General features: G+C 38.4%; 5 protein-coding genes across 7 annotated transcripts; 4 read left to right on the top strand and 1 right to left on the bottom strand.

Annotated features, from left to right (window-relative positions):
* Positions 1–4703: 4703 nt before the first annotated feature.
* LOC141708815 (dof zinc finger protein DOF5.1-like) lies at positions 4704–6525 on the top strand. Its single transcript, XM_074512623.1, has 2 exons — positions 4704–4897; positions 5210–6525. The coding sequence occupies exons 1-2, from the start codon at positions 4847–4849 to the stop codon at positions 6251–6253; spliced, it is 1095 nt and encodes a 364-aa protein (XP_074368724.1). The 5' UTR covers positions 4704–4846; the 3' UTR covers positions 6254–6525.
* A 17685-nt stretch (positions 6526–24210) lies between these two features.
* LOC141703921 (uncharacterized) lies at positions 24211–24642 on the top strand. The gene has a single exon (XM_074507303.1). The coding sequence runs from the start codon at positions 24211–24213 to the stop codon at positions 24640–24642; it is 432 nt and encodes a 143-aa protein (XP_074363404.1).
* Positions 24643–29977: 5335 nt separating this feature from the next.
* Positions 29978–32970, top strand: LOC141708813 (putative E3 ubiquitin-protein ligase XBAT31). Of its 3 annotated transcripts, none has more exons than XM_074512621.1 (8): positions 29978–30468; positions 30551–30610; positions 30740–30811; positions 31226–31347; positions 31430–31570; positions 31657–31764; positions 31942–32203; positions 32318–32970. In XM_074512621.1, the coding sequence occupies exons 1-8, from the start codon at positions 30283–30285 to the stop codon at positions 32714–32716; spliced, it is 1350 nt and encodes a 449-aa protein (XP_074368722.1). In that variant the 5' UTR covers positions 29978–30282; the 3' UTR covers positions 32717–32970. The 3 variants fall into 3 exon arrangements, with proteins under 3 accessions (XP_074368722.1, XP_074368721.1, XP_074368720.1); XM_074512620.1 differs by having other exon boundaries at positions 31651–31764; XM_074512619.1 differs by having other exon boundaries at positions 29979–30468; positions 31645–31764.
* Positions 32971–34156: 1186 nt separating this feature from the next.
* LOC141708814 (uncharacterized) lies at positions 34157–35979 on the bottom strand. The gene is made up of 2 exons (XM_074512622.1): positions 35065–35979; positions 34157–34423 (listed from the first exon to the last, which is right to left on the bottom strand). Exon 1 carries the CDS (start codon positions 35620–35622, stop codon positions 35122–35124), a length of 501 nt encoding a protein of 166 aa, XP_074368723.1. The 5' UTR covers positions 35623–35979; the 3' UTR covers positions 34157–34423; positions 35065–35121.
* A 15955-nt stretch (positions 35980–51934) lies between these two features.
* On the top strand, positions 51935–52324 carry LOC141703910 (uncharacterized). The gene has a single exon (XM_074507300.1). It carries the CDS (start codon positions 51935–51937, stop codon positions 52322–52324), a length of 390 nt encoding a protein of 129 aa, XP_074363401.1.
* Positions 52325–72089: the final 19765 nt, after the last annotated feature.

The following is a 72089-nucleotide window of genomic DNA, read 5'->3' as shown; positions in this document are numbered from 1 at the left end:
CAAGTAACAAATTTGAGTTGATTAACTACTTAAAGAGATTATACTAGCATACATTAACTAAGAGATTAAAAGTGAAATACTTATATGAGAATAAAACATGAGATTTCAACTTCATTAAATACTTTATTCAAAGTATATGTCTTTATCAATAATATGCGATGGTGATGATAACTAATCTGATAACATGAAATTAGTATACGCTATCTTTCAATATACGTATACCATACTACTAAGCATCCAAAATCAAGATAAAAGTTGAGTAGACACCAATTATGCTTAGACCCTATATGTCTATAAGATTTCAAAACGTAACGGTTTAAGAACAAGTTATCTATTATGATTATATAGGGTTTATAAGATGGTTAAAATTATTCCACGAATTATGCATGTCAATTCATACATAAATCTATGCTAGCATGGCAAGTTCTAAACCTCTATATTCACTGTCGCTTCAATATAGATTAACAAACAATCTTATATGTTAGCTACGCATCAAAGACATATAAGCACAACCAAACTAGGAAATCATAAACCACCACACACTAAAGATTTAAAACAATAAACTATTGAAATTTATAAATAAATCCGCTAGAACCCTATGACAACGATTAGTTCATGATCGAACACATCGTCACCATGGGTTCCCATGAAAATATGGTAATAAATAAGTTCAGAATACTACGATAGAATATAGAAGAACCAGGGTTTAGAACAAATCAAAACAAACATCCAAAAGTATCGCCTAAATTGAAGAATACAAAAGTATGAAACTCAATCTTCTTCTCCTTAGCCGTCTCGTGTACTCTAGGTCTTCTTTATATTCTCCCTGGCTTCCTTCTTATGCTTCTGAAGAACCAGCTGTCTATGCAACTGTCGACCCGTCAGACTCTTGCACCGAGCTTATGGCCTTATACTTCTGAAGCACTAGCCTTTCAATGGCTCGCCTGTCCAGGATATATCAAGCCAGGATTAAGGTGGTAAGTCAGGTGGAGACCAGGGCAACCAAAGCTAAGGAAAAGCTGGGCCGAATGCATAAGGCGTTGTAGGTGTTTGAAGAGAAGGCCTCTAACTTGGACAAGAGCAAAAAATAGTTGGATGAGGACTTATCTCGGCTTCAGAAGAAGCTAGACCGAAGAACAGCCCAAGTGAAAGCATCCCAGAAGCAGCTATACAGGGAGAAGAAAAAGTTCGAGCTTAGTGAAGAACGATGCTTCCGGATGAGATATGATGAGGTGGTCATTCGTGCCCATGGTCTCGGCCGGGATCACAAGCTTCTGCTGGATACCGGCATGAAAGATCCTATCGGCCGAGAGGATGCCGATGAACTTCTGGCAGTTTCTTCTGGTCGTGACGAAGACCTTTCAGATTAGTTTATTTATTAAATTTGTAAACTTTATTGCCTTCGGGCGTTGACTCTCATGCCTCCGGGCTTAACTTTCTGTTGCCTTCAGGCTTTTATTATTTTAATTTTTATGTCTTTATGCATCTTTGAGTTTAGTTTTCCTTAGCATAATTTTATATTTTCAGTCTTTTAAAGTCCTGAAAATATTCGCTTCTTCGGCCTCATTTAGGCCCTAATAAATGTTTTAAAAATATTTAGTTCTTCGGCCTCGTTTGGGCTTTTGTAGATTTGTTTGAAAATATTTACTTCTTCGGCCTCATTTGGGCCTTCATAAATTTTTTGAAAATATATATTTCTTCGGCTTCATTTGGGCCTTAGTAATTTTTTTAAATAACATTTAGTTTTTCGTCCTCATTTGGGCATTAGTAATGTTTTTTTGAAAATATTTACTTCTTCGGGCTCAATTGGGCCCTAATAAATTTTTGAAAATATTTACTTCTTAGGTCTCATTTGGACCTTAGTAAATATTTTGAAAATATTTACTTTTTCGGCCTCATTTGGGCCTTAGTAATTTTTTTGAAAATATTTGCTTTTCCGCCCTCATTTGGGCCTTAGTAAATGTTAAATATTTTTGCTTTTCTGTCCCCAAGACTAAAGGAGTGAATGAGGCATCTTCAAATATATAATGTGTATGCTAATTCGTTGCCCCTATCCGAATATCTGCAATCGTGCCTTTAAAACTTATCATTGAAGTTAAACTACTCAAGAGATGTTTGGAGATAAATTACTTTCTTGGTTACCACCAGACTTGAAATAATAAGGCATTTATCATGCAATGCTAATTGAAAATAAAAATGAGGAAACATATAAATTTTTTGATAATGAAAATTCATATGATGTCATACATGCTTCCCCCTTAGGTAATTCAACTTGCATTACAGAAGTAAGTGACTGAATTAAATAACCGGAAATAAATAACTAGAAAGGCTTTGGACAAGCTTACTAGAAAATTTTCCCGAGTCTGGTAGCATGCCAGGCGTTTTTGATGAGTTCACCTTCCAAATTTTTCAGCTTATATGTTCTCAGCCTGATTACTTCGGCTATGGAGTATGGACCTTCCCAATTTGGCTGAAGATTTCCCTACTTAGCGGGCATCGAAGTTGCTAATTCTATCAGCATCAGGTCATCGACAAAGAAGGTGCGTTTCTTAACGCCCCAATCATAATATTGGGAAGCCTGAAGCTGGTATCTGAGGTTCCTCTAGTGGACTGTTTCTCTTTCCTTTTCAAGGAAGTCTACGGTTGCTCTTAAGCTGAACTCGTTGCTTTCCACATTGAACACTTCAGTGCGGTAGGAGTCCATACCGACCTAAACAGGGATGAGTACATCAGTTCCATAATCCAATCTGAAAGGCTTTTCGCTTGTAGATGACCTTGATGTTGTCCGATAAGCCCGTAAGACCCATGGCTTTGAGTTTTAAAGCATCAGCTTCTCGTTTCTTGGCTTTTGCCTGTTCTGTCTCTTCGCCTTCTTTCGATTTCCCCTTCTCTTTGGAAATCTTCTCAGCCCGCAATTTCTTCAACATCGCATGTTCTTCAGGAGTAGGAACGATGTCAACTTCTTCATCAAAAACGGTTTTCAGGTTTTGAATGGTGACCAAAGGCTGCTTCTGGGGCTTAGTTTTCGGATTGGTGAACTCAGGAGGGCCCTGTTTGTCATTGCTAGTTGTCATCGTCTCAAATCTCAGAGCTTAATCTCGTATTTCCCACATACGATGTCAAATATTAGATACAGTTTCCAACACGTACAGTCTTCATTTAGTAGCTCTTGATTCAGCCTGCAAAGAGAACTTATGTATGAGAATAAGTTAACTGCTTTTTGGGTAAATAGAGAACACGAGATAGTCTGAGAACTTTTGAATGCGTGTGTGATGAATGAATTGAACCCCTATGTATATAAAATCTATAACCATATTAACGTTGTGCCTCCGGAGGGGAGGTGGACGTAATGGTCAGGAGACCACGTCTTCCCCTATCTTCGGCCAGTCCCATACTTCTGTAACTGGGCTGACCAATCTTCGGCCCATCAATCGTTTTTCTTCTATCGATCCATACTAATAAAATGGGCCTTAAAAGAATGGCCCTCCCACAAGTATATCTCTTTTGATTGTCAAGCAACCAAAACTCTCAATTGGTATGAGATGTTTCGGGAAGAATTCATGAATTTAAGCGGGTTTAAAATGGTCCAAAACGGACAATACATAATATAAATGTAGAACGTCTCCCAATTATGATGATCGGAATATTGGTGGATTTTTAGATTGAAACGAGATTTGAGAGGGTGTTTAATTCAAGTACTCGATATAGAATATTTATCTTGAATACAAATAGCAAACAACTAAATATATAGCAGTGTTACAGAAAATAATCACACATAATTAAATAATCACACATAATTAGTGGCTTTTGGATTGAAAGAAGATTATAAAGGGTGTTTAGTTTAAATTCCACATCAAGAGAAAAATTAAGTATTCTAAGTATAAGTAGCAAATTGCCCCAATAAAAAGAATTCAAAAATAATATTTGTGACGATTAAACGGTCACTTTAAAATATAAGAAGTTTCTATATACAACTATTATAATTTTAAAATGAACTTATATAAAAGTGTGAACTACTAATTACAATATTCAAACAGTATAAGATCCTTTGAGTCTTTTTTTATCCTAAATTTTTTTAGAATTTTAACATGTTATTAGAGTTCGATTTAAGTTGATACTTCGAGTCCTTCCCGCCCTGGTTACCTATCACGAAAAACCAGCCTTTCAACCCTTTGAGAAGACCGGAGATGAGGAAATAAGATTCACTCGGTCGGGAAGCTAATTGAGACTGAACTAAAGCACCAAGACTTGCCTTTTTCTTTTACGTTCTTGATTTTACATAAATTTCTTTGTATATTAACTATAAAGTGAAGTTCCATATATATTTTAAACATTTCAATGTTTGCTTAGTTAGTTAAATAATGCAATTTGCTGTGAGCACTAGCTAGGTCACAATCTCTCAAACTTTTCTTCATGCAAAAGGAGATCCAGCCATTAATAATAAACTAATGTTATTTAATTTTTAATTACCTAAAAGTAATAAAAATAAAATATACTATTAAAATATACTATGAAATAGATAGCTAGCGTGAATTAGAAGCTTAAGCGCTAAGAAATATGAATCTCTCTCTCGAAACCCTAAAAAGCAATATAACAACAAAACCAGGACAGAGAGAAAACAAAACAAACAAGAAAAAAAACTGAAATAGTAGTAGGCTAGCATATACTATATATATGACATAAAGACTCTTCTTTTATTTTAGCTCTTTATTCTCATTCTCCTTAGCTTTATCTTTCCCTTCTTTCTCTTTGTGTGTGTGCTTTCTTTAATTTGGCACCCCTTGTTGATGTGATTCTCCACTAAACCATCCTCACCCCCCCCTTTACAAAAGATCAACTTAGAGCCATGGTTTTTTCATCCATTCCAGCTTATCTTGATCCAGCCAACTGGCAACAGGTAAGGGTTTAGCTTCTTCTTCAATTTTATTATGGTTCAATATTCATTAATTCCTTATGCTCTCTTCTTTTTTGCTTAAAAAGTACAACCCGAAAAGATCGTAAGTGTATATAAAGATAAATATTCTTAGCTTCTTCCCCCCTTAATCAGTTCTGATGTGTAAAATAACTGCAAGCGCACACTGGTTAATTGATTATTTCTGATGTGTAAAATATTGACCCCAAGCGCACAAGAGTTAATTGCTTATAGACCTATCAGTTTCTATTAAACGTGTTTGAGACTAATTTTTCAAGTGTTTGATTTTGCTTGCAGAATCAAAATTTCCAAAGTGGAAATAGTGAGTTGCTTCAACTACAGCAGCAGCAAGTAGTACAGGTACCACAACCGGCTCCGTCGTTACAGCCTCATGGTGTTGGTGGTGCAGGCTCAATTAGGCCCGGTTCCATGGCGGACCGAGCACGGATGGCCAACATACCTATGCCAGAAACAGCCCTGAAATGCCCTAGATGTGATTCAACTCACACAAAGTTTTGCTACTTCAACAACTACAGCCTCTCGCAGCCACGCCACTTCTGCAAAGCTTGTAGAAGGTATTGGACTAGAGGAGGTGCTTTACGAAGTGTTCCTGTCGGTGGTGGCTGCAGAAGGAACAAACGAAGCAGCAAAGGAAGTAGTAGCAGCTCTAAATCGGAACCAGCAATTAGCGAAACCGCAAACTCGGGTTCCGCAAACTCTACACTACTACTTCCTTCAAACACTGCAACACCAAGTCTTAATATATTAGGAGGCCTCACATCACAAATTTCGCAAATAGGAAATTTTATGCCTACTTTAACTCACCTCAATCGAGGGCATGAATTAGGCTTGAATTACAGTGGAATTTCGGATCCAAATGTCGCTGTCACTAGTGAAATGACGAATTTTCAAACAGGAAGCAATTTATTCAGTGGCAGTGGGGATGTTGGTGTTTCTTCACTTTTGTCGAGTAGTGGAGGAAACTTGGAGCTGTGGCGTATGCATCATACACCACAGTTTCCTAATTTCTTGGGTGGATTTGATCCAACAGTATCGCAAGGAGGCGTGTTTTATCAAAATAATTATCAAGATCAAGCTTCGGGATCTGGCTATGTTGGTGCAAAATTAACAAGCTCATCATCCATGATGTCTCAGCTGGCTTCCATAAAAATGGAAGCTAGTCACAACTACATTAACACCGCGAATAACCAAGACCGTGAGCAGTCGAGGCAGTTCACGGGGTCAGTACAAGGAAATGAACATCAGTGGAGTAGTGCAGGTGCTACTGCATGGACAGATCTTTCGGGGTTCACCTCTTCTTCTACCAGCAATCCCTTGTAAGAATTAAGCACGAGTACTTAAGCTTGTTGACAGGCGGTGTTGAAGCTAATTAAGCTAAAAGAAGTCAAGTTGTACAAGCTTATTAGTCATGGTCTGATGATGAGCTTCAAGTGAAACCCTAGCTAAAAATGGTAGGTTATATCTGATATATATAATTAAGATCTTCATTTTTTTTTAAATTGTCGTTGTGATTTTGGTTTTGATTTGTAATGTACCTGAATGAAGTGTATGTGGATCTTGAATCGCATATATAATTAAGTCCTATTTTAGTAGCCTTGTTCTATAGCAACTTTCGTAAGGACACTCCATTAGACATGAATCAGTTGCCTTAAACAAATATTAGTACTGTAACTGGAATGAGAAAGAAGCTAGAATTGATCAACGGAACCAGCTGCTAGCTAGTGAATTATTATTTTTACTCTTAATAAAGATCTTTGGCGAATTTTGTACAGATTATATAAAATTTTAACACTTCCAAAATTATTAGTTTAATTTAGTTGAGAGTATCTCCAAACTATCATATTTGAAATACCAATATTTGATGATTAGTAAGATGCATTACTATTTAGTGTTTATTTCTTTTGACATGCATATATATGAGTTGTACATGTTTGTTTTAACTTCAGGATTAGTAGAGATCTATTTACAATATTTTCTATGCACATGATTTCATGAAGCAACTGATTACGAATTTATTTTATGAATATTGATAGTAATAAACATATATTGTATTAAATTTTTTTTACTAAAAATTAGTTATAAAATGATAAAGTATATATATAGGTTAGAGAAAAACGCTTATCATTATTAAAATCTGATAAAAAAAAACAATTCATTACAACAGAAATTACTTCATGAACAGAACCATCAACCATGCATATATATCTATACTACGTATATTATTAATCAGAAATTATACAACTTCCCAAGCTGAGTTTAAGACCATTTACTGTGATTAAGAGCTTGCATATATAGTTGCATCAACTGAAAAATTATATAACATTTAAAAATAAATATTGCAATTTCTATTGCAACAAATGCATGAATATAACATTATTGTTTAGGTGTGCTGTATTATTTTGTTTAATTTTGCCGATATTTCTCTAAATGATATCTGTTTTTTTTGCCAAGCAAAAATATATGTTCCTTCAACAATATAAAGTCTGTGCTTATATGTAGTCTCTCTTTATCTTATACTATATACTTAGCCTTGCAAGTAATAAAATAAATTAGGGTTTGAGATTAATTCAAACTTGATCAGGATAAGCAACCGGCAAATGATCGACCAGATTGCACAAATCGGGTATGCTGAACGTGTAGTAATAGATCATATCTGAATCAACTTTCCCATTAGCATTAAATTAAATCCACATGCAATTAATATACTATAAGATTAGGTTTTTGATCACCATTAAAGAATCAGTTGTGAAGATAGATAACTAGCTAGGGTTTCTTTATCTTCGTGCTGTGTTTATCACCTAATAGTTATCTCGTTTAGTTGGATGCAGACCCTAGTTTTTAGTACTCCCTTGTTTCTATTTTATATGTCTCTGTTAAAAAAAAAATAGGATATTAAGAAAAGAGTTAGTTCGATAAGATTTTTCACCAAATACACTTATTTAATGCATTAAAAAATTAGAGCCAAGTTAAATTTTAAAAAGTCAAATATTGAGAAAATAAATATAGGAACAATAAATATAGGAATAATTTTGAAATAACTCTTGAATTTGTATTAAAATAATAGCTGACAAGTAATTTGAGATAATTTTTTTTCTTCAAAAAAAACATGTATATTAGGACGGAGAGAGTAAGAAGGTTGTGATTTTAACTACTCCCCTTTTTTATTTGTAGATTTTTACATGTGTTTTCACCGATTAATTAGAATTATCATTTGTAAAATTTTCTTTACCTGCAACAGTGACGAAAAATAAATAAATTAATAGAGGGGGTATATTTTTGAATAAAATTGCAAGTGATCTCGAGATCTCTGCTTCATGTGTGCTTTCAAGTTGAAGAATTTGGTAACGAGTGTAATAAACACAGGATGGTCAAAAGATGGTAACTAATTAGTACAAGATCTCATTCATTCTGATCATCTTTTTGTGCCTGAAAATATGTGCTTCTCATAACCGGTACCTGTACAGTTAAATATATGCAAAATTTTCTTAATAAGAAAAAACTGCATCATAGATTTCTGTACCCCCAACTAGTATGAATGCGACACGCACAGATATATTTCTGGGGTTCCTGGTGTTTATGAGTAGTCATTTGGTAGTTTCTCCTCTTGAAGTAAACAAAAGTGATTGCATGCATCTAGAGGAGTGCATTTATAATATACTATATGATCTTTCTGTCACTAATTAACTTTTGACCCGAAGTTAATCTTGTACTACTGTGTTCTTTCCACTTTTCGCTTCGAGCTAGTCCCTTATAGTTACCTGTATATTTATGCACATTCCTCCGTCAAAATTGAATATATGTTTCTGCCGGCTAGTGCATGCCATATGGTTCAACTTTGATTTTTGGTCCTTCATGTTGTGTTATAGACTATTTTGGAGTTCCTCAATTAAATTAGGGACGTTACAGAAGCGAAAAAACACAGGTGTAAAATATTTGCATAACAAATTTATTATATTTTCAAAATGAATCAGAAAAACAACTACAAACACAAGCTAAACTTTGACAAATCATATAAAAATGACTTGAAGATATGACATAGCAAAATAACTTGTAATATATATATTTGATAATTTTGGCCGCATTTACAAATGAAAAATGATAGGTTTTTCAAAAAAAAAATCAAAAAAATTTCCCAAATGATAAATTAATCATAATAGATAGTAATCTTTGTAAATATATTATGAAACACCGCGTGCATAAATATGTGTCTACAAATTAAAACCCGCAACATGTTAGCTAGATCATTTGATAAAATATTTAAAAAACATTTTTTGGGAATCTACAACTACTCTTTTCAAATTTGTGTCCTAACTTGAAATACAGTATAATTAAACTTCCTACACATAGATTTGAACTTTTCATTTGATTTGTAGTATCTTAATCATACATGCAACATTAAAAGTGTTCATCAAACCGCATAAAATCGCCCGCTCCGCACCGTACCGCTCCGCGTGATTTAAAATTTTCGTGTTGCGGTTGTGGTTTGCATTTTTGTCAAACTGCGCGGTGCGGTGCGGTTTGGGACTTTACTCTCGTGGTTCAAACCGCACCGCATATTATTATAAAATAAATAAATATACATATATATTACTTTTGCTTTATAATATTATAATATGGGTAAGTTTTGGGTCAGCCAAAATTGTTTGGCAATTCGTGATCAAGCATTTATGCATCAATGTTGCAGCATACAGTGAATGGTTGAATGCTACCGTTTATTGTTTGTTTGTTGATGACTAAAATAATTTAAAAATATATCTGATGTATGACAAAAAAAATTGCACTTCATGGCTCAGACTTACTAAAATTGTATTTGGACTAATAATATCATTTTGAAACTTGATTGTTAATTTATTTATTGATGTATTGAAATTTATAAATCGCTCGTATTAAAATTTATTATTTTCTTAAATAGTTTAAACCGTTCAAACCGCACCGCACCGCATTTTTATGATACGGTTTGCGCGGTTTAAGATTTACGCAGTGCGGTTGTGGTTTGAGAATTTAGACAAACCGCACCCTCGATTTGATTTGCAGTTTTAGTCTAAACCGCACCACACCGCACCGCGAACAACCGTATGCAACACTATAGGTGGAATACAGTATAATAAAACTTCCTACACATAGATGTTTTTTTAACCTTTCATTTTATTTCGAGTATCTTAATCATACATGCAACACTATACGCGACACTTTGACATAAATATTTGAATATTTATTTTAAATTAAAATCATCTATCGTTTTCAAACTATTGATGAATACAACACATATACATATTTTCATTTTCAAAATATTTGTAGTTGAGTACATTCAACCGCTAATAATTATATCAATCACTTGTCCGGGATAAAGAATTTCGTTTCTCGATAATGTACCTAATTATCTACTAAACCTCTAACCACAGCAGAATTAGCAATGTGGGTGGACCGGAAAGGGAGAGAGGGTGGTACTACTGTACGTGGGAGCAACATGGAATAAAAGTGGGGGCGTCATGTCTAAATGTAGGTACATAAATCTAGGCTACTAGTTTGAATGTCAGAAGGGAATATTTCGACCAATAGGAGAAGAGTCAGTTATGAAGAAAAGAATCTTAATAATATAAGGAGGGGTGGCCAGGCCAGGCCTCCTATCTTATTACTTTATCAACCACCAAGACTGCTGCTCCTGCTGCAACGAATAAAGCGAGTTCTTGCTATGATCAATCTCTGTGCAATTTCAATTTCCCCCTCTCTGTTTATATTATTATTAGTTTAAAGTAAAGTTTTATGGAGATTATGATAGTTGGTCGGTAGATCTTATGCCATTCAGTGATTGATGATCACTAGTTCAGTACTGTTTCTACGTAATTAGTGGGGGGAGTGTTTGTTTTTTTTAATTAATCCCGTTTTTCTACTGTTTTTTTCTTATCTACTTATTAAGTTTCGTTACGTAGGATTCCAATACCAACACTCAAATCTATTTGATTAAGCAACTGAGAGTTGAACATGATTCTAATTTATACCCACACCACACGTGTGTGCATGTTTACCTATAATATTATTAAGGAACCGGTATTCTGAAATTAGGCGAAGAAATGTCATTTTTAAAAACTTATATAATTTTTCTAACATTTTTTCTCAATCAAAAACTCATTTATGAGTCGAAAAAGATATTAGTGACTTTCATCTTTAAAATGATGTAATGGTACAATGATGTGATGGTAGAATCAGATCATTTTGGGCTGTACAGTTAAACTAATGTTCGTAAAACGATCTACAAACAAAATAGTTCACAACTCAGCGATATTTGTTGAGTAGTTAATCGTAAATGCAGGGCGAGAGATATTCACACAAATTTCTATTCAATTTTATGTAAGAACTTAATTAAGTAATAAAAAAAATTGTCACAGAATGACATGACATGAGTGATGTGACACAATGAAAAAATTCAATTGGTCCTATTAATGTAACTGCAGGAGGGCCCATTTATATTTAGTCAACAAACATATGACATGTGGTATTTATAACTATTTTAGTAACTCATTTTATACCTCTAGCATTTTCCATAAAATATTTACTTTCTTGGCAGAAAAAACAAAATGGATAAAATTCAACTTTGACTTCATAACTGAATCCTTATCAACTATATATTCAATTTATTCTTAAATTATAGATGCAATATTGTGTGTTTAGACTTTAGAGTTCACGAGGAACCGAATAAGGTGTCGAAGATTATTCTTGAATGAAGTAAAGTTGGTGATGTTGGAAAATTGTTTATTTCAATTGACAATCTCATAAAACATTATATTTAAAAGACCGGAAAAAATGTAATGGGGAGGGGGACTCATGGTTTCCGGTGTTGAATATATTCAGTTAATTTTAAACACATTCTCTGGTGAGCATATCCATATAATTTGCTACATAGAAACAGGTGTTCGAAAATGAACCTTTATTAATAATGTTTTAATTAGTAACTAGGGTACTTCACAAGTTTATAGAGGATTTTAGATTATGACAAATGATTTTTACAATTATTTGTTTAATACCGTGTTGTAAAAATCGAGAATCGAAGAAAATCGGTCGAGCTACTGATTTAGAATTAATTGAAAATAGGGATTAATCGGAAGGATTAATCGGAGTAAAAATCTGATGTATTATAATATTAAATTATATTTAATATATTATTATGATTATATTAGTTATTTATTAACAAAATCTATATTTATTATATCATAACTTCTATAATTATTCATATTTAAATTAATATAGTATTTTATTTTAATAAATAAATATATATACTCCACTAGAGAAAAATTTGTCAGGATTAATTGTATTTCAAAAATTGAATCGGCCGGACACTTTGTAGGGGATTAATCGGTTGAATCGGAGATTTATCGAGGATTTTTAAAACACTGATTTAATATAATTTTTATAAATAAATTGAACACTAAAAATTTTATGAAATTCAGTGATCAAAATCATTTATTCGCGCCTAATTCAATTATTTATAGCGAACAAATAACTAGCAGCAATTTAGTTATCAATTTTCTTTAAGAGAAATCACTGCAGGTTAATATATGGACCCTGAAATAATCTGTTAGGACCAGCCTAGGGGTCGCGAAGATTCGAAATTGGGTCACTCATGGCACACAAATGACAATAAATATACTTGTTCACGTTCTCCCACATGTGCTCAATCAATCATATAATTTATAAAACGTCTGAATTATATTCATAAGAATCAGATTCCATGCAATCAGTCACTATATATCAGTACAGCACACCCTTTTCATTTCGCTTACTCCAACCAAATCATTTTGCCAGGTTCCCCACCGGTACTCTAGCTATCTCATTTACAAAAATATGTATCAACCATATGTGTTAATGCTAGATTGCTCATTTTATCATCTCTAGTAGACTAGCCTCACTTAGATCCGCACCATATTCATCACAATTCATATTTCATACCTAAGTATATGAAAACTTCAATATATCTCGCTCTCGAACCTGTCAATGTGAGACCCCGTTTAAATCGAGCTTCCATACTATGTTTAGTATCCATCAATTTAAAATTTTAAGGTGTCAGAGAAAGGTTCAAACAATAACTTATTTTATTCAGTGCAGCTCTACTGAATAGCGGACATTTCAATAGAACTTTAATAACTTGTCGGTCGGAAATGACTTGATCTGTAATGAATTTGGTTGGAAATGATGTTGACTCGGACGTGACCCCTTTTTGTGTATGACATGTGTGTAAGACCGGGGCCTAATAGGTCATAAATGACCGAAAATGGTCGGTTATAAATGTATTTGTGACCGAAATTCTCGGTCGATCGGTTATAATCAACCATTTCCGACTATTCTTTTGTGGTCATAAATGTGTATTTTTCTTGTGTTAGGGACACAGTTTTACCTTCGCAGTAAAAGAGTAGAAAACAAAATTCGTTAAACTGCTGCATGCCATGCCTACTCTGTTTGAAAAAGGAAAAGTAGGCAAATTTGGTTTAAATCTCTATAATATCCCGGGGAGTGTGGTCCGCGCAAGCTTTTAATTTGAAGAAACTCTGGAAAATGACTGCTACTGTGCTACGTATAAAGACCTTCAAATATTAGAACAGAAAGAAGACAAATTGATTCTCAGTGGCGTTCTATCTGCATCTAGCTACAGCTGCATCACTGTAATATTGACCTTTGCCTACTACACATAGTTCCAAGTGATTTTGCAGCATAATAAATATTGAAATATTCAAATTATATTGTAGTAATGAAGGCGTCTGAAACTTCAGAAAAGTTTACGGCACCTGTTATTCTTTCATACGCCCTAAGGTTTTACATAAACTTTTTATTTAACATGCTATCAAATATTTGGTCAGTCGGGTCTGAAGTTCGACTACCTATCAGGCTTTCGAGTGAAAAATAGTGTTAAACACTCCAAATATATATGAGCGTTCATGATTAACTATTCAACCCGAAAATTTGAATTTGAAGTGAGAGGAATGTTTAAATATAATAAAAATATCGAGTTTGGTCTTACTCTAGCACAGAAACACCGATGAGATTCTTATCATTAATGAGAGTTTGAGATCGATGTCTGCTTGAGATATCATCATTCATCAACAGGATATAGTGATTGATTTGAGGGGGACATGCAGCATTAGAATGAAGGCTATCTACGTGCATGGATGAAGTTCTTTCATGCGGACGCGAGGATCCACTTCAAATTTTCTATTTTGTTGTTTTCTTCCTGTGACCTCCTTTTGCGCCCCTCATTATACACCTCATCTTTTTTAATTGTGATATCAACACATCAATTATTGATGTCTGTAGATGATCAGATTTGTGTGCACATCGTTGCATGGATCAATGCTGTTGTGTCCTAACAATAATTTTATTTCTAGCAGTAATCATATATTATTTGTACATCAGTGCTCGATGTGCGAGTTTTTTTTTCTAAGCATTGACGTGCAAGTTAAATCCTTTGATTTATATATTCCAAAAAATCGGACCAACAGCTCTGCTACAACGTGGTCGAGGACTCTCCTATAACATCCCTTTACAATAAATATACACATTGATATCATTGATTTCGCTCACAAAAACTTCGTCATCTTTATTAATATCTTTATAAATTTATTGCCATTTTATATATATTTAGGTCATTTGTTTATATGTGTATCTTAATTTTTTGCATTTCTTAATAAGTTTTGGAAGTTTTTTTAATTTGGGAAAGTTATTTCAAGTTGAGTAAAATATGAAAGTGGTCATTCAACTGATGTCATATATCAGTTTAATCATTAAAGGTATTATTTGAATCATTAAAGTCATAATAAATATTAAACAGATACCTTAAAACATGTGTTCGGGAATTAAAAATTATTTTCTGAATTTCTATATATTTTTCTTAAATCCTATTACAACTGAATGAAAATATATGAATTCTTGTATTTTATATAATATAGTAAGATTTTTAAAAAATTATCTAATATTTATTTTTAATTCTTGTATTTTAACTCAATTGGCAGTTTGTAAATTAGTTTAGTAACCAAAACACCACCTTAGCCGCGTGTACATGCTATACTGGATTTATTCAAGACAACTCACCAAACTTACTCAAAATTTTCGTCCAATTTTTAACAGAATATAACGGCTAGTAATACGAATAAAATTTTTTAAAAGTACAATTATGTGACTGAAATTTTTTTGAATTGAATAATTTTAAAACAAATTTCTAATCACTCAAGTTTTTTGAGTTGAATTACTTAGATACAAATTTTCAATCAGATCAAAACACAATTTAACCGGAGTGAAATGTATGGATTTATCTTTCAATAGTATCCAGTTCGCAGTCGCAGGTATAACGCTGGTTCGAGTTGATTTAGTTGCTCGAGCCCACATTTGCATTATCTATATCTCCCTTAGATAGGGTGGGCTGTCAATTTTCGCACAACCGATCTTAACAGAGCCCAGTGACAAACCATATGCAATATAGTACTTTGTTTCGTTTACATGAACTTTAGGGCAAAGCCTGATTCTTGCAAGATAGAAGCCCATCACAAGGACGTTAATTTTATTGACCAATAAAAGGATAATACAGCCCAGTTCAGAGGATATATATACTTAAACATAAAATCAATTCTTGCATGATGCAAGTCTTCTTGCTTGTTTGTTTTACTCAAATGTTTTAAAATAATAAATTCAGTTAAAATTTAAAACAAAGAGGCATGGGCTGTGTACGCCAAATACGAACATACATTAGGCGACTATACATAAAAGATGAAAGGAAGGTTGCATTGCATCTATTGCACCACAAATGCTTTTTCACAATTTCATTCGGAAAAAAGCACTTGTTTAGGTGCTGACCAAAAAGTATTTGTTTACGTGCAAATTGCAAATTTGTTTATATAATATAATATTTGACATTATCTCACTTGATATTACAAAAACGTGGTAGTAGGGTATTTCATATTTTGCACTCCTTACATTTCATTTTAAGTAATCTTGACGTATATTAAGCTCTTAAAAAGATCTTTAAAAATATATTTATAAAAATTATTATTTTGAATACAGGTTTCAAATAAAATCGTAGAATGTAATCTTAATTTTACATCAAAATTAATATTTATATCATTTATAACTTGTCATTTTAAAATACGTGTCAAAATATTAAACATGAGTTAAAATGAGACAAGGGATTCTGAAATATGTTAATCACTCCTTCCCAAAATAATAATCGAAATAGTTTTTTTCACATGTATGATATGTCAATTTTTGTTTTCAATGCCAATATGTTGACATTATTTCAAAATATCATTCTTAAAAGTTATATAATATTAATGATATTGAATTAGAGTCTGCATTCATGTATTTATAAGAGATATAAGGGGAAAGATTTCGGGACCAGATTATACAGAAATTCAAATTTATTCGCCCCGAATTGGGTCGGTTCAAACCCGCATAAGTCGTTGAAATGAACAAACCGAATACAAATATATAAATCAGGAACTCGAATAGGGCCCGGCCCGGCCCGCACTAACCCGGACGACCAACGAACCGTACGAGCCGCACATGCACAACCCGCGGTTACTTATCGGAACTTTACTATCTCTTGGTGTTTTACATTGATATATTCAAATTGCGTTAACATTCATTTGATTGCTTAGACTAATTGCTCCCAGTAAATATTAGTAATACTAAAAAAATTTAAACTTCCTTAACTTATGATGTGTAAAAATAACTAACAAGATGATTACATTATTCACACATTACATCATTTTTGCCATTTTTTTAATTAAAAAAATTATACAAGGTATCGTCCTCTTTTAAATTAAAAAATTAAAATAAGAGAATTAATCAAATATTCATTTGAGTAATTAAGTTAATCAAATATTAGAAATTAATCAAATATTTAATTTGAGAATTAATCGAATATGCAGTGCTAGGAATTGCTAGGAATTCAGATACGTAAGCTGCTAGTATTGGATTATTCAATCACATTCTGCAAGACTGCTATTGTCTATACTATTTAAATAATCAAATTCTGCTTCTCGTACTATTCAAAGCATATTCAGCCCGCGTGAATCGTCAAATTCGGCCCGCATGACTCGCACAAGCACGCGAGCTCGCAAATCTCAGTGCCGATTACGAGTCTTATTTTTTTTATTCGAGACCGGCCCGACCCGGTTCAGTGTTCATGCTATACGAGCTCGACCCGCGTTCAACCCGGCCCGGCCCGTACGGACCGCCCAAATGGCCCGCTCTTCCAGGGATCACAATTTGTATCGAATTGATGAATACTCGATTCGTACCGATCCGTCTGATTTTACCGACCCGAATATTTCCGATTTATATTCGGGTTCAGGTTCGATTTTTAAACTCGAATCATTTTTGAGTCGGGTTTGAATTTAAAGAATATCGATTCGAACCCGAACCGAATACTCGAAACCCATTCCGTTTCGATCCGAAACCCATATTAATATATAAATAATATTTTATATTTTAAAAGTAGAAATATGATATATAATATATTACTATTATTAATACTAAAAAATTATACTTTATACAAAATGTTGAATTAAAGTATAATAATATTGGTCTATTATCGTTAAATATGTTTTCAGCAACATGTTCGATACAAGTATAGTAAATGTTAAGATTGTTGTATTATTTCACCAACAATTTTATTTATAGAAATATGATCCATTGTCTTTTCTGAACCCTCTTATTCATCCCTAAAAATTTCAATATCGTCAGCTTTATGAGCACTTGACTCAAATAAGATCCTAATAATCTTTCACTAAAATTTGTGCAAATTAAGGTACAATTTGGTAGAGATCTAAAAATCCGAACCCGAATCGAACCCGATGGGTACGGGTTCAGATTTAGTGATTCGGGTTTTTTCGGGTTCGGATTTGGGTTTGAAATCGGGTTCGGGTTTGGTTTTTGCTAAACCCGTTTCGACTGCCCTGATTCTCATCCCTAATGTCTTATTCCGTAATAATTTATTGACGAGTATTTCTTGATCAAATTTATAAGTTGAAATTGTGACTTATAAGCTGATAAGTTAAATGTTAGTAACGACATACTTTTTTCACTTATTTTGATTTTTTTTACTTTTTTATTAAACTTTAAATTTAAAAATATATGTTTCTAAATATTTTTCTAATTTAAAGTTTACGAATTATGAAAATTGTATTTAAAATTTACCTATTTTAGTTCATTAAAGTAAAATAAATTTTGATTTATAAATAAAATTATTCAAATACTTATAAATTTTATAAGTATCATTCACTTATAATTTATAAGCCACTCATTTTTGCAGTTTATAAATTATTTTGTTAAAAAAATTTCCAAACAAACACCTGATAGTCTACAATAATACAGGCCCAATAATAGGGGCCCAGGGCCCAATAGCAAGAGCCCAGGAAGTACTCAGCTTTAACCTGGAAGGGCTCAGGACATGTGGCAACATCACCACCGTCCAGGTACCCCGGATCCAGAACATTCCTACGGTCCGGATCTGGTAGTACTCTGACGCATCCCAGGCGTCCAGATGCCCTACAGTCCAAAAGGCAAGCCTACGGTCCAGATTAAAAGGTACAAAACCCCTAAACCCTAGTAGGAGGCCTATAAAAGGTAGAACAGAAGGAAGGTTACAGGTTACAACCTCACATACTCTCTCTCTCTCTCTCTCACCTATACTTACATACACACACGTATACATCATAAATATATTCACATAATTCCCGTTTCGCCCCTCCTCTCCTTAAAACCCTTTCTCATTCTCACGCCGGAGGTGCCGCGGGGACGCCACCCCCCTCCGGTTCTGTTTTGTAGGTTCCCACCCTACAGCTACACCGCACGCCGCTGCCGTTTCCGTCCAAAAGGAGTTTGAGTCCGGGCCCGGCAAGGAGAAGGATCCGGGGTGATCTGGGATTATCATTGGCGCTAGAAGGAGGGCTCGAACCTCCGTCCAGCGGTGTTCATATCCGCAACTTCCGCCCTACCCAGCAGCTTGGAATACCATCCCCCATTAAGAACGCCACTCCCAATCTCTTAGATCTATTTTTTACAAATTATATTACTATGAGTTCGTGGTACTGTTGAATAACCATGACTACAAGAAAGAGCAAAACGGCTGTTTCGACTTCTTTCCTTCCACCTCCCCCCCAGCCTAGGGATGGAGATATGGAATATCTGGACGAAGGGCCCCCCATAACCCAGACTCCATCTCAAAATCTCCAACCAGGAGACCAGAGAATAGTTATCGAAAAAGCTGCCTATAAGCACACTGGGACCGCCGCCAACCCATGGGGAAGCATGACCCCGGAATAGATACAGGTGGCGATGGACCTGTGGAAGGAAATACATGATGCCGAACCTGAGACCCGCCCAGGGGATCAGCGAGAAAGGTCCGGTGAACTTTCCGGAGAATCCCGGGGATCCGTCTTTGACCAGATTGCAAAGAATTTAAAGAAACTACCAGAGGATGACAGAGATGAAATAAAGAGGGCTGCCCTCCGTGAGAGAATCCGGAAAGAAGAGGAGGCCAAAGCCCAAGAAGCAATTGAAAAGAGAGTCCGGGAAGAAGAAGCAAAGCTAAAAAGAAAGGCACACCGGATTCATATTTCTTCAGACTCGGAACCAGAAAAGGAATCCAAGCAAGAACAAATGGTCCGGGTCCTCAGGGACCTTAAAAGAAAAGTGGAAGGCGATTGGAAGTAGGAGCGGAGGCCACCCCGTTCACCAAAAAGTTGGAATCTACCCCCAGGGAATCAGGGCTGAAGTACTTCAATTTTGACTCTTTTGATGGATTAGCTGATCCCGAGGATCATCTGAACTATTTCGAGCAAATATCTAATATTTACGATTACAGTGACCTAACTAGATGCCGATTCTTCGCATCAATGTTGAAGGGGGGGGGTGCTCAGAAATGGTTCAGCCGCATTCCATCCCGGAGTGTGGACTCCTGGAAAGACTTCCGCGAGATATTTTTGAAAAGATTCAGGGCCAACCGGATGAACGAGCTGCAAATGTGTCATCTAGAAACAATCCAGCAAAGAAGCAAGGAGTCCCTCCCGGAATTCATCTAAAGATTCCAGGAAGCAGTTAACCAACTCTCCAACTTAGAAGAAAAGGAGGCAGTGAACATTTTTCGAAGAAACTTGCACCCGATATCCTGTGAAGGCTATGTTAAAGACTTGATTCATAGAGAGCCCCAGAGCCTAGCATCAGCATACGCATTGGCATCAAAGTTCATAAAGGAAAATGATTTCCTCAAGTCAATGAAGATGAATAGAAGAATACATGATGATGATGAATCTCCGGAGCGACGCTCGTCGTCTCGGAGAGACAAAAGATACAAGCTTGACAGGAAAGCCAACTACATTCAGCAGTCCCGGGGAACCCCACCCCGGGATACATACCCCGAATCAAGAAAGAATGAAAGGAAACCCAAGACCAAGAAAGAACTTAAGCCGGAACCGGAGTGGACACCCCTCAACAGGCCCCGAGCCGATATTTTGCGTGAAGTCAAGGGCAAGCCGTTTTATTATCCGCCAAAACCCTTGCTGGCGCCTCCTGAAAACAGGGCCCGGGACAAGCATTGTGGCTATCACGAGGATCATGGCCATACCACTGAAAACTGTTTCTCCCTCAAGATGTTCATAGAAGACCAGATCAAGAGAGGAAATATGAACCAGTATCTTCAAAGGGGGTCAAATGACAAAGACAGAGCCTCGAAAAGAGGAAAAAATGTGGCGAATGTTGTTTTCGGAGGCACATCCTCTCCACCTCGGAGCCCGGACCAGGAGAATGATGTGATGATGATCCAGACTCGGGATGACGAGCCGATCTGCTTCTCTTATTCTGATTATGAGGGGCTCGATCCGGATCACAACTTGGCATTGGTGGTGACCCTTGATGTCGCAAACAACGAGGTAAAAAGAATTCTAGTTGACAATGGTTCCTCTGCTAATATTGTATTCGAGCACACACTTAACAGGATGGAGCTTGGCCACCTCCGAATGGACGCCTGTCTTGAAGATCCCTTGTACGGATTTGGGAACACGATGATTCCAATCTGGGGCATCATTTATCTCCCCATCATCTTTGGAACCGCACCCCGGCAGGTCTCTCATATGATGAAATTCTATGTGATAAGCGCAACCTCCTCATACAACATGATCCTTGGAAGGCCCACTATCACCAAGCTCAGGGCAATCCCCTCAACTATTCACTTAAAACTCAAATTCCCCACCCCAGGAGGCGTTGGAGAATTGAAAGGAGACAGGGAAATGGCAGGGAGATGCTATGGTCAAGCACTTGCCATGGCAGAAACGGAACCGGAAAACCGGAAGAAGATAATGTCCCTACCCAAGGGAAAAAGCAGAAAGAAGCATCGAGAACACCTTAGTAAAAGGGCCCGCTTGGATGTGAATATGATTGAAGACTCCGGATACAGCGTAACCAATGTTGATGCCCGAATTCAAAAATTTGTAGAGAGCAAGGAGAAGACGAAGGTAGAACCTGCCCAACAGACAATCGAGGTAGATTTGGAACCCGGGAACCCCACCCGGAAAATCAAAATTGGCAAAGGCCTGGAAACCACATTCCAGAAGGAGCTCATCGATCTACTAAAGGAATACGTTGACGTGTTCGCTTGGTCCCCGGAAGATCCTCGACCAAGAAGTTGAAAAATAAAAACCAATCAAGCAAATATGAAGGAACTTTGCCCCTGAGAGACAGCAGGCAATCGACCAAGAAGTTGAAAAGTTGTTAAAGGCAGACATAATCTGTGAAATTAAGTATCCGGATTGGCTAGCAAACGTTGTGCTGGTCAAGAAACCCAATGGAAAATGGCGAATGTGCGTGGATTATACAAGCCTCAATTCGGCGTGTCCTAAAGACTCCTACCCCCTGCCCAACATTGACCAGCTGATAGACGCAACCTCGGGCCATGTAATGCTAAGCTTCATGGATGCTTTCTCGGGATACAACCAGGTCAAGATGAATCCGGCAGACATTGCGAAGACGGCATTCATTACACACCGGGCTGTCTACGCTTTTGTTATGATGCCGTTTGGGTTAATCAACGCCGGGGCAACATACCAAAAAATGATGAATACCATCTTCCAAAATCAGCTGGGCAGGAACATGGAATCTTATGTTGACGACATGATCTCCTAGTCGGTCACAATCCCAGAGCACGTCCAGGACCTCAGGGAGTGTTTCGATAATTTGAGGAAGTATAACATGAAGCTGAACCCGGAGAAATGCGCGTTCGGGGTCCCCTCCGGGAAATTTCTTGGTTTTCTGGTCAGTGAACGAGGAATAGAAGCCAACCCAGAGAAGATCAAAGCTGTAATGGAAATGACAGTCCCCTGGACTCAAAAGGACATTCAAAATCTTGCAGGATGCCTAGCAACCCTTCGAAGATTTATCCCAAAATTGGCAGAGAAATGCCTGCCTTTCTTCGAGCTGTTAAAAGGAGCCCAGAACAAAAAACTGATCGACTGGACCCCGGATTGCCAAACAGCGTTTGAGGAAGTCAAGCGACATCTGATGAACCCGCCTATTCTGTCAAAAGCAAAGCCCGGAGAGCCTCTTTATCTCTACATTGCAGCCGGGGAAAGAGCGATGTCTTCTGCACTCATCCGGGAGGAAAATGGTTCACAGAGCCGGTATACTACGTAAGTCAAGTCCTGAAAGACGCTGAAACCCGGTACCCAAACTTGGAAAAATTCGCACCGGCTCTTGTGCACTCGAGCAGGAAGCTAAGGCAATACTTCCAAGGCCGGGAAATCAGGGTAATCACTAATCAACCGCTTCGCAAAATCATCCACAAGCCAGATGCCTCTGGGAGACTAGGCAATTGGGCAATTGAATTGAGCCAATTCAATATCAAATTTATTCCGAGGACAACTATAAAGGCCCAGGCGCTGGCCGAATTCATCATGGAATGCACCTTTCCGGAAGTCCCGGAGCAACCTAAACCTCAATCCGGAAAAGAAGAAGAGGCCAGCAACCGGGATTCTTGGACATTACATGTCGATGGTTCGGCTACAGCCGAAAGGTCCGGAGTCGGCCTGATCCTTTCCAGCCCGGGCGGATTTACAATCCAGCAGACCATAACCTTCGCCTTCAAAGCAACAAACAACCAGGCTGAATATGAAGCTCTGCTCTCCAGACTCAGGTTAGCCAAATCCCTTGGAGTAAGGAGTTTAACCATTTATAGTGATTCTCAGATTGTGGTAAGGCAAACCAATGGTGAATATGTCGCAAAAGATCCCAAATTGGCCCGGTATCAGGAGATGGTTAGGGCAATCCTGGAAACCATCCCGGACTCAACCATCTTGCAGATAAAAAGAGAGGAAAATGCGAAGGCGGACGAACTGTCCAAGCTCGTCCAGAATACTTCAGATTTAAGCAGCTCGATTTACTTCGAGGAGCTCGGAGCCCCCAGCACCGATCGGCCCGAGGTATTATGTATTAGTAGCCCGGATAACTGGATGACTCCTTACATAGCCTATCTTAAGGACGACACCCTTCCGGAAGACCAGAACAAAGCACGGTACCTCAAGTATAAAGCTGCCCGCTTCTTTTTGGAAGATAATCAGCTATACCGACGAACTTTCTCTGCCCCGACTTTAAAGTGCGTTGATCCGGATGAGGCAGATTATTGTCTCTGGGAGGTGCACGAGGGAATCTGCGGGGATCATTTAGCCGCTAAAGCTCTAGCCTACAAAGTCATCAGACAATTCTACTATTGGCCCACAATCCACGCTGATTCAGTTGCCTATGTGAAGAAATGCAGCAAGTGCCAAAAGTTCAGCAATGTGCCGAAACAAGGTTCAAGCCTCCCCGGGTCCGTTCTCTCCCCGATCCCATTCGCTGTCTGGGGAATTGACATCATGGGCCCTTTCCCTCGAGCAAAAGGGGATCTTCGTTATGTTCTCGTAGCAATCGATTATATGACCAAGTGGGCAGAAGCCAAGGCTATGAGAACCATCAATCAGCAAGACTGCATCAAATTTGTGGATACGATTGTGATGAGGTTCGGGATCCCAATGGTTTTAATCTCGGATAATGGGCCGCAATTCGTGGGTTCGGATTTTGAAGCCTATCTCAAAGAGCTCGGGATAAGGCACAGAAAAGCATTTGTGGCCCATCCACAAGGAAATGGACAGGTTGAGGTCACAAACAGAACCATACTCCGAGGTCTGGAAAAGAGACTGGAAGACTCTAAAAAGAACTGACCGGATGAACTCCCGAAGGTTTTATGGTCATACAGAACTACCTCCCGGATGGGAACTGGTGAGACTCCATTCAAGCTTGCCTATGGTACCGAGGCCCGGTTACTGGTAGAAACCGGATCCCCCTCTCATAGAGTGGCCAACTTTGACGAGGTCTCCAACATAGAAGGCCTCAGAACCAACCTCGAACTCCTGGATGAAGTAAGAGATCGGGCCGTAGAAAAAATGGAAGGCTACAAGGAAAAAACAAGGCTTTACTTTGCGAAGAAGGCCAGGATAAGAGAATATGTGGTGGGAGATCTAGTGCTCCGGGACACCGAAGCTTCAGACCCAACTAATCAGGGGAAACTGCAGCCGAACTGGGAAGGCCCCTATATAGTCAAGGAAGTGATCCGTCCGGAAACTTACAAGCTGAACTACCTCAGCGGGACCGAGGTCCCCAACACCTGGCACGGAACCCGACTAAGGAAATTCTACCAGTAAGAAAAAGGTGCACACTCTGGGAACACCTCTACATTTATACTATGATATTTTGATGTAAGCGCTATTCCCATTCACCCCAGAATGTAATTTTTGCTTTCGATATTAATGAAAAACTCTACTTTAAGCGTTCCATAGTTTGAATCGATTTCATTATGTTGCTTATTTATTTACCATCAGATTTAAAAACGCAGCCCATGTGCACTTTGAAAATTTCTATCAAATGGAAATTTACCCCTGCCCGGGGTCCTATAAAAACTCAAACCATGAGTACTTATAAAATTTCTACAAGATAAATAGTTCTACCCCACCCCGGGGTCGGCAATAACACAGGCCATGTGTACTTAGAAAATTTCCATTCTACCCTACCCCGGGGTCCGCAAAAATACAACCCATGTGTACTTTGAAAATTTCTATCAAATGGAAATTTACCCCTACCCGGGGTCCTATAAAAACTCAACCCATGAGTACTTATAAAATTTCTTCAAGTTAAATATTTTTACCCCAACCCGGGGTCCGCAAAAACACAGCCCATGTGTACTCCAAAAATTTCCTAACATATACAAGTCAATAAGAAAGAAAAGAAAGAAAAGCACAATCATATTAAACTACCCCGGGGAAACACACCCCGGGGGGCAAATCGAAATCATTCAGATTACAGACAAGTTAAAAAAGCCAAAAGGCTCAGTTCGAAATTGCCTAAACTAAAAACAAGGAAATGGAAATTACATGCCAAAAAATGGCAAAGTTTTCAAACTTCTGCTGCAGGCTCGGCGGGGGGAGAAGGAGGCTGCTCCGGGTCACCTTCTGGTACGGGAGGCTGCTCAGCAAGTGACGATCCGGGAAAAGGAGGAACATTGCTAGAGGTTCCGGCACCAGACTCCCTTGCATGGATGGCTTCTTTCTCCTGCTCTAGCAAATCGAAATCATTCAGATTACAGACAAGTTAAAAAAGCCAAAAGGCTCAGTTCGAAATTGCCTAAACTAAAAACAAGGAAATGGAAATTACATGCCAAAAAATGGCAAAGTTTTCAAACTTCTGCTGCAGGCTCGGCGGGGGGAGAAGGAGGCTGCTCCGGGGCACCTTTTGGTACGGGAGGCTGCTCGGCAAGTGGCGATCCGGGAAAAGGAGGAACATTGCTAGAGGTTCCGGCACCAGACTCCCTTACATGGATGGCTTCTTTCTCCTGCTCTAGCCGCGTCTCCTCCTCAATGTACTTCTCCAAGAAGACATCGATTGTACCCTGAGGCTCTTTGACGAGATACTTGGAAGCGACATTCCAGCAGATCTGGATCTTCTCCAGGGCTTTGTCATTCAGCTCTTCGAAATACGCGGGAGTGCCCCGAAACCCTGCCAGAACCTTCTCGGGAGTGGGCCGGGCGGCAAGATCATCCTTCAGCTTCTTGTTTTCAGCCCTCATCTCCCGGATAGAAGCCTCGACCCAATCCTGCCTCTCCCGAATCTCGTCCAAAAGCTTCTTATGAGCAGCAGCCTCCCTTGCACTTGCCTCCTTCAACTCCTGTATCTCCCGGGACAGCCTCTCAGATTCAGTCTTGTAGACCTCGGCAGCATCATCCTTCGCCTTTAGGCTCCGGGTTATGCAAACCAGTCCAGCAACCCGGGAGTTAGCCTGAAAACATTATAAATCGAGATTAGATGACACGAATACAAGAAAATAAAAACAGGGCAAATAAGAAAAAGGCTTACAGCAGTAATATCCTCCTGAAGCCCGACCAGGAAGTCGTCGAGAGGCTCCTTCCTGTACTTCTTCCTCTCCGCCGTGCTAGCATAGTTCTCAAATAACTCCCTCCGGCGAGTCTCCGGGGTGAAGCTAGCAAGCAGGGCCTTCAAAGTTTCCGGAGTATCCGAGGCCAGGTCAACGGCAGCCTTCTTCGAAACAGGGCCCTCGGATACATCCCCACCCTTCTCCCCGGAACCCGAGGGAGCACTCTTCCTCTTCTGGGGAGCTGGGACCCTCGTCACATCCCCTTGCTGCACATCCTCGACCCAGGGCTCGTTGATCACGATCGTTGTCCTCCCCGGATGAGACGGCGCCACCTTCCGGGCGGCATCATCACCCTCGCCAACCTTCTTCTTCCCGGAGTCTAAGCTCGTCATCCCTCCAATCCTTCACAGCTTGGCCGACAGATCCTTAAGTTGGGCAGACATATTCGGGGGGTAGGGAATTAACTTCGGAATACCTGAAAAGGAGACAATAAAATATCAGTCCCGGATACAAACAATCAATAGAAGCTAAAGCAACAAAATAACACTAAGGCAAAAGACTTACATCCGGCAGCATGCATATTTTCATTGCTAGTAAAATAGTCCCGGGTCCATTGCGTCCCAGTGCCCCACAGAAAGCATAAACCATCGCGAGAGCTGCTTGCCCGAGCCGCTGGACCGGAAACCTATCTGTTTTAATTTCAAGCTTATGGAGCGGCATGAACTCCAGATCCCCACCCCGGACAAAAATGAACTCCCGGTGCCATCCCTTAAGTGACGTCAACATGCTGACCGGGAGAACCATCTTTCCGAAAGAATACCACAGTCCTCGATCCTAAACATGAACTCATAAATCGGCCGAGCGGTGGATCTCTTAATTTTAAAAATATGATTGAAAAGTTTGAAGGTGGGGAGGTAACTTTTGGCATGACAGCAAGCTAAAAACTAACTTATCCATTTCACCGAATTCGGGGCTAGCTGGGTGAAAGGAATCCCGTAAACATCCCGACATAGGGATTTGGTGAACTGATGTAATCCGAGGCGCATGCCCCGGAGGTGCTCTAAGGGAATCCCGACCCATCCCCCATCCGGCCTGTGATACACCCTCTCATGCTCCTCGGGCCATCTCCATTGGAAGGTATCATCAAGGTTAAAGGCGAGTCTAAGGGCGCCATCTACCTCAGCGTCCGTATATTTCTCCTGAACCTCTTTATGAACCGCCCCCCACTCATACCTGGTCCCCAGGGCGTTAAAAAACTTCCTATTCATATCATCTTCATCGTAAGGCTCCCTACCTCCCAACCCATCCGGGCCCCCGTACGCCTCGGATAAATCTCTGTAATAAAACCCCAAGGGCTTAGGATTCACTCGGCACTGAACAAAGTATTTGTCCACATCTTCCCAAGACCCATCCGGATTAGAAAGGGTACCCCCGGGACCTAAGACTAATGTCTGGGCCAAAACTTGTTGGGGTTGGTCAACCCGGGGAGGCATCTCTACGGAGCTACTACTGGAAGAAGAAGATGAAGGGTAAAATGCGTTTAGTTCGCCTAAACCTCTAGGCCGCTCGGGATACCGACTTCTAAGGGTAGCAGTACGTTTAAAATGGGTACCTGGCATAAACTATGTGTATCTATACAAACGCACCCCGGACTCAATGCCAAACCCGAACCCAACAACAACAAAAACAGAACAAAAAACAGAAGAGTTTAGAAACAAATCGTGCATGTATCTTAGCCCAGAAACAAGATCTACAGCATATACATATACATTCAACCAAAAACATATATCAAGAACACACCCCGGGCCCTCCAACTTTTTACACTACTAAAAACCCACTTATTCGCATACAAAGCTACCAAAATTCACGATATTTACACATATCAAACACAAAACCATTGAAGAAGACATGCAAAATCTACACAACTACGCAGATTTAAGGTCAAAACAAAAACACAGTGGTGAAAATCGAACACGGAATGCAAAGTGGCGAAGCAAAAACTCGTACAAAATGGCTACATGCATTGCAAGAACGAAAGAAAAAAATGAAGAAAGAAAGCGAAAGGTCAAGATACTTACAAATTGGTAGGAGAAAGAAATGCGGCTTCAAAATCTCTAAAAAATCTCTCTTGGCTCTCTCTGTGGAAGTGCTCGCGTAAAATAAAAATGGGACAGAAAAAACCAGTATTTATAGAGGGTAGAAAGAATATGTGAGCGGTTTTTTAGTTAAGGGAACCGTCGGGTCCACGTGGCACCCCCTAATTGGCGTCAATTTAATAACTGCAGCAGTTATTACCACTACCGCAATCATGTCACGGCGCGTCTTTTTAGGCGAAAAAGGGGGAAAGTAAATAACCGGCACACTCAAAAGATACTGATAAAACGTATGTATCTTTGACCCCGGCTGGAATCCCAACAGTCGTCTGCCACCTCGGATTTGCAGCGTCAACTTTTTAGAGTCCGGTCAAATCAAATGTCAGGAGTGTACTTGTCCACCAAACCGTGCCCAAAATTCAAATTCAAAATCGACTAACCAAGTCAACCCCGGAGTCTCATTACCATTTGACCCCGGGGTTAGGGGGCAACAAATCAAAAAACTCCCGAAATTTTTCTAAGTACTTCAAGGAATCCCACCTTGAGGTAAAATCAAATGACTAACCAAGTCAACCCCGGAGTCTCATCCCCATTTGACCCCGGGGTTAGGGGGCAACAAATCAAAAAACCCCCAAAATTTTTCTAAGTACTTCAAGGAATCCCACCTTGAGCTAAAATCAAATGACTAACCAAGTCAACCCCGGGGTCTCATTACCATTTGACCCCGGGGTTAGGGGGCAACAAATCAAAAAACCCCCAAAATTTCTCCTAAGGCGCTGCCACACAACAATAACTACTATACTCCCCCATCCGGGTGAACCCGCATAAGGGAGTAGGGGCAAATGATAGCCTATAATAATACAGGCCCAATAATACGGCCCAGGTCCCAATAGCAAGAGTCCAGGAAGTACTCAGCTTTAACCTGGAAGGGCCCAGGACACGTGGCAACATCACCACCGTCCCCGGATCCAGAACGTTACTACGGTCCAGATCTGGTAGTACTCTAACGCATCCCAGACGTCTAGATGCCCTACAGTCCAAAAGGCAAACCTACGGTTCAGATTAAAAGGTACAAAACCCCTAAACCATAGTAGGAGACCTATAAAAGGTAAAACAGAAGGAAGGTTACAGGTTACAACCTCACATACTCTCTCTCTCACCTATACTTACATACACACACGTATACACCATAAATATATTCGCATAATTCCCGTTTCACCCCTCCTCTCCTTAAAACCTTTCTCATTCTCACGCCGGAGGTGCCGCGGGGACGCCACCCCCCTCCGGTTCTGTTTTGTAGATTTCCACCCTACAGTTATACCGCACGCCGCCGCCGTTTCCGTCCAAAAGGAATTTGAGTCCGTGCCCGGCAAGGAGAAGGATCCGGGGTGATCTGAGATTATCAACACCTAACTAAAATTATTTTAACTTTTGCGAAATTTTTTCGAATGAATCCAATCGTGTACCTAATATATATTTTACGAAAAAGTTAATGCTAACTAATACTAGTGGGTTACGTAGCACTAGAAGGAATGGCGGCATTTTAGCAAAATCATAGGCGGACTCGTGTGCGGAAGTGTCAAATTAATGCTAATTTTCAACTCAGTCTCAGAAGGTCAGCTGCCCTTAATCCTGGTTCGGGCAGGGTCCAAACTCCGATGCAAATCCCATTTGCACCGTACAAACAGACACAAGTACTTTACTACAATAACCACTACTTTAACAAGACTCCACTACGTTATTCCTTTGTCATCAAACCCCACTCCTCCCCACCAATCACCGCCGTGAAAGGTGGCGCGTGAGAACATTAAGTGGGGCCAAGAATGGGACAAGGAATCAGCTGTGTAAGAGATGGAGCGCGCGAGCATGCTTTGTTTAGAAGTGTTCAAAATGGAGAGCTTGAAATAGTCAAGGCCATGGTTGACTATGATCCATCTGTTTTGCGTAAGACTACTGTTCATGGCAAGCTCTTTGCACTTCATGTTGCTGCTGTTCATGATCAGATCCTGGTGGGCTTTTTTTATCCACTTTATGTTGATTTTTTTGGGCCTTGTTTGGGCTTTTTAATGATTTTTGTTTTGTTGTTTTTAGGTTCTTTCTATGTTGTTGGATCGATCTGTTAATCCTGACATCTTGAATCGACATAGGCAGGTATGCTTATATGTTAGTTTGGAAGTTGCATTTAACTTTTGGTCATATTGAAGGTAGTTTATGATGTATTTGTGTATTGATCATATATTTTAAAGTTGGATTATTTGTTTTGATCATTTTTCGGTTTAGACTCCGTTGATGTTGGCTGCGATGTCTGGGAATATTTCCTGCATTGAAAGGCTTATCGAAGCAGGTGCAAATGTATGTGTAGATTGCATTGTTCTGTTTCATTTTAAAGTTTCGATTTTATGAACATTGATCGTTATTAGTTGATTTTAGAGATTTACATTATGTCACATTCGGTATATTTGAGAACATTGATCTTGTCGTGATCCATACCATATAACCAAACTTGCATAAAATATATTCGGCTCGTGAGAGTGAGATGTACACAAATTTTACCATTTTTCCTAGAAGTAGTGAAGATGTTTTCGTAAAGACCTCATGCTCTTAAGAATTTTTATTTGAAAAACTTATTAGAAAAATCGAAAATCTTATCTTGGAGTTAGCATAGCATGGGAGATTAGTGTCCCCATCCCCTACTTTCACCTTGGATTTTACTTGTTAGTCATTCTGAACAAACTAATAGATGTGGTCTCTACTGGATTTTTGTAGGTTTTGATGTTTGATTCACTTCATGTAAGAACCTGTTTACACTATGCTGCTTACCATGGCCATCTGGATTGCTTGCAAGCTATAATTTCTGCTGCCCATTCCTCCCAGATTGCATATTCTTGGTGTCTCCTCGGTCCACCTACTGTATAGAATATGTTAGCTATAATAAATGTTTCTTACTAATAATTTGTTGGGAAATTCCAGGGGGTTTTTGAGATTTGTCAACATAAGGGATGGAAGTGGTGCTACTCCACTTCACTTGGCAGCACGTCAAGGGTCGGCTGATTGTGTTCATATTCTTCTTGCCAGTGGGGCTCTTGTTTCTGCCTCTACTTGTGGTTATGGGTAGGTAATTTATACTTACATTATTTTCCAAAACAGTTATTGTAATTCATAATGTAGACTTGCTTGAAAAACAGCTCCAGTTGCAGCTACCCAGGGAGCACACCATTGCATTTGGCAGCTCGTGGAGGTTCTTTGGATTGTGTCAGGGAATTGCTTGCTTGGGGTGGAGATAGACTTCAGACAGATTCATCCGGGTGAGTGTATTTTAAAGATTTCAGTACTGATATCCTTCATTAGAGATGATGGATCTTGAGAGATCTCAGATGAATTTTGGTTTCTAGAACTTAAGATTTTATTTACTAAACTTTAATTAATCCCATATTAGAAACATTGGGTACAAGATTGTATTGAATTAAATGAGATAATTACAGGAAGATCCCTTACACAGTTGCTTTAAAGCACAAGCATGCAGCATGTGCAGCCTTGTTTAACCCTTCATCTCCAGAACCTTTACTGTGGCCAGCTCGTCTAAATTTCATTAGTGACCTTAATCTAGAAGCAAGAACTCTGTTAGAGAAAGCCCTGATTACGGCAAATAAGGAACGGGAAAAGGAAATCTTGAAGGACACAATGAACTCATTTCCATCATCCCCTGTACATTCTGATTCTGGGGCTGCAAACGACTTTTCTGAGGTAACATGTTTGCTTGCAGGATTTTGTATCTTCTCAATTGTCAATCAATATATTCTTGAAAAGTACCTGTTACAATTCTGTTTAAAATTTAGACCGCAATTTGTCTTTAAACAGGAAAGTGATATTGATTTATGCTCTATTTGCTTTGAGAAGATCTGCACGATTGTGGTTAAGGATTGTGGCCACCAAATGTGCGCACAATGCATGCTAATCTTATGTTGCCACAACAAGCCAAACGCTGCAAGTAATTGTTCAAAATCCCCACTTTGCCCGTTTTGCAGAAGCAACATCAGCCAACTAGTTGTTGCTAATGTCATTACGAATGATGGTGTGGATGAGGAGCAGGAGCTTAGCCCTTCAAAGCCTAGAAGATCATCAAGAAGGTCTTTCAATAGTGAAGGCGGCAGCAGTAGCTTTAAGAGTTTGTCAGCCCTGAGCTCATTTGGAAGGGCAGTGGGTCGAAGTTCGGGAAGAGTAGCCGCAGATTGCATTGAAGATCTGGACAAGTTTTGAAGAAAAATGAAGTCGAAACGTAGAGAAGTAACAACAGTTTTAATCCGAGCTCAAGTAGTTGAGGACACAGTTTAGTAGGATTATGCAATAATCCGCCTTCACCTTTCAATAGCTTGAAGTAGCAATTAAGGTTAGCGGAACATCCATAGTTCAGCTGTAACAAAAGAACAGATGCTATTGAATTGGCCAAGAAAAAGAAAAGAGAAATAAGAAACAGGATCAAAATCTTTACTCGGCATTTTTGCAAGTACAAAGCTTTTGAGGAAAAGCTATTCTTCGTTTCGCTTAATGAAATTAATCCACCATAAGTGCTAATCTTAGTTTCGACCAAAGATTTGTTTGAAGTGAAACAGAGCAAGGCCTCTTCCCAGTCTTTTCTTATCATATACAAACATTATTCTTGTCTTGAGAGAGATGCATTACCTAATGCTTAGCCTTAAATGAGTATCTGTTCTCATATTCTCGGGCTGAGTGAGGATCGAACCGAGTACTTGGGACGACAAAAGATAAACTCTTAATCACTTGAGCTATCCAACCGTAGTCATTTACAACATTCTGTCTCTGTATTCTTTTTCAATATTAATCTGGATTCGACAGGTTAGTATGTATTGTGCCTAGTTATAAATCAAACACAGCCTGCTACCTAAAGCAAAAACCATATTAAGAAAATTTAATTAAGAAACCAATTAACACTTGTAATTAATAAACAAACTTTTCCCTAGTAAATCATTCCTCCTGAGCTGTAACGCTTGATTCATAATGTAAGTAGGAGTTACGCTCCCGAACTTAGGATTGTTATATAACATAGCGTATTTTTGTAATCACATGAATGACATTGCCGCGATCCGGTATGCTACAACAATCGTCTTAAATTTGAATTTCTTGTCATTTAAATTATATGGTTTTATATCAAATTGCCCACCGAACTCGTTAAAATGTATCAAGTAGCTACTCCATCTCCACGACGACTCATTTAGACCACTAAAATACTAGTATATATCACTCCGTTAGTTTTTTTAAAAAAATTTAACGGAAAATGTTAACTTTAAAAGTTTGTAGTCGTATATTTTTGTTAAATTGCCAGACACATACAATTGAGATAAATAACGAGAGTCTTAATTGAAAGGACATATTCTTTTCATCTCTCTGTTGAATTTTACTCAAATTAATACTGCAATTGCAGATCACCCGGCTTTTATTTTACTCGTGAAGATAACGATTATTTTAGAACCAATTAAACATATATACAAATTAGAGAGAGTCACTCAAGTTTTCTAATAAACGATAATAATCAAAGAAATACACGGAAAACACAACACTTCTGTAAAAAAAATTTAAAAAATTTAACAAAATGATATATACTAGTATTTTAGTGGTTTAAATGAGTCGCCGTGAAGATTGAGTAGATACTTGATACATTTTAACGAGTTCGGTGGTCAATTTGATATAAAACTCTTAAATTATATCATGATTTTGAATGTCAAACAAGTTTGTTTTCTTAAACAGAAAGACTAATTCCATTTTCTAACAGGTGACCTAAACCATCGACAAAGTAAAACAGAAGAAAAACAGTGTGGGTTTCAGATCTTGGGACCACGAATTCTGGCAAGAAAAACATTCATCCATTCCAAAAATATCCCTGTCCTTCTCATCCCCCTCGTTTGTACCATGGTATATCGGTTTCTCTCTTTGCACGGAAATTCAATCCTCAACATCAAACAAAATCAAACATATTTGTTATATCTCATGTAAAACGCAAGATGTGACCAAATCAAATATATCCGTCATATCTCATATAGACATATGTAATGTAAGATATGAAATTTGAAGAGGATAAGATGTACACTCAGTTTTAAACTCGTATAAGCACATATAACAAATTTTTTATATTATATGTTGCAGATATACGTGTGTTTTATGAATATCACGTCAAGGAGTACAAGTGTAATTCCCTGAAAACCAATCTTTACTCAATAACATCAGTGTTACAGATTTCGGAAATCGAAACTATTCGGTTGAAATACCGATTTACGATTTATCGGACGATTTTTAAAAAATCGGATGATTAATCGGCGATTTATCGAAAATCGGTCAAATCAGACAAATATTTTTGACCGATTTTTGAGCGATTTATCGGCGATTTTTGAAAAATCGACCGATTTCTATAAGAGAGAATAACATGTATAAAACCTTGATTCCAAAAGAATCTAAAAGATCAACAATTTAGGCAGGGTAGAAGTATAGCGAAACTGAATTTTATATAAAAAATTAATCCCAATCATGCAGAAGACAAAATAAATAATTAAGCTATAGTACGTATGATCATGAACAGAAGAGTGGTTCTGTACCATTAATTTTCCGAACCACGTGAGAAAAAATGCAGCTAGGCAGGTACAACATCGAGATCATGACAGACCATCATCGTCCCGGCGAGTCTTCTTGAAAACCAAGAACTGATCATGAATTACTTTCGTCGCAGACCTTATGATTTCGACAATCGATGATCCCTCGAATTTTCTCTTGCAACTCTTTTTCGGTGCTGGCGGACATTGTGTAGGCACTGGAATTCTATGCTCTATCGAAGTCGGAGTTCGAAAGCCATCGTTCTCATCATCCAAAAGTCCTTCTCCTAATTGTTCCTGCTTCTTCTCCACAAATTCATCATCACATGTAACAATAACATCGACAAGCTCTTCGTCTTTTTTATCGACGTCGTCCTTATGTAATTCAAGAAAATTATCATCACCTGTAATTGTAACATCGACAAGTTCTTCGTCTTTATTATTATCCCCTTCATCAACAAATTCTTCATCGTCTTTGCATAATTTGCTCAATTCTAATTCTTCTTCATCTTCATTATCATGATCTTCTTTAACTTGCTCACGAAAAATCGAGTTTGATGACATGGCGTTGCCTAGACTAGAGTGTAACTTGTAAAACTATAAATTTTGCCAAGTGATTTTTACGATAATATATATTTATAAGAAAATCTTTCTTAGATTTCTATTAGGGAACGAAGAGAATGGTATTTTCTATTCAAACAATATAATATACATGTAAATTTCCTTTGAAAGAGAAAAGGTATATAGAAAAAAGGATGAGTTGTAGAAGGTGAAGAATTTAAAGAAAATAAGTCGCGCAAAGGATCCAATGAACACTTAAATTCGATTCATAATAAATCACTGATATAATACAGCATATATAGTATGTATGTGTATAATGTATTACAGAATTGGTATTACGATCGGTTTCCTTTGGTTGTAAGCTAGCTGGACTCTTAACATTATAGTAACAGTTACTTTTCTCTAACCATTAATATTCATTCATGGTGAGATTAATAATTTTTATTTGGGGAGAGTAATTAATCAATGTCGAAAGTTTTTACTAGGCTTGAAAAATCAAAATGTGATGTTAAGATTTGTAAAACGATCTGCGAATAACGTAGCTCACTATCTAGCGAGTTATAGTTCTTCTTTAGCTGATCGTAGGTGGAGGAAGGAAAATATCCATCCGGAGTTTTTTTCTATTTTATGTAATGATTTGATTCAATAAAATCATTTTCTTTCGTGGCAAAAAAAATAAAAAATAATTTTTATTAATGCTGTGTCCCAGTCCTGTAAATAAATACAAGCTCAAGCTACCAACGTGCGATACAAAATTTTGAATAGTTTTCTCTTTCAATATTCACTACCCTACTTATTTTAAATAATTATTATTTTACTTTTTTTTTTAATTTTAAATGATATAAATATTGTAGGCATGGAATAAAACTCATTTATTATATTTACCAAATTCAAATAATTATATTTAGTTTATTTTTTAATTTTTAGTCTGGTTGAATATTGTTTTTTTATTTTACAAATGAATAGTATACATTATTTTCTTTTTGTCCTATGTCATTATATTGACTAATGAATTATTGATCTTTCAAATATAATTTTGTTTTAAACCGGTTCAATAGTATAAATTTTTAACTGCGTCGGTAATTTTTATTATTTTATTTTAACCCGATACAACAAATTCAACTAACTATATTTAATTTTCATTGTAGCCCGTATTAATAATATAATTTTGAATGAATAGTGTATAATATTATTTTTATTCCAGGACCATTTTACTTACCAACAGTTGTCTTTTGATTTTAAATTTATTTTAGATCAGTTCAATAGTAGATTTTTTTTTTGCCAGGGTGAATAGTATATATTATTTTGGTTTGGTTCAAGACTATTATACAGATTTAATTTCATTTGTAATATATAATTATATTATGGATATTAATCTATTAATGGGATAATGAAAGTGTTCATGTTTAGAGTATGTCCAACATATAAATTACCATACGACTATTAACAAAACTTTCAATATTTCATATTTAATATTTTTTTAAATAATATATATATCTATATATTATAAATATTCAGGAGATATTCTCCTGAATATTACTTTAAATAGTATAGATAAATAACGCATAAAGAGCCGCGGTGATATTTTTGCAAATATTATGCATTGTATTAATGCAGTTTAGGTTAGATAGAAGGATGCTACTGCGGTGTTTTATGATAAGAGTGTACCTTTGAAGTTGAAGGGTAAATTTTATAGATTGTTAGTTAGACCGAAATTTCTGTATGGTTCCGAGTGTTGGCCATTGAGGAAAGCCGAAGAACGTAGGTTGGAGACGACATAAATGCATATGTTACGATTGATTAGTGTTTGCACAGTGGCGGCTTATATATCAAATAATACTTTTAGAAGAGTTTTAGGTATTAGAATCTATTTTCAAGAAAATAAGGGATTGATGTTTACGTTGGTATGGGCATGTCAGGTGTAGATGTACTTCAGCCTCAGTTAGATATGTTGAAAAAATTTTGATTGGGGGAAACAGACATGATCACTTGAGTTCAGATATATCGGCTTTCCATCTCACAGGTGATATGACATTAGTTAGGGCTGATTGGAGACGGCAGTTGAGGCCGAGTCTTGTGGCTTACACCGGGTTTAGTTGTACAGTTTTATGTACACCTATGTTGGTACATGATTTTCTTCCTATGCGTTATATGTAAGCAAGAAGTGTAGAAGTTCGAATTTCGACACATACCAATGGGGATTGTTCACATGTAAGTCTCATGCGAAGAATGTCATGGGCTCAATTATCACACATATACACATTTATCTTGTATTTCACTAGCCGGGGGTCTTCACAAAAATAGGCTCCCTAGTTTTAGGAATAGGGGCAGGTTCTGCGTACAATTTACCCTCCTTGTACCCCGCTCCAAACTGGTTATACATAGTATGTTTACTTTGTTTATAGATATTATAGACATTGAAGAAAACCCGTACTTATATAAACCCGTTATATCAACCAAATCCAAGTAATTGTATTTGGTTTATTTTTAGTTTTATTTAACGTGATTTTAATATTATTTTTTTAGTCCGAATGAGAAGTATATACAATTTTGTTTTTCCTGATGTCTTTATCTCGACCACCCAATTAACTTTTAATTCTAATTTTTTTAGTCTGGTTCATAAATATTTTAAAAGTGTCAGATGTAGAAGGATTTCAATGTTAAATGAAGGTGTGAAGAATACGAGAAGAATAAATGTTTGATCACGCTGAGAACTGCATGGTCACGTTATTGAGTATATATGATGGCATGCTCATGCCGCTGGATCGCATGAACATGCAAAAATTGAAATATACAACAATGGCTTTTAGGTTCAAGAAGGTAGATATCGCATGCTCATGTTTCAGGCTGCATGATGACACTGCTTTTAATTATTACTTGTTTTAAATTAGAAGTTATTTTGAATTTTATTTTAGGGTTGTGTATCTCTATATAAAAAATATCACGATGTAATGAATGAATAATCTTTTACTAAAATTAAAACTTTAAGAGTTTCTCTTTTACCTTTCTTGTGGATACACAAGAAACTCCCGTGAATTCAAGGTTTCCCTTGTGGATTGAAGGTATTAAAGAATTTCTCGTTGGTTGTTTTGTCCTTGACGATCAAATTACATTGGTTTTTTAAGGCAAATTATGTGTAGGTATAATATTCACATAATTTTATTTATATATAATAATTAATAATATGAAAGGGAGACTTTTGCATACTTAAATTCAAATATTCAACTAACATTAAAGATGTTATTAACATTAATGAAACGTACGTATATGGTATCTCAATTATCACTTCAGTTAATCTTTTGACTGGTCGATGCATCGATCATATGGTTAAATTCGATTTTTAATTTTTATATCCATATAGACTGACAATTGTTGTAGCGACTGGGAATTTCACGATGTAATTAAATGAATAAAGTATAGTTTTGTGCTATAATTATGGTTTATATGGATTTATGTGAATAAATAAAAGGTTAAAAGATTATGTAGTTTAATTGTCATTGTTGTATAATAGTAACTGGGAATGTAAAGTAACTCGTTCCAGTTTGATGATTTATTTGGGTGATTTGATATTTTAAAATGATTTTATGATGGGTATTTTCATTATTTGGGATTTGATTGTAAAATCCATAACAAATAATCAGTTCGCTTAAAAATTTATTTCAAAATATGGGAGAAGAGCTAATTCCATGCTCTTTATTTTAAAATTTGAATTTGTGATATGTTGTAATCTTATAAAGATGATTTATCCCTTTCAGAATGATTTTTGTGTTAAACAAAAGAAAAAAAAACAGAAATTTAGAAATAGATTGTATTTTTACCAAAATACCCCTGCCATTTTGGCTACATATACACCCCATCCTCCCTTTCTTTTCTTTACTTGACCCCGGTCTCATCTCTCTTTTCTCTCTTCTCTCTCTCGGCTTTGTCCCTCTCTCTCTCTCTCTCTTCTTTCAAATCCTCCATTAAAACTCAATCTTCACCCAAGATTTGAGTTCCTTGTGCTCTAATTATGCATATAGATGCTTGCATGTGTGTGTTGTTTGGTGTGTTGTTCGGTTTCCATCAAGAACCATTCGGTTCTTAACCTTGAGTTCGTTTTTGGAGTTCGATTCTTTGCAAGAAAATGATGATTGTGATGTGCATGCTAGTTATCTTGTGTAATTGATGAGAATCAGTGGTTTTTGGTTGGACACCTTCGAATGAGGGCACCACCGAGAAGCCACCGCCACCGACGATGAACTCCGGTGAGTCGGTGGTGAGCTATGATGTTGATTGAGCTCTAACACATTGAAATTGATTAGTTCGATAGTTGCATGTGGTGATTTTGAAAGAAACCGAATGTTAATTTGGTTTAAAAGAATTGGGTTGATAATTATTTGCTTAATTAGTTGATCATTTATAATTAAATTATAAGCATGGATTTGAGTTGATTATGTAATTGATTTGGATGAATTTTTGGTTATATGTCACATGCATGTTAAAATTTGTGGATGCATGTAATTAAAATAAGCTTAAAAGAGTAAACAAGGTTGGTTATGATCTAGAGTAATGATTTAGTATATTTAAGATGGGATTTGATTTTGATTTGAGTTTTTCAAAGGATTTTGGTTCAAAAATTTGGATTGTGAGGTTCAGTTTTTACGAAAAATGGTTCGAATGGGTGGTTTTTGGCTAGAACTAAAGTTTATGCTTGATTCTTGAACTTGCATGTTGATTGTTTCTAATTGAGATATGATTCTTGAACTTGCATGTTGGTTTTGTTACTTGCATGTCGATTATCTGAAAGGAACTTACTTGGTGTGCTTTGTTTTGGTTCGAATTTTGATAAGCAAAAAGGAGAAAAAGTGTTTTCGTGTCGTAATGTTCGAATCGATGACTAATTGCTAAATGTTAAGTATAGTTACGATACTAAGGGTATAGGAGTAAATCATGTTATGTGTTATGTGATTATACTCGAGTACATAAGTTAAGTGATATCGCAATTTGGGTAATCGTTGGACGTTCTGAGAAACGTCGAGTGTTGATTAAGTTACTAATTAGAGATTCTGTTTTGGATTATAGATTCGGTTAGCGGAGGCATTCAGGCTAGTAAAGGGAAGGATATCTTAGGTGACAGTATCTCAGGCTCTGTTAAGCAGGAAAGCTATTTGAGGCAAGTAACTCTGCCTTCTCCTATGATTCGAATATAGAGAGGAAATTATCGATGCCATGATAAAGTAGTGAATCTTTATAGCGATTGTGATAAACCTGTTATTGATTACGAGAAACCCTGATATTATTCCTTGTGATAACTTGATATCAATCCCTGTTCGAGCCTTTTATAGTAACCTTATCGATTCATACCCTGATTACCTTACTTATTTCCTTTGTTATATTATGATCTCGTAAACCTTAAGAGAACCTTTATGAATCTCCTTACGTATTGTTTTGATTAACCTGGATTCTTCGATAACCCGTGAACCTTGTTATGTATTGATCTTTGAAACTATTCTAATTCAGAACTGGTATACTCTGTTGACAATTTGATCAAGATCTTTTATGTTGATCCCTATTTACTTATGATTCGTTCACTTTCCTTGAATTCTTGAATTGAACTTAAGAAAGATTTTCGACTTGAATGAGTCCAAATGATTTCATATTCTTGGTAATGATAAAATGAATTAAGACAACTATTCCTTCTTCCAACACAAAGGTTTTCCAAATGAATTCCTGATGGATTGGATAGAGACGTAAGAGACTAGTGGTACTAGTACAGTCATGTAAGAGGCTAGCGTGGCTAGTCCGATATAAGGCTGAAATAATGCCATAGGTATCATAACGACCAAATGGAGGTCGGTACGGGCTGATCACCCGTATTATATTTAATAAAATGAGTATTCCAATCAAGCTTCCTTATTATTTAATAAAAGAGAAAATGATTACATTTTTAAGCAGCTGCTTCTTTAAAATGAAATGACATGAAATGGATTGAATCGTATCTTCGTTTAATTATGGAATTTGAGAACCCTGTTACTTTGCATTGATATTGATATTGATTTTCGAAGCTTGATTAAATGCTTCCTTTCAATTGAGCAACTCATCAAAGTCCTGCTAATGATTTGTGATGAATTTTGGCTTTCACCCAATCCTGAGCCTTGATTCTTGAAAGCCCAAAAACCTTCTTCATGACCCTTACTTAGCCAATCATGGAAATCTACCACCTAGAGATTTAAAGTAGATGCCTCAAATTTTGATATTGATATTGATTTTACATTATAGAACTGTTTATTTAGTTACTTGCTGAGCTTTTTTGCTCACTTATTTGCTTTGATCTAACCATGGCAGTTAAGCAAGAAGATGACCAGACTTAGGCGCACTGCTCACAAGAGCGTTCCTGGCAGTCCCTACCGGGTTGTAAGTTTCCAGATGCCAGAGCAGGTAGTGGCTGTGTGTGTGAGCAAATATGTTAGTTGGAGGACTTGTATAAGTTGGATCAAATATTTTGGGTTATCTGTCGATTCCATATCGGAATCGAATAAATTTGAATTTAATTATATTTTGGGTTGTAATATATTATCTTGGTTGGTAGTTGTAATCTTGTCTCATACTTAATCCTGTTTAGATCCTGTTATTATTATCGCGGTTTAAAATATCTGATGTTATTATATTAGTTTAATGGTGTGTGGGTCCCCATTTCCAAACCCCGAGATTGAGGGCGTCACAATTGTATAATTATAAAGTACAATAATGAGATGGTAACATTGTCATATGCAAATTGCAAAATTACTTTTTAAATTATAAACGTAATTTATAAGTCGTAGCTCAGTTGAACTTTGTGACAAATCATACTAATAAATATATTTTATATAACTACTAATAATTTTTTGGTCTATGATTCCCGTTTTGAAAAAACAAAAATCAAATGTGTTCACGATAAAAAATCACATTTTGTCATTGTTACTATTATCGTATATTATTTAAGATGTATAGTAAGTAATGAAGATTAAATTCACCCGTAAAATATTTATGAATATTAGAATATTGTTTAATTAGATCGGAAAAAGTTAGAGTATTGAAAATATTAAGTATGTTATCATAAATTTTATTGTTTCATATTAAATGAAGAAAAAAAAAATATTTTTAGGTTGAACTTGAAATTAATATAGTAGAATTAAATATTTTAGTGAAATCGAAGTCAAAATCCGAAAACTCGAAAATACCCCGAATAAGCTCGAAAACTTGAAAATTCGTTAACCTCGACTCGAAAACTCGGTAAGTTTGATAACTCGTTAAAAAACTCGAAAAGCTCGAACTCGTTAAATTGAGATAAGCTCAAAAACTCGATAAAAACCCGGAAACTCGAAAACTCGATAAGCTCGAAAACTCGCGAACAGCTCGAACTCGATTCGTTTAATTTACGGGTCGAGTCCAAACACAATATTCAGACTCAATTTTTTTTGGGTTTGACTCGACTCGATAAAAAAAACTCAAACTCGGATTTAACAAGTACAAACTCGACTCTAATTACACCCCCGACCGAGGATGTACACTTATGACCTACCTAATGAATATAAAGTCAGGCCCTAAAGTGATGCCCCTTCTATAAACATTTCTGATTTCGCTGTTTAAGAGGGGAATTATTCCCCAAACTCCAACAAAACCGATGTTGAAGAACTTCATAGTACATAAAAATGAAATGGGTATCTGGATTCTAATTCTAACATTTCTAACCATCATAAGCATTTTCGAAATTTAGACTAGAACTAATAATTTTGTAACATTAATCTCTAAGACCGAACTACAGAGGGGATAAACTATACTTTTTCAGCCTTCTTTCAAATTCCTGGTTCCCAAACTAGCCAGTCTTAAGCAGGGGCATGCTAAAGACAAGATCAGAGCAAAATTTATCATGTTCCAGAAAGTGATGCTATCTTCGTGCACCTTCAATTGATGGGTACACGATTACAGGGAATCAATCGATCATACAGATATTCCCATTACAAGTCACACGAACATGGCAACAATGAATATAACTTAACGATATGTATATTATAAGATGAGAAAGGAAGCAAGTGGGAAATTGGTCCCGGGGCCGTAGCTCGAAAAGGAAAGAAAATGATCCGAGAGAGGCTAAACATACAGCTTTAGTTGATGAAATGAAAGAAGATTGGGAGATGATTTCAATAATGCAATGTTTCTTTCTGCAACGGGTACGTTTCCACGGGGTCATGTTCTCCACTATACTATGTCTGTCCATATATCCACTATTCTTCGAGCCCCGTTTGATGCAAATATATGTCAGTGTCACCCAATATACACACTGATCACCATCCTTTTCTACTAGTACATACATATCTTCCACCTTTTATAAAGCACCAAATTTTCATGCATGATCGTGTATGGTGTATTACCTGTTCCTGTACCTTCACCATTTTAGGTCACATCATTACAGATCACCAGTATGTTTAGATTGATTTATGGCCTGTTACATCAGCAGAAGATTAGATTAGATGATTCAGTACGCGATTACTGAGGCCCCCGATCTGCAAATTTCCCATGATCAGAGGAACACTTGTACAGAAACATAAATTTCGATTAGCTGCAAAACAAGTTCCATTCGTTTCCTGTTACATGTAACTAAGAACTGAACTACAAACATAGTTAAATACTTAGTAAAAATCTTCCGGTACCATGCTGATTGACTTGTAGATTCCTCTTAATCGAGATCAGGCTGAAAGGAGCTCCTGTGAATTAATAAATTTACATTCTGAAAGTGAACATGTTTTACGAGTTCGAATAATTATCTCACATCCCATGCATACTTGAAATTCTCACGAGCTGGAAATTTCATACTATTCAGAAACGCCGTGTAACTGGAAACTTAAGAGGAGCAACATTTTGACAAACACAGACACTCAATCCTCAATCCCCTGTCATGGTTACGCTCCGGCATTAAACTCTCTTCCTACGAAACTAGTTGTTTGATATAATTTGTTAATTCGAATCATAGAGTTGCATTTGAGTGTTTTAACAAAAGATTTACAAGTGCTGATAACAAACCCCGCCAAGAACGAAGCAAATCAATACATGAAAAGTAAGGCGTTAAACAATTGTCTCCTGGCAGCTCCCAAAGAAGGACGAATAAAATAAGGCACGTTACAGCGTCTCTGCTTGCCTTCTTATGATTTTCTATTTCTGAACTCTAGTGGTAATCTGAATTCTTATTAAGGCATCTCCAATGGTGTTGATGGGCTAAAATGACATAAAATAGTGGTTATGTATAATTTGTCTCTTAGCTGATTTATTCCGATGAAATTGGCTATAATAATTGGCTATATTTATTCCATGGGAGATACTCTAAGCATTTTGGGAAGTTGCATGAATGTTTAGTACTATTTGATTGTTACTAGAAAAGTAGTGTTATATACATAAAATTAGCTGAAAATATATAACAAAATGATATGACAAATGAGACATGATATTTTAATTGTTGCTATTTACGTGAATGCTGATAAAACTAAGACTTAATCATCATAATCATAATAAAACTAATTGCATGGTAAAGACTTGTAATATATTCCTTTCACACAAAAATGGCTAAATATTAGTTGTGCAAATATGATTGCTTGAGTTTAGTCGTCACAGTTCCTACATTAGAGTTTTTTTTTCGGATTCTAGGTGAGAACTTGCTATAATTTGCTATTTAATAGAAAACTCTCTAATGGAATAAGAGAGTGAAATGATGTTATATGATAACTCAATGGCTTGCAGTTGCATATGCAGGAGTCTTGATTTTCCGACGGGCATCGATGCTAATTCTGGTAAATTTTGTTGACCTATTTGTATGTTGAAGATTTATATATATATTTTTTGAGAGAAAATGAGTAAATGTTTTTCTAATTCATCACTGTTATACCCAAAATTTGGTATTGGAGTGAATCGGGTCAAACACGAGTTAAGTGCGGTCAAGTCCGATATTACATTGTGAAAGGATAAGGCGCGTCCATGTAATGGGGACGCGTCCACATGTTAGAGGATGTTTTATGATGGTGAAGCATGGAAGTGCATCGCTTGGGATGGACGCGCCCAAGGAACAAGGACGCGTCAACATTGATAAAGGTATTTGGCAAACATGGTCTTGCGGCAATACCGGTTGGAGGACGCGTCTGTCTTGACTAGGACGCGCGTTGTGAAGAGGAGTGTTGTACACCAGAGTTTGAGGAGGTTATGCAGGTTTCATGAAGGAGAGGACGCGCCCAGGGTCTTAGGACGCGTCCAGTGCCTGGTCAATGTATTTTCAATGGTGATTTTAGGAAAAAGCTTGCATGGAGAGGAGCAGTGGAGATCATTTTTTCTAGCGTATTTGTTGCAGGTACTCTTTGAAGAATTCCCTCCTTGAGACGATCAAGAAGGGGGATGTCCGTGAAAAGCTTGAAGGCCTCCAGGGGTATGCCTGATGATTGAAGGCCTCCTCCTGTATTCAACGGATGTCCTCGTTGGGGATGCGGGGTTAACGTTGGTGTGTGCTTTGGGAACTCTGTTCTTGTATTCAACGGGTGTCCTCGTTGGAGAACTTTGGAGTCGTCCTGCACTTTGCACCCAAGAGCTTGGGATCACCTGTCCTGTTATCTGGTGGGTTATCCTCATTCGGGGGACAAGGATGCGTCCGACACTTGGGGTGAACCGTGGCTATACCTGCGTCCGTAAATCAAGGGAGATAGCGGTAGCGGAGTGTTATCCTTGCGCAGGGAGATGCATTATCCGTGAAGTCCTGCGATTACGGACGAGCCTTGGGCCTTCGCGGTTGGGCCTCATAGTTGGACATTCCTAAAGCTAGCGGAAGACGGACTTCAGATGGGCTTCTACCGGGCCTAGGAATAAGAAGTCTAAGCCCATTAGATTTCTTGTTCCACAAGAACTACGTCAGGCTTGATCCCTATATAAAGGGTACGTAGGCATATTGAGAGGGTAAGAAGTTGAGAGTTGATAAGAGAGCCACCACTTACTCTGATCAATCTCAGCCTAAAACAACCACAAACCACCACACACCGCTTGATCTTCCGGCGAAGAAACACCATCATAGATCTTAATTCCGGCGAGAAACCTCAATTTTCGTTGTTACCAGATTCCTCCGTCAACAAATTGGCGCTAGAAGGAGGGGCTGCTAATTAAGGTCGTAATCTTAGGAGGAAAAGATGTCTTATAATCGTGATGGAAGTTCTTATGATGGAAGTGACAGCAGATTTGAAGGAGAAGGCGGGGGAGGCTACACTCGCCATGAACCCTACGTTCCCAGAAACATGGCGGATCCACCGAAAGCTCCGGATGTGGGGGGAACACCTCCGATTCTCATCAGCAACGCTGATATCTTGGAGCAGTTGTATCGCATGGGGGATACTCTTAATAATTTTCACTCAAGACTGAATACGGTGGAGCGTCGGAGAACAAGGAGAGGTCGTCGTTTTCCCCGTCACGGCCATGCCGTGGGGAAAGCGCCAGTAGTTGAAGGAGATACCCAAGGCAGCAGGGAAAACCCGCGAATCACTCCGCGGCGCTTGGAATATTATGATGATGTAGAACCTATTGTGGAGCTTGTCGATGAGGACACTGATGGTAGGGAAAGGCCTCGCCTTGGTAACCAGGTGGTGCCACGCCAACATAGGTCTGGGCGTACGATGGACGAGCGTCGTCGTGCGGAGAACACTCTGAATCAAGATGAGGAAGGAAGGGATTTTTCAACCTTGAAAAGAAGGCTTGGCATAAGATTGGAAGATGACGATTTGAGAATGCTGCTGATAGAATGGCAAAAGGAAGGAAACGCTGGAGAAGCGAGGCCCCGTGATACAACGCGTGTGCCCCCTGCATTCCAAAGGGATGACAGGGTGCGGCACCGCGAGCACGAGCGTGTCCCTCCGCGAGGAAGGCCTGGGAGCTACTACCGGGGATATCAGAGGAATGGACGAGGAATGATGGGATACCAATATGGGAGAACACCCTATAATGGTAGGAAAGATGGTGCACCCCCCACTGAAGAAGCTCCTGCCGTTATTCCCGTAGCTTCCCACAGTGCTATAGGTAATGGGTCCAGGGCGCGTCCTCATGACCAGGACGGCGGGCGAATTCAAGTAAGAATGCAAAATAATGATGAAATCCCGGGACGCGGTCAAGAGGAACCTCGCGTGCGGGAAAACGTTCAAAACCAAGATGGTAACATGTCATAGCCGCTGCTTCAGGGCGAGGGGCGGCGAAATCCACCTCTACACCCGGGGAGTAATCAAGGGGAACTACAACAAGTCGCAGAGCAACCCCAATAGCCTAATATTCAAACCATTCCTGGAGTAGGGACGTTTAATGTGAACGATCTCAAGAGGTTGCTCAACCATCTTGAGGGAGGAAGAGTAACGGCGACTGCGCAAGCTCCTTCTCCTTTTGCGGCTGTTGTGAGGGAGGCACAATTGCCTGCAGGATACAGGAACACAACCAATGACTTGCGTTTTCATGGGAACTCTGATCCTGTGGAATTCCTGGGGCGCTTTAACATTGAAATAGATGTATATCAAGTACTTGGTTTGGATCGATGTCGTCTCCTGTAGGCCACTTTTAGAGTAGGCGCTCAGCAGTGGTTCCAAAAACTTGGTCTAGGTGTGATCACATCCTGGGAACAGATGAAAACTTTGTTTTTGACTCAATTTCAAGCTGCAGTGAAGTACACACCACCAGTTACCACACTGGCTAATATGAAACAGAAGGAAGGAGAAAGTTTAACCTCATACTTCAAAAGGTTCAATGCAGAATCCACTTTGGTAAGGGGTGCAACTGATGAAACGCTGAAAATACTTCTTATAGCTGGACTGCTTGTGGGAACAGATTTTTGGAAGCACCTGCAAGGGAAGGACCCGGTGTCGTTAGCAGATGTGCTTGCGCAGACGGAATCATTCAAGGCGATTGAGCAGTCGCTCACGGAAATAAAAAAGAATAAAAACACCCATAACTCCAAGGGGCGAGCCAAGAGAAGAGATAGATCCTTGAGCCCAGATTATCGGCGGAATGCCAGAAGCCCTAATAGGGTGAACACCGTAAGCACGTGGAGATAATGGAGCCCGCCATCGAACTATGAGAGAAGGGTCAGCAATTATACACCACTGGCAGCATCCATTGATCATATTTTTGAGGTAAGTAAGGATATAGGAATCTTCAAGAAACCCGACCGTCTGACTTCATGGCAGAGCAGAGACAAAAAGAAGTATTGTGATTACCATGAGTCTACCGGACATGACACCCACGAGTGTCGTCACCTAAAAGATGAAATTGAGGAATTGATCAAGGCTGGGTACCCGGGAGAATGGATTGACAAGGTGAAACGACGCAGGGGAAGCAATGACAAGGGTAAGGATGAAAGACAGCCCCCGCCGGTGGAAGATGTTGAAAAAACAGCAGAAGTTAAGTTTTAGAGGGCTGGAAATATCAGGGCGATTTTTGGAGGACACCCTTTTGTTGGTGATAGTAATCGAGCATTGAAAAGAAATGCGAGAGAGGCGCGACATCCGCCGCTCACCAACATTCACAGCTTGGAAGACAAACCTCCGAAGATCTTCAAGGAAGAGTCCGCTGACATTACATTCAAGGAAAAAGAATCGAGGTGGGTGCATCATCCCCACAATGATGCGCTAGTGATTACCATGCTTATTGGGGCAATGAATGTACATCGAGTCTTCTTGGACAATGGGAGTTCTGCGAACATCTTGTATAACAGCACTTACAAAAAATTGGGTTTCCCGGATAGCGACATGTATTTTAAAGATGCACACGTCTATGGCTTTACTGGAGAAGCAGTGAGAGTTATGGGTTCGGTTAGGCTTCCCGTCACACTCGGGGAAGGAGCTTTGTCGGTCACTCAAATGATAGACTTCAAAATGTTGGATCAAGATTCCGCGCACAATGTGTTGGTCGGCAGACCTTGGTTACGAGCGTTCAGGGTGATAACCTCGATACATCACTTGATGATAAAGTTCCCAACACCAAACGAAGTAGGCAGTCTGAGAGGGTCGCAGTACGAGTCATGCGACTGCTATCACAAGGCTGTTAAAGAATTCCGTAGAAGAAGGTACGAGGGAAAGGGTCTTCCATTTGAGGGTACAGAGGACATTCATACAAAACCGAGTGGAGAGGTTCATGCCCACTATTTCGTAGAAGGTCCCGAAGAGGAAGAAACTTATGTCACCGGGAACTCTGTTTTGACGCTGGGGAATGTTTCGAGGATCCGTAGCGTGGAAGAAGTTGTGGTGAACCATGCAGAGGAGATCATGCAGAAGGAGGTTAACGGGGAGAAATTGGAAGGAAGAAGTGAGATTTTTCAAGGTCTCGAAAATAACTTCAAGGTGGATGCTCCTCAAAAGGAGGACGCACCCTTGAAGAGTAAAAATGGAATTGAGGTTGATGCTCCTCCAAATGAAGACGTGCCCTTGTCACCTGCGTTGCACAAAATAATGCCTTGCCCTGAGGTAGATGCTCTCACTCATGGGGACGCGCCCTCAGATGCAAGAATGGAGGTCGAGGACCCCCGAGACTTTGATTTCGATTTGGATCCCAGGATCCCTATGCCCGCCGAAAAGACGGGACCGGCCGAAGACAAAATATCTATTCCGGTTGACAAAGATGACCCGAACAAGATTTTGAAAGTGGGATCCCATTTAGATGAAGAAATGAGGGGAAGTCTTACCCGCTTTTTAATTGCAAATCTTGATTTCTTCACATGGAGTCATTCAAACGTGGTGGGAATCGACCCAGAAGTAATGTGTCACCGGTTGAATATCTTCCCGAATTATACGGGCATACGTCAAAAACGCCGCCCGGTGAGCGGGGAAAGGGCGATAGCATTAAAAGAAGAAGTAGACCGATTGTTAGAGGTGGGACTAATCAAAGAATCCTTCTACCCCGAATGGCTTGCAAATTCAGTGCTTGTGAAAAAGCCGAACGGGAAGTGGAGGACATGTGTGGATTTCACAGATCTCAATAAGGCCTGTCCAAAGGATAGCTTCCCGCTCCCACGAATTAATCAGTTGGTTGACGCGACAGCAGGGCATGCCTTGATGAGTTTTATGGATGCATACTCCGGTTACAACCAAATTCCGATGTATGGCCCTGATCAAGAGCATACATCCTTCATCACTGACATGGGGTTATACTGTTACATAGGAATGCCGTTTGGTTTGATCAATGCTGGCACAACCTACCAGCAGTTGGTAAACATGATGTTCAAAAACCAAATTGGGAGAACCATGGAGGTGCACGTGGATGATATGCTGGTAAAGTCCAAGGTGGCGAATGATCATATCAGACACTTGATGGAAATGTTTAACATTTTAAGGAGGTTTCGCATGAAGCTGAACCCGCAAAAGTGTGTGTTCGGCGTAGAGTCGGGCAAGTTTTTCGGGTTCATCGTCAACCATAGGGGAATTGAGGCCAACCCCGCAAAGATCAAGGCACTGTTAGATATGAAATCGCCCACCAATGTGAAACAAGTGCAAAGTTTAATTGGGACTGTTCCGTGCTAAATCGGTTTGTTTCCAAATCTTCTGACAGATGTAAAAAATTCTTTAAGGTGATTAAGTTAGCATGGAAAGACTTTGTATGGACACCAGAATGCGAAGAGGCTTTTAGAAGGATCAAGGAGCAACTGGGAAACCCTCCCATGCTGTCAAAACCGTTAGATGGAGAATCTCTGGTACTGTACCTCGCAGTGTCTGAGTATTCAATCAGCGCAGTTCTGGTAAGAGAGGAAGATGGGAAGCAGTCACCAGTGTACTACGTGAGCAAGCGGTTGCACGACGCTGAAACTCGCTACACAAGCTTGGAGAAGTTGGTTTATGCCCTGATTCTTGCATCAAGAAAGTTGTTGCCGTATTTTCAGGCCCATAGAATTGAAGTTCGTACGGCATACCCGCTACGGCAAGTCCTTCATAAACCAGAGTCATCAGGGAGAATGCTGAAGTGAGCTGTGGAGTTGGGACATTTTGATTTGGAATATGTGCCCCGGACAGCGATTAAAGGGCAAGCCTTAGCTGATTTCTTGTTGGAATTTGATTCTGAAGTTGATGACAAAGCTTTGGTGATGCTACATCCACCTCATGTTGAGGAGTCTTTGGAGGAGTTTCCACATCCCTGGTGGATCTTGCATGTGGATGGGGAAGTTAACAATGGAGGAGCAGGTGTGGGTATAGTACTCGTGTCTCCAGAAGGCCACCATCTGATGAGCGCAATTCATTTTAAGTTTTATGCAACAAATAATGATGCGGAGTATGAAGCATTGATTAATGGCCTAAAGATCGCTTTAAAAATGGGGGTGCGAAACCTAATTGCGAGGAGTGACTCAGAGCTGGTGGTGAATCAGGTGAACGGGGGATTTCAAGCGCGAGGCCCAAGAACAGAATTATACTTGAGATGCACACAACGCCTGATTGGAATGTTCAAAGAAGTTAGGTTGGAATATGTTCCACGGGAGAAGAACAGTAATGCAGATGCTCTAGAAAAAATGGGGTCGCAACAAGAGGCTATGTTGTTAGGATCCATCCCCCTTGAAATCCAAGAGATTCCTAGTATCCCAGAGGTAGAAATTATGCAAGTGGATGAGGCTCCCAAGGAAACATGGATGACGCCCATTCTGGCCTATATTCGCAAGGGAACACTCCCCGAGGATAAGTTTAAGGCTCGTCGACTCCGCTATTAGGCTGCAAGGTATGTGATATATGACGAAGTTCTGTACAAGAGAGGGTTCAATCAACCGCTGCTTAGATGTGTTGACGAAGAAGAAGGAAATTACATCTTAAGGGAAGTACATGAGGGAATCTGTGGCAATCACTCGGGGGGTAGCTCGTTGGCGATGAAAGTTTTGCGCCAAGGGTATTATTGGCCTACAATGAAAGAGGATGCTATAAATTTTATCAGGGCATGCGATCGTTGCCAGCGCTTTGCAAACTACTCGTCTATGCCGACGACGCTCTTGACGCCTATGGTAAGCCCATGGCCGTTCGCCATGTGGGGAATTGATCTTATCGGAGAATTACCTAAAGCTAAAGGGGATGTCAAGTATGCAGTGGTTGCGGTCGATTACTTTACTAAATGGGCGGAAGCTATGCCATTGGCTACTATCACCGCAAAGAAAATCAGAGATTTTGTTTTCAACTCCATCGTGTGCAGGTTTGGAATCCCTTACAAGCTTGTCTCTGACAACGGAAAGCAATTTGATAGCAAGGAGTTGCGACAACTATGTGAGGAGTTGAAAATTAAGAAGGAGTTTGCAGCGGTCTATCATCCTCAAAGCAATGAGCAGACAGAAGCTGTTAATTAAATAATAAAGAATACCCTCAAAGCCAAACTGGAAGAACGCAAAGGAAATTGGCCTAAAGAACTCCCGAAGGTGATGTGGTCATACAACACTACACCACGATCTACTACGGGAGAAACTCCGTTCATGCTGACTTACGGTTATGAAGCTATGGTCCCCGTGGAAGTTGGGTCGGGATCGCTTCACAGAGACCGTTACATAGAGGAAGATGCCGAGATTAATCAAAGGCTTCATTTGGATCTCTTGGAGGAGACGAGGGAAAATTCTCAGCTAAGGCTTGCAGCGTATCAGCAAGGTGCCGCAAGGTATTATAACAAGAAGGTAAAGGGGCAATTGCTGAAGGTGGGAGATTTGGTACTTAGGAAAGTGATGCCCAACACAAAGAACCCCCAACATGGAGTGTTTGGAGCTAATTGGGAAGGACCATACAAAATAAAGGCCATCTTGTAGAAAGGGACTTATCACCTTGAAGATATGGAAGGGAAGCTGGTTCTGCGAGCGTGGAACGCGGAACATCTCCGAAAGTATTATCAGTAAGGCGCGGCTTTGGCCCCTTACGTACCTCTTTTATTATATATTTAGGGCTATGCCCGGATTATAGGCTAGAATTAAATAAATTCCTCCTAGCCTAGGGGGGAAGTGCAAGTACTACTTACCTTAGAACTAGTTGAAGGGTCATTCTTTCGAATAATTTCCCCACAGAGCATAGTAGCCGTGGGACTGGTGCAGTTTTGACACCAGAGCGCATTATTATGAAAACTTTGAAATTTTCCAAAAAATATATATTTGCTTGTTAATTTGCTTGGTTTCATGACGCGTCCAAGCTACAGGGCGCGCCCTAGTTAATAGTTTTATGCAGATTTTAAAGGAACAATAGAGTTCAAGAAAAATTGGAATTAAGACGCGTACTACTTTCAAGGACGCGCCCAAGTTATTTTGGTTGATGCTCCGACAGTTTTATGTTCCTTCAAATTTTATAAAAATAATTAAAGGGAAGACGCGTCTTTACTGAGGACGCGCCCCACATGCTCTGTCTTATCTAAATGCACAAGCGCAGCATGATATTATGCTGCTTAAAAATGCACTTTCCAGACAACTCTACCCAGACGCGTCCAAGTAGAAAGGACGCGCCCATTCATAACACCTGTTTAATATGTGAGTAAAAAGTATAACAATGTTTCAATCAATGTTTCAATGGGGACGCGTCCTTCGTACAGGACACGCCCATACGTCTGAGTAAAGTTTATAAAGAAAAAGATATGCAGAGGCAAATTAAGGAGAAATGTCATGAAAGCATGCAAGCAAAAGTAGTTCAAAAGTGATCATTACAAATTGCAAGGCTTCAAGGGGCCCGCACCCTTAAATAGTTCAAGTAAAAAAATCCATAAAAAAAATATAGGACGCGTCCTAGGCAGGAGGCGCATCCTGAGGTTTGTCTTGGTTGTCTGCTGGAGGAGGTTGAGCCTGAAGCGAAGTAGGAGCAAGGGACGCGTCCTCTTCCTCCAAACCAAGAAAAATCCTTTTACTTTTTATGGAATCCGCGGCCCTAACTCTGAAATCCTTGACCCATATCTGGGTGTCTGCATCGAACTTTAAAAAGGTATACTCTGGGTCATTTGTAATAAACCCAGAGCACCACTCTTCAAACCCTGCTGCGAAGCCAGTTTGGTAAACCGGCTTTTGCTCCTCTGTCCATCCATGCATCTTGTCATCGTTCAGAGTGTCAAGCTCCAGCTGCATGGTGGAATTCAGTGTGATAACACTTTCCATCGTTTTCTCCAAAGAGGAGACATTACCTTCTAACACAGCCTTTTCTGCCTCAAGACGCGACTTCTCCTCCTCCAGGCATTTGATCTCAGCATCCTTTTCTTGGGCAAGCAAATTAATATACTTTTCCAGAGATTTTACCTTATCTCCAGCTTGGCTCTTTGCAGTGTCGATGGCGGCAAGACGCGCCCTGAGCCTTGCAGACATATTAGCACTTTGCCTGGCGTGCAAGTGAAGCTCAGCTACAGCCCTAACCATAGCCTCCTCTGTCTGTTGCTCAGTCCTGAAAGTCCAACCCCTAACTTTATCCTCGGTAAAGTCGCCAATCGAGGACGCGCCCAGATATCTGAGAACGAAAGATTGGTCGTCAGGAACAGTCTTTTGACGCTTTAAGGGCGCGTCCTCCTTCTCAGGGATGTCCAGCACTGTGGTGTCGATGATTTTTGGCGAAGGGGAAGGTGTCACAGCAGGAGTAGGATCCTTAGCTTTGGGATCAGGTTTCACATGAGTCTGCTTTTTGGCTCTCAACTTTCTTGAAGCTCCAATTGCGAATCCCTTTGGAAGGGAAGTCATTTCTGTGACTTGAATACAGAAAAAACATTAGCAAGATAAGGTAGACGCGTCCCTATAGAAGGACGCGCCATAAGCATAATTTAAAGACAAAGGTATAAATGTCAATTAAAATGCATATGGACACATATAAATGCATGAAGCTGTGCAGAGACATAAAAGGCGCATTTATGGGGTCACGACGCGTCCTAAACGCCCATATTATGGACTATGAGAATGGTATAAGTGACAAGCTAATAACAGAAGAGGACGCGCCCAAGGGAAAAGACGCGTCTAAAGCCATAAAATAGGATGTGGGAAACGTTTACAAGTTAGATTAAAGTTATGCATGTAAGAGAAGGGGTGAAAGTGCGCATGACGCGTCGTCCGCGAGGGACGCGTCCAAATGATTCTTACCTTGCTCTAGATCTACTTGTCTACTTATGTCCAGTTGGACAAGTTCTGTTGTATTTAACCCTCTAGCTTTCTCAGATGCAGTTAGGACGGGTTTTCCATTATAAAAATCACGATATTTACAAATGGAGCCAACCCTTGTAGACAAAGCCCCAATCTTTTTGAGATTGGCCTCCGTGATCATGTCCTTAAGATTAAAGTGCTTCTCGACATACTTCAATACCTTCGCAGCTCTCTTTTTCTTTCTTCCTGTAAGGTCTTTCTGAATTCTTTTATCTAAGGAAGAGGGATGAGAGTTATAAAAAGGAGAAGGGAAAAAATAACAAAAGAAAAAGACGCGTCTTGCAGGAGAGGACGCGTTCTAGATATTGCACTTACTTGGCTCTAAGTTAAAACGAACACGAGCCCTTTTAACATCATAGATGTAGAAGAATGGCTCCTTCCAATCTCGTTCGTGGCTGATTTTGCCCTCATTACACCCTTTGTTGTTCAACCACTTGTTGACAACCAAGAAGTGGTATCCTGGGATGGATTTTCTGATACTGTAGAAGAAGCTAAACTCTTTCATAGAGGGCGCGCTCAACCCAAGGTTGTGGTACATAATGTACAGAGCCCATGCTAACTTGTATGAATTTGGAGACAGTTGAATGGGGGCAACATCATACCATTTCAGGATCTTTTTGATGTAGGGGTGTAAGGGCGCGCCCACACCTAAAGAAATAAGCTTTGGGGTTAGAACCATTCTAGGAATTCTCAGATTTTCCACGTTAAAGATATGAGGTCTCATCATCCTGAGAGGACAGGCCCAGATTCCCTCCATGTCGTAGTACTTCATGGTCCACCCGATCTCTAGATCAGTTGCAGTGGATTTTATCCCAACACAAGCTAATTTGTTTTCCCTCTTCCTCCAAGTATTCCTCTCAGTCTCAGGGAGGTCCTCCAGTTCTTTCCAATCAAAATCAAGCTCTACATCACTGGGTTCCCAATGTTCCAGTGGGGAAACAGACTGTTGAGGAGAAATGGGGTATTTTTCAGCATCTGGGGCTCTTCCCTCGAATTCACCTTCGCTGTGAGGAGAGGGTGCATCATGAGAAGGGGCCGCGCCCTGTGGGGCTGACGCGTCCTGAGAATGGGACGCATCCTCGTCTGAAACAGTCATGCGTTGGGGTTTTTGGATTGTGGTGGGAATGATCTCATCATCCGTCCAGTCTTCGATGGCGGCCCTAGCATGTAGAATTGGAGTTCTTTTGCGTTTGAATCCTTTCTTTTTCATCCTCGAGCTTATGGGGACGTGATCCATAGAATCAGAACTGGAGTCAGACATTATAGAAGTCTTTGAGTTGAGAGATTCAAAGACGCGGCTTTCTTCCTTAAGGAAGGAACTTGTCCTATGAGAATCAGGGAAGTCAAGTTTGAAGGAGATAAAGTGTGGGGAATAGATTCCAAGGCGTTTGTTGAGTACTTTGAATGGATGAAAAGGTGAGGAAGAAGACGCGTCCTCCAACTGCAAAGAAGGAAGAAAAAAAAATTGAGGACGCGTCCGCAAAAAAAAATGATGAATGAAAATGATGATGATAAAAAAGAAAGAAGAAGAAACCGGAAACGTCCTAGGACGCGTCCTAAGAATCTGTCCCAAGAGGTGCACTACCACGACGCGTCCTAGTAGAATATTGTCCCTATATGACATCTGGTTAAAACGACTTAAATATACGTCGGAAACAAGGGAAGATAGGACGCGCCCTGACGGGCAAACGCATCCTATGTGGTTGCGATGCGATGGAATTTTAACCGGCTGTTAGTAGTTTGGGGGAATCCAACCAAAGCCCTAAAAATATGTAATTACGGAATCAAAGAAGCAAAGTATGATGCATTTATAGATATATACATATATACATATAAAAGAACATGAAGAACAGTTGACATGAACATTAAGCATACGAACGGTTTCTTGCTCATTAAAACCAATGTACTCGGCCAAATAAAGAAATAAGAGGAGATTTGTGTACCTTTTGAGTTGGGGAGTTGATTGAGCAAAAGAAATCAAGTAATGGGCGGTTAAATCGTCGGGATTTTGAACCAAAAGCTTCGGAGCGGCGACAATGGTGGTTTCCAGAGAGAAAAAGAGTAAGGAACAATTGTGAGTTGGGGGAAGATATTAATAGAGGAGAGTTGGCTTACGTGGATGATAGCTGTACACCACGGGTATAAAGTGAAGGCAAGACGCGTCCTCCACCAACGACGCGTCTTCTGCTTATGAGCCAAATTTCGTTGCTTGGTTTTCTGGATAAAAATTCCAATTTTGTTTTCAACTGCAAATGGAATTTGGGGGGTAGTTGTTATACCCAAAATTTGGCATTGGAGTGACTCGGGTCAAACGCGAGTTAAGTGCGGTCAAGACCGATATTACATTGTGAAAGGATAAGGCGCGTCCATGTAATGGGGATGCGTCCACATGTTAGAGGATGTTTTATGAGTAGGTGATGGTGAAGCATGGAAGTGCATCGCTTGGGATGGACGCGCCCAAGGAACAAGGACGCGTCAACATTGATGAAGGTATTTGGCAAACATGGTCTTGTAGCAATACCGGCTGGAGGACGCATCTGTCTTGACTAGGACGCGCGTTGTGAAGAGGAGTGTTGTACACCAGAGTTTGAGGAGGTTATGCCGGTTTCATGAAGGAGAGGACGCGCCCAGGGTCTTAGGACGCGTCCAGTGCCTGGTCAATGTATTTTCAATGATGATTTTAGGAAAAAGCTTGCATGGAGAGGAGCAGTGGAGATCATTTTTACTAGCGTATTTGTTGCAGGTACTCTTTGAAGAATTCCCTCCTTGATACGGTCAAGGAGGGGGATGTGCGTGAAAAGCTTGAAGGCCTCCAGGGGTATGCCTGATGATTGAAGGCCTCCTCCTGTATTCAACGGGTGTCCTCATTGGGGATGCGGGGTTAACGTTGGTGTGTCCTTTGGGAACTCTGTTCTTATATTTAACGGGTGTCCTCGTTGGAGAACTTTGGAGTCATCCTGCACTTTGCACCCAAGAGCTTGGGATCACCTGTCCTGTTATCTGGTAGGTTATCCTCATTCGGGGGACAGGGATGCGTCCGACACTTGGGGTGAACCGTGGCTATACCTGCTTCCGTAAATCATGGGAGATAACGGTAGCGGAGTGTTATCATTGCACAGGGAGATGCATTATCTGTGAAGTCCTGCGATTACGGACGAGCCTTGGGCCTTCGCGGTTGGGCCTCATAGTTGGACATTCCTAAAGCTAGCGGAAGACGGACTTCAGATGGGCTTCTACCGGGCCTAGGAATAAGAAGTCTAAGCCCATTAGATTTCTTGTTCCACAAGAACTACGTCAGGCTTGATCCCTATATAAAGGGTACGTAGGCATATTGAGAGGGTAAGAAGTTGAGAGCTGATAAGAGAGCCACCACTTACTCTGATCAATCTCAGCCTAAAACAACCACAAACCACCACACACCGCTTGATCTTCAGGTGAAGAACCACCATCATAGATCTTAATTCCGGCGTGAAACCTCAATCTTTGTTGTTACCAGATTCCCCCTTCAACAATCACCCAAAAATATCACGCAACAAATCATACGATATGCTTTCTGACTTAGAAGTATACGAGTGAAGAATAAAAATATCGTTTTTACTAATCATAAAAAATACCCATTTTTAAGATGAAAGGTTAATAATAACGAACATAGTACACATATGATGCGTATTCAAGATACAAATATCTTTTTGAGCATTGTATTCAAATCTTCTAATATACACATTTTATATTAGGGTATTTACATATTACGCATTTTATATTTAGGTATTCTTTTGGAATAAGAATTTAAGATAGGCGTATCCAATAAATGTTATACATACATGTATATATCTCTGCATCATGTCTTCACCGGGGCCGGTCTTCTTCTTCTCAAATTCTACATCGTCTAACTTTTAACAAAATATTTAAATTCTAATTTAAATTAGAAAAATGTTGGAGTTGTATGTATCCAACTCCAAAATTTTTCTAATTTAAATTCTTCCAAACTACATGTATCTTGATAGACTGTATAGGACTGTTCAACCATAATCATCATAATCATAATAAAACTAAGACTTAATTGTAGGGTAATGACGTGTAATATAATCTTTTCAAAAATGGTTAACTATTAGTTGTGCCAATATGATGGCTAATATTTGTCCTTCTTGTTTATTTGTCCGTTAAATGTTAACATGAATATGAGTAAAATAGGTAATACATATTAGAGAGTACTGTATGTCTATATCTTTTTTTTGTCGCATGAAATATGAACTTCAACCTTAGAGTGAGTTCGATATTAGATGCAAAATGACTATAACGATTCACGTATTTTCGTATTATTTAATGTGTATTTATGGAATTATTAAATAAATAAATATGTGTATAGCTTCTGTCAATTATGTGTTATTTTATTATTATCTATGTGTGATTTTTTGGTGTACAGGGTTGTTTGCGTAATTAATTAATGAGTGGTACTGAATTGTTTTCACTTTTAAAAGTAGATTTAATGCAAATTTATTTGCATAAATACTTGGATTGTCTCTACAATTTTTTTTATGGTTTTATAATTACAATAATTATTTTTGGGATTTTATAAAATTTAGAAATCAATATTTCATCAATTATTTAGCCCTGTATGATTTTCTGATTATATTTATTTGTAAAATCCTTATTTAATTCTAGAATTCTTTAAAAATCATGAAACTCATATTTTATTAATTTTGGATTATTTATTTAATTCCAAAAATTCTTTAAAAATTATGAAACTCATATTTTATTAAGTTTGGATTATTCTGAAAATTTTAATTTTTTTTGGGAATTTTTGGGATTTAATTTCACCCGCGCGTTGATTCGTTTAATTGTTAAAAGTGGGTATAAATTACATTTCATAAATTATTTTAAAATTATGAAAATTACGTTTTTATTTATATTGGGATATTTCTAACATTTTTAGACTATTTTCGTAATTTTATGAAGTTATTTTATGCGCAACTTGGTTCGAGAAATTGAAAAATGCGAGTATGAGTTATGTTTCAAAAGTGTTTATTAAATTATGAAATATTTTAGGATATTAGTACTCTATTATTTTTTGAATTTTAAAACTTGTTTGGAAATTTTTTGACTCATTTCCAACCGTAATTTTGCTTGATAAATTTCATATTACAAGATAAAATTTGGCTTTCGAGAATTTCAAAGACACGTGTCTGGTTGTTAGCCACGTGTTTGTTGATGGTTCCTTGTGGGCATAACAAACAAATAAATTAAATAGATATAAAATCATTTCCTTGAATCCCTTTCTCAGTCCTCTTCCTTAATTCCCTATTTCTCTCCTCAAAATCGTTTTAATACACCTCTGTTTTCTTCCTTTTGTTGCTATTTCGGCTCCCTGTTCCTTTCAGTAAGATTTTCGTCAGCCTCTTTTTTTTCCGGCCATCTGTTCATGTTTGCTGCTGCGATTATACTTGGTTACTCAATCGCATGCCTATGTATATGATTTCGTATGTGTATGTATATATCTCGGCTGAGAGGTTGGTGTTGCCGCCCTTCCCCTTGATTTTTCCGGCGGGGTGGTGGTGGTGGCGCGACCTCACGATGTCCGGGATGAGCCTCTGTTTTCCTTTTAGCGCATTGTGCGCGTGTGTTTGTGTAGTTAAGATTTTTTTTTATTATTTTAATGTTATTTTTGCAGGGAAATTCATTTGAGTAATGTTCGCGAAATAAATATTTCGTACGGAAGTTATTAATTATTAATCGGTAGAAGCTGCGTTGTAAACCCGAAATTAATCGGGTACCCGCAAATTTTACCGCCGTCGGCGATGAGCCTCGGCGAGCCGACGGTGGACCATGATGAATTAATTTTGAGTCCTACGAATAAAATTATTAAAATATGAATATAAAATAAATAAATATCCAAATGTGAATAATAATAATTAGTTAGTTTAAATAGGTGGTTGGGAATTTGTGAAATTTGGATTGCGTGATTGATTGATTGATTTTTGTTGTTAGTTTGAAGTCGAATTGGTTCGACGGGAGAGTCCGATAAATAAAGGAAGTGCTGACCGATTTCCGGGAAATCAAACTATGGAAATACGGGAGCGTATCCGGTAATTATCGGGATGTCGAACGAATATATAAATAAATATATAAATTTTGTACGAAATTTGATTGTATGTTGTGGTGAACTATTTTTCCAAAACCAATAACCCTAATTTCGTAAAATGACGAGTATACGTATTTCCTGGAAACGAACACCGAACCGATTTTCGAGAACGTGAACCCTAATTGTTGCGTGTGTTATTACAATATGTATAATTACGAGTCGGAATTTGATATCGAATGAGTAGGTTTGTTAGAGAGGATATGTCAAGCATAATCGAATGTCTAAACTAGGGTATTTCGACTCTGTAGGTTCTAGTCGGAAGGCCCGAAAGTTGGCACTGGACTAAAAATAACCTAGTGATAAGTCGACAAGCTCCGCAAGGTGCCAAGCGAAGGACCTGAGGGTCGAGGTCGGATCCAGGATAGTCAAATAGTAAGGCGATAAAGCCGAGTGTCCAAGTCAGTCCAAGGTCAATCAAAGATAGTTGTAAAGCTCTGCAAGGCAATTACCCTTGACCATATCTTTATGGTTCAGTAATATATGAATAATTGTTGATTTAAATTTATGTACTGGAATAAAAAGTTTTGAGTTACGTATTCCATGGGTTCGAATTATTTTGTTAACTTGTGTTTTGGGGGAAAAAAACTTCAGAAAATACCTATCTCTATGTTTTGAATAAAATGAAAATGTTTTGGAAAGTGTGCTGTGATAGAATTATTTTGAAAAGAGATAGGTAAGTGGTTTGGAAAACTGGATAAAAGTTGATCAGATAATTGGATGAGCGTGCGCAAGGGCCCGTAACGGCCAGGAAAATAACGTAAGAGGCGAAGTGGTTGCGCACCCTATTATAACCACCAGCCCAGCGTGACAGGGACCTAGCTAGTCTCTGAGTTCCGGAATAAGTTTTATAGGATGGCCAAGATAGAGTTGTGCTATGGAGATAGCCTGATCAGTTGTCTCACCAGGGATCATCCAATACTTTTATATCTAAGCGAGATTTTATGGTTCCCGTAACGGAACAAATGGTTTTGGGTCCCCGTAACGGGACAAAAAGGTTTTATGGTTCATGTAATGGAACAGAAGATTTGAAAATGAAAGTAGTATGCTAAAATTGAACTCTGGTATTTACACAACATAATTAATGAGACGTTTTATAGAGCATGCTAGCTATTGATATCCAGTTTTCATCGGTTTTCATCTGTTTTCACTTCTTTTATTTATTTTCTATAAACGAGTTATGATTTCTGTTCCTATAAATGTTTATCATAAGATGTCTTTGATTATTATTCATATAATGGTACTGCTGAGCAATTGATTGCTCACCCTTGCAAAATATTTTATATATGTATTACAGATACCTAGGAGATTTTTCCGTGGTAGTCAGGGCGGAGTTCCAGTTCCTTCCGTGTCAGGCTCCTCTGAGGTAGTTGTATTGGACCAAATATGGTCTGTTGAGTTGCTGTATTAAGATAGTATTTTCAGGATTGTTTATAGTAAGTTGGTTTTGTGATGATTGTAACCTAAGTCATACTTAAACCTGGAAAAAGGTCTTGGTAAAAAGGGTCGTAGTTATGTACTATTAATGATTTAGATTGTATTATGATTGTTATTATTATTATCAACTCCTGACCCCGGGATTGAGGCCGTCACAGTTGGTATCAGAGCCACAGGTTTGAGTCCCTGATTTAGGTTATAAGTAGAGTCAAAAGAGTATGGGAAGGTTTATATATAGATGTGAGTCAGCAACTCAATAAGAGGAGCGAGTCTATGAGTTCGGTCAAGGGTTTCAGAGGCATAACCCTGACGTCTATTGAGGATTGGCTGGAACTGCCCTAGCTAGAATACGTCTCCTTCATATGTGTATTATTGGTAATGCCCGATAGAGGTTTTAGATATCCCTCTCGAGAAAATGAGTCTGATTGAGAGAATTCAGCTTCTGAGCGGACCCTTGATGTGTCAGCTGAAGAGACACCAACGTTATTCCTAAATATCGCATTTTCTATGTTAAGGAATGTTGCTGGACCAAGTGTGCGACCTCAGTGAGTTCAGATGGAATGGTAATAGTCAGTGGCTGCTATGACAACCGAGTCTCATAGGGAATGTGGATAGTACTGTGGTTTATTTCTTGAACCCTTATATTTCTTTCCTCGGAGGTTCTATCGGTTGATTATGGCAAACAATGCATATGATTTGACTATTTGTCTGTATGACAAAGGGTCTGGTGGGACGCCACCGATTTATGTGTTGTGAACTGTGCAATACTAAGACTGACCCTCTTACGTACTTGTATGGTTGGTCCCAGTCATATCTACATCTTCTTCATTTTTTTTCCAGAATGGGTTACCTTGATTTCGAAATTTTATTTGGCATTCTATGATAATAAATTTCTTCGGTAACCTCTGTAGTTAGACCGTCCTAGTTATGGAAAGTAAACGAAGAGTTGACCGTCAGGAGGATTTCTGTGGGTGTGCCTGTGTTTGTACTTCCACAGGCTCAGGAACCATTGTTGCACTAGGTTGAACTACATTGGTCCTCATGTCAGGCATAGGGTAAGGATAGGTCCTGAATCTTTCAATCATGAAAGGTGTTAACCTAAGACCCACCTGTACCTTATTCTTAGAAATAAGTGATCCAAATAAGATTTTGGACACTAGCTTACAATTGCCTATTAATGACCTATCTGCACCTTCAAGCATATGTATGTCATTTACTTTATGATTTAAAGCAGACATAATGAATCTAGGAAGGAATTTTTTTTACCTCTTGAAGTTAATGGCATGATGAGCCTGGTGCTCAATTCCTCCAGAATGTAGTGTCCTACATTAATCTGCTTGTTGTGAGCCATTGAGTAGACTAGTTTCTGAACAACACTAGAAATGTTGTCAAATCCTAATTTCCTGCATGTGAAAGCCCTCACCACAGAATCAAACAGAAATGACCACTCCCTCCTTTGATTTTTCTTATTCAAGCTAACCAAGTTGATTTTCTCAGAATAATTGATAAAATCCATAAATTCATACAGCTCCTCCTGAGTTGGAATCTCTACTAGCTTGTCAGTTGGAATGTTCAAGGCCAGGTTCATGTCAGCTTCAGTTATTTCAACCTGTTGTCCTTTGATTTGACAGTTAACCACTAGTGTTGAAGATTGGTCTTCATGCACAACTGTCCTAGCTACAGTTGTGTTCCAGAAATCCCCGAATACATCCAGATAGAGAATTGGGTTAGCTGTAAGAGCTCCAACAAAGTAAGTTTCAGATAAAAACTTGACAAAGCTTTTGAAAGCTTTGGGAGCTTGATTGGAATCTAAGAAGTAAGGAAGTTGGTCTCCTTTGGGATGAAGGGTATAATAACGTTTGATGCCATTGCTGTGTATGTGAAGATCAATGGGTAAAAGAAATTAGAGAGAAAGGATTTGAAACGAGAGAGAAATCGGTTTGGAATTGAAAAAGCCAGGTCACTTAAAGTTCTCGAAGGCGTAAATATATGTATGTCGAGATGTATGAGTATTTATAGTAAAATCAAATAACTTGTCGAGAACTCAAAAATAGACGTTTGGAATTTGCTTATCGAGAAGTCATTTTGAAAAGTGAAAAATATATCGATAAGTCATTTTGTTTTATTCTTGTAGAGAACTAAAAATAAGCTTATCGAGATGTCAAATAAATACCCAGTTTGTCCAAAATGGACTGAATTAATTCCAATTTTTATTTGAATAAATCAAAATAAAACCAGAATAATTTTTCCAAAAGTATTTTACCAAAATAATTTATTGGATTAAATTATTTCAGTTCTGAGTTATTTATAAGTCTAAAATTTTGCTTGTAGAGAACTCTGTGAGTTAACACTTTTAGAGAAATCTACAATGACTTATCGATAAGTCATAATGAAGCTTATCGAGAAGTCCTTCGAGAAGTCAGAAAATTGACTTATCGAGAACTCACTCGAGAAGTCTCAAAATGACTTGTCGATAAGTCAATTAGACTTATCGAGAACTCAGTTATCTATATACTTTTGATCATATTTGATTCTGCCTTGTGCTAACTCTACATATTGAAAATGTAAATCAACATTTAGACAGTTTACTTAGAATTGAAAAATTCCAAACTAATTTTTGAATTTTGAAAAATAAATATGCAGAGATTTCTGAAATATTTATAATTCATATTTCAGTTAATTTCCAATTAATCAAATGAATTTTAATTTACTAGAAATTAATCTGCTGCAAAACATTAGCTGAGTTCTTGCCTTAGGATGAAGAGTTAAGCATTCCAATTTCTCCTACAAGTCTAGTGAAAGTTGCTTCATCCAAAGGTTTAATGAAATTGTCAGCTAACTGTTTTTCTGTTGGAACAAAAATAAGCTCAATGGTACCATTTGTAGCATATTCTCTAATAAAATGGTACCTTACATCAATGTGCTTTATTCTAGAATGATTAACTGGGTTAGCCACAATGGATATAACACTAGTATTGTCACACATAATTGGAATTTTGTGTAACACTAGGCCATAATCCATTAGCTGATTTCTAATCCAAAGCACTCGAGCACAACAACTTCCAGTTACTATGTATTCAGCCTTAGCTGTGGAAGTTGACACATATTGTTGTTTCTTGCTATACCAGGATACAAGTCTATGTCCAAAAAACTGACAGCTTCCACTAATGCTCTTTCTGTCAACCCCACATCCAGCAAAATCTGCATCTATGAATCCAACAGCTTCAAAACCAGTTCCCTTAGGATACCATAATCCCAACTTTGGAGTTCCCTTTAAGTATCTTAAAATGCTCTTCACATCTATCAAATGTGATTCTTTTGGATTGGCTTGGAATCTTGCACACAAACATGTTACAAACATGATGTCTGGTCTACTAACAGTTAAGTAAAGCAATGATCCAATCATTCCTCTATAGCTTGAAATATCTACACTCTTGCCCTTTTTATCTTCATCCAACTTTTTTGCTGTAGATATAGGTGTAGATGCAGGCGAACAATCAACCATTCCAAACGTTTTCAATTAATCTTTGACATACTTAGTTTGGCTGATGAAGATTTCATCACTTCTTTGACTAACTTGAAGTCCAAGAAAGTAACTTAATTCCTCCATCATACTCATTTCATATTCACTCTGCATAAGCTTAGAGAACCTTTGACAAAGCTTTTCATTAGTAGAACCATAAATAATATCATCCATATAGATCTGAAATAAGATCATATCATCACCATGTTTCTTGTAGAAGAGAGTCTTGTCAGTAGTACTTCTAGTAAATCCATGCTTGATCAAAAATTCTGACAGTGTATCATACCAAGCTCTAGGTGCTTGTTTAAGTCCATAGAGAGCCTTGAGTAACTTGTATACAAAATTTGGAAATTCTGGATCTTCAAAGCGAGGTGGCTGTTGCACATAAACCTCTTCTTCCAACTCACCATTAAGGAAAGTACTCTTCACATCCATTTGATATACCTTGAAATTTGAATGTGCAACAAATGCAAAGAAAATCCTTATTGCTTCAAGTATTGCCACTGGAGCAAAAGTTTCATCATAATCAATTCCTTCCTTCTGTGAGTAGCCTTTTGCAACCAATCTTGCTTTGTTTCTGGTAAGAATTCCATTTTCATCCATCTTGTTCCAGAACACCCATTTTATTCCAATAATACTTCTGTTCTTTGGTGCAGGAACTAATTTCCATACTTTGTTTCTCTCGAACTGATTTAGCTTTTCTTGCATAGCAGATATCCAATCAGGATCAAGAAGGGCTTCTTCAGTTTTTTTGGCTCAACTTGTGACATGAAATATGCATGAAGACATTCATTTGCAGTTGCACTTCTAGTTCTCACTCCAGCAGTTGGATCACCAATAATTGCTTCTCTAGTGTGATATCTATCCTACTTCCTTGTGTGAGTTTGTTGACTTGTGTTTTCAGTTTCTTCTTCATTACTGGCATGACTTCCAGAATTCTCTCCTCTTTCTCCCCCTGAGTTTGTGCTATCAAATTCAGGTGTTTGAGATGAGCTTCTATTCTCATGATTTACTTGATCATTGGACTCTTCATCAATTCTGTGATGGGTGTTAATCTCAGCCTCATCATCAGAATCACTATCCATGTTGAGATTGTCAAACTTAAGGGCTTCAGCTTCATTTTCATCAAGGCATTCCAAGCCTGGACATTTGTCATCATCAAAACTAACATCTGTGCTTTCCATAATCTTCTTTTACTCAATCACATAGACTTTGTATGTAGTTCTTTCCAATGAATATCCCAAAAAAATTACCTCAAAAACTTTAGAGTCAAATTTTCCCACATATTCAGAGTTGTCCTTTAAAACATAGCACTTGCTTCCAAACATATGAAGATGCTTTACAATAGGTTTTCTTTTGGATAAGATTGAGTAAGGTGACTTGCCAAGATTCTTGTTAATGAGATACCTGTTTTGAGTATAGCATGCAGTGTTCACAGCTTCTTCCCAAAAACTAGTTGGCAACTTTGCATCTTGTAGCATTGTTCTTGCAGCTTCCACCAATGTTCTGTTCTTTCTTTCAACTACATCATTTTGTTAGGTGTCCTAGTTGCTGAGAATTCTTGAACAATGCCTTTGTCTTTGCAGAATTCAGTTAAGGTTGCATACCTGAATTCTGTCCCATTGTCACTCCTCAACCTTTTCACACAATTTTGATCTTCAACCTGCTTCTCAATCTTCTTGATGTGCTCAATTATGATGTGTGGAGTCTCATCTTTAGAGTACATAAATTCTACCCATGTGTACCTTGAGTAGTCATCTACCATCACAAGTGTATATCTTTTTCTTGAAATTGACTGGACATTAACTGGTCCAAATAAATCCATGTGAATAAGTTACAAAGGTGCACTTATGGAATTCACAGTTTTACTCTTGTGACTTGATCTTTTCATTTTTCCTTTTTGACAAGCATCACAGACTTCATCTTGAGTAAATTCCAGATTAGGCATGTCTCTCACCAACTCCTTTTTAACTAGAGTATTGAGTGCTTTAAATTTCAAATGTGACAGCTTCTTATGCCATAGTTTGCTTTTCTCTATAGATGCTTTGGTGTAGAAGCAAAAAATTCCATCCTCATTTGCTGAGTCCAAGTCTGCAACAAATAAGCTTCCTTTCCTTGCTCCTTTCAGAGCAACTTCACCAGTTTTCTTGCTGATAAAAGTGCATTCTTCTTTGTTAAATAAAACCCTGAACCCTTTGTCCGCAAATTGACTAACACTGAGAAGATTCACTTCAAGACCAGCTACCAGTGCTACATCATCAATGACAACATTCCCAGAAATCAATTTTCCATATCCCATTATGAAGCCTTTGTTGTTGTCTCCAAAAGTCACTAATGGGCCAGCCTTCACCTCAAACTGTGATAGCAGGGCCATATCACTTGTCATATGTCTTGAGCATCCCTGCACACAATGAGTTTAAGTGTGTTTAACAACCCGAGCAATGTTGGGTACTTTCTTCTTGTTAACAGAGTGAGCAGAATCAGAATGAGTTGTTTTAGATAAAATGTAATTCATTGACTGTTGTGCATTTTCCCTTTTTGATGTAGACCCAATTTTTACTTCTTTGAGATCTACTCTTAGCTTGTGGCAACTTTTCATCACTTTCAAGTTGCAAGGGATGCAATCAAACTTGTCTCAGAATGAGTAGGGATCATTAGTATTTGCTTCATTGTACTTGCATGCTCCTTCTACTTGCTTGCTAACAACCTTTTTACAATGGTGAGTTAGATGATTCACAGAGCCACATTTTTGACATTATTTTCTTGGAGTATCTGCAACATAGGTAAAATTGTTGCTTTTGTTGATCCCAATCTTTCTATTTCTATTCTTCTTCTTCTTTCTTGCATCTTCAGTTTTTGTCTCCTTGACAGATGTCTTGGAATCTTGGTTGACCATGGGCTTCTGTTCAACTTTGGAAGTTGGAGTTGATTCTGCATTTCTCTTCTCATTGTCTTCATCAGCAATTTCTTACTTTATGATCAACACTTCTTCACTGAAATCTACTTCACATGCTTTGAACATAGGTGAATCAACCTTTTTCAGCATAGTTGGAACATCTTCATTTACTGTTGCCTTTCCTTTACCACCTATATCTTTCCTCTTGATGTTCAAAACATCATAATCAAGACCAATAGCTATGTTAGCACATGGCCTGTTCTTCTCATGGTATTGTCCAACTAACTTAGATGCATTCCTGAAAGATTTCAACTTAACTTCATTCTTTTCAATCTTCTCTCTTAACACAGTTTCAATCTCATTGGCACACTTCAGCTTGTTCTTCAAGTATTCATTTTCTTGTTTGACTGATTCAAGCACCACAAGCAATAGATCCATCTTTTGCTTGTCACTCTCAAGCTTCTCATTTTCCTTTGTTAACCTACTGACTTCCTCAGTAGCTGCTACTAAGTTATTGTATATATGAAACATCTCTACACTCATATTTTCTACAGTCTCCTTATATTGACTAGCATTTAAATCAATAGTGGTTAGGGCTGGTACCTTTGTTTTTGAAGTAGATGCTTCTCCATGCTCAAAAGTCATGAGTGCATAGTTTCCAACCTCTTCATCTTCATCATCTACATCATTATCATCCCAACTTTTTCCTTCTACAATATAAGCCTTTCTAGACTACTTCTTCAAGAGAGCTTCATACTTTGCTTCCAGTTCAAGATAGGCTTTGTCTTTCTTTACCTTTTTAGGTTTTCTGCATTCAGTAGCAAAGTGACCCAACTCATCACAGTTGAAGCACCTTATCTTTAATCTTTCCACATATCCTGTTTTATAGCCACCTTTGCTAACTGAATTGTACTGAGTTTTTGGTTTCCAATTGTTGTTGTTGGAAGATTGTCTCTTGCCTTTGAAAAACCTTGGCTTCTTGACTCTAATATTGGAAAATTTTCTAGCCAAGTAAGCCATGGACTGATCCATTTCATCTAGCTCATCCAAGGTGTAATATTCATCTTCCTCCAGCTCCAACACAACTTGCTTCTGAGGTTCTTTGTTCTTTTGTTCCAAGGCTTGAATAACTGGAATTTGATCATCTTGCTTATCTTCACTTTCTTCTCTGTCATTAACAATCAAAGCACTTGACCCATCAACAACATGACCATGGTGTGCTTTTAATGACTTCCTTTGCATCATTTCAAGTTCATAAGTTTTCAAGATTTCATATAGAACTTCCAAAGTCAATCTGCTTAACTCTCTTCCTTCTCTAATAGCTTAAATTTTCTGTTCCAAATGGTCAGGAAGAGCTAGCAAGAATTTTAGGTTAACCTCCTCAGCTTCATAATATTTATCATGCAACTGCAAGTCATTTAACAATTTATTGAACTTTTCAAAAACTTCACTGATTCCTTCTTTTGGTTTTACCATAAAACCCTCATACTGAGAAACAAGAATCCTCCTTTGGTTTGATCTAACCTCCTCTGTTCCTTCACATAAGATCTCTATTTTCTCCCAAATCTGTTTAGCTGTGTTACAATTGACAATGTTATTGTACATTACATTTTCAAGTGACTCTATCAAAATCATCTGCAAGCCACTATCTAGAGAAACTTTTTCATTTTAAGGTTCAGTACATTCTGAAGGATCTTTAGGAGCATAATGTGCTGGAATCACCATGTCTCCATCCGTAGATTCATCAACTCTTACCATGAGAGTGAAAGACCCATTTTTGGGATCTGAATGTATAGTGGATTTGCTATCCTGATAAACAGCAATATTTTCTTCTTCCATAATGTATAGTTAGATCTGTCAAAGGTGGGGATCTTGATACTGCTTAGCTTCTGTGTATTCATTCTTCCAAGATCTTTAATCTGTTTGCTTTCAGATTTTGCTATGATACCACTTGTTAGGTAATGAATACAACACTGGGGGAGTAAATGTGTTTTGGACAATTTTAATCTTTATGAACTATTTTTATGTGGTGAACAAAGTAATCTGGTTTGTAGAGATAATATGTTTCAACAGAAATAATAAAGCATGCTCAGGAACACACTATCTTTCAAAACTCACTTAATTTTGTATTAAAATCAAGTATGTGTTTTGCTACAAATTTCCGGGTTCTTGTTATGTTAATAACTCAGCTTCTCTCTTGAGAGTTACAGGATTTTTCAGATCTATTTGTTACCACACAAAACAAAGTATCCGGTGTTTACTTTATTGAACAGTAACCACTGGTTTTACACAACATGCAATAACATGAACTAAACCCTACTTTAAGTTAACTAAAACTTTCTATTTCTGGTTTAGTGTATCT

The sequence above is a fragment of the Apium graveolens genome, chromosome 2 (genome assembly GCF_009905375.1).
Source record: "Apium graveolens cultivar Ventura chromosome 2, ASM990537v1, whole genome shotgun sequence".
In the NCBI taxonomy this organism is placed as follows: Eukaryota; Viridiplantae; Streptophyta; class Magnoliopsida; order Apiales; family Apiaceae; genus Apium; species Apium graveolens.
The sequence above is the reverse complement of the archived record's forward strand: the minus strand, read 5'-3'. Positions and strand labels throughout refer to the sequence as shown.

Coding starts and splice junctions, on each gene's coding strand:
- LOC141708815 (XM_074512623.1), top strand. CDS start 4,847: ATGGTTTTTTCATCCATTCCAGCTTATCTTGATCCAGCCAACTGGCAA. Junction 4,898..5,209: donor ATCCAGCCAACTGGCAACAG/GTAAGGGTTTAG, acceptor TTTTGCTTGCAG/AATCAAAATTTCCAAAGTGG.
- LOC141703921 (XM_074507303.1), top strand. CDS start 24,211: ATGGGAACTGGTGAGACTCCATTCAAGCTTGCCTATGGTACCGAGGCC.
- LOC141708813 (XM_074512619.1), top strand. CDS start 30,283: ATGGGACAAGGAATCAGCTGTGTAAGAGATGGAGCGCGCGAGCATGCT. Junction 31,765..31,941: donor CTTCAGACAGATTCATCCGG/GTGAGTGTATTT, acceptor AGATAATTACAG/GAAGATCCCTTACACAGTTG. Junction 32,204..32,317: donor CTGCAAACGACTTTTCTGAG/GTAACATGTTTG, acceptor GTCTTTAAACAG/GAAAGTGATATTGATTTATG.
- LOC141708814 (XM_074512622.1), bottom strand. CDS start 35,622: ATGTCATCAAACTCGATTTTTCGTGAGCAAGTTAAAGAAGATCATGAT.
- LOC141703910 (XM_074507300.1), top strand. CDS start 51,935: ATGGGGGTGCGAAACCTAATTGCGAGGAGTGACTCAGAGCTGGTGGTG.